Source organism: Topomyia yanbarensis, chromosome 1, assembly GCF_030247195.1.
Source record: "Topomyia yanbarensis strain Yona2022 chromosome 1, ASM3024719v1, whole genome shotgun sequence".
Classification (NCBI taxonomy): domain Eukaryota; kingdom Metazoa; phylum Arthropoda; class Insecta; order Diptera; family Culicidae; genus Topomyia; species Topomyia yanbarensis.
This window is the reverse complement of record NC_080670.1, coordinates 153,894,141-153,966,229: the sequence shown is the minus strand read 5'-3', so window position 1 is coordinate 153,966,229 and position 72,089 is coordinate 153,894,141. Positions and strand designations below refer to the sequence as shown.

General features: G+C 39.7%; 1 protein-coding gene across 1 annotated transcript; it reads left to right on the top strand.

The window, feature by feature from the left end:
• The first annotated feature begins 20,976 nt into the window (after positions 1 to 20,976).
• LOC131677927 (uncharacterized) lies at positions 20,977 to 67,443 on the top strand. The gene is made up of 4 exons (XM_058958027.1): positions 20,977 to 21,164; positions 21,323 to 21,583; positions 58,142 to 58,243; positions 66,724 to 67,443. The coding sequence occupies exons 2-4, from the start codon at positions 21,437 to 21,439 to the stop codon at positions 67,102 to 67,104; spliced, it is 630 nt and encodes a 209-aa protein (XP_058814010.1). The 5' UTR covers positions 20,977 to 21,164; positions 21,323 to 21,436; the 3' UTR covers positions 67,105 to 67,443.
• Positions 67,444 to 72,089: the final 4,646 nt, after the last annotated feature.

Below are 72,089 nucleotides of genomic sequence, written 5' to 3'. Positions count from 1 at the left end.
TTTTGTAAAAATAGTCAGGAAAAGTCATATACATTATTAGAGCAATTATCTCTTTTTAGTTAGCTCAAGGCTTACTGGGCCACAGAAGTATTCTTGCAAACGAAACTTAAAACTCATTTAGTTTTCGTTCTAGCGAATTCTGAACTGTTACATCTAAGCCTTTGTTTCGATTATAGAGGTTTTAACATTAGTCATTTAACTCTTTTACTGATTAGAAAAAGTTTTAACCCTATATGCGGGGTTGGGACACGAACACAGGTGAGTTGCGTATAAGGTCAACTACGCTTTGCTCGCCCCGATTTAAGCTTTCGGAGCAAGTAATAATTGTTAGATTATAAAAAATAATGTCGAAAAATCTACCTTTTTCACACATCATAACTCCAAATGCGCAAAATGAAATTTCTTAGGATAAAAAGATTAGGTTTGAAGGGTATTTTGTGGAAAAATTCTTGCTGGAACTTCTATTACAGTTACAAGACCTAGAAATAGAGGATTCCCAGAAATTATTTCATCGTGGGTTATTCATATCTTTTCCGATGACAGCAAATATGTATCATTCATTATACTAGTCGGTTATAGGTCCATTTTAGGTCACAGCGCAAAAACAAAATTATTTCGTAATATCCACTTTCATTCTTTCTTTGGTTTTTGGTCAATATCTCGTATGAAAATTTCCCAATAAATAAAATAAATAAACTGTTCAAAGCATGTTCTCTTTCCAATAAATTAAAATCTTATGTAGGATTACATCAGGAATCAGAATATATTGGCTTAAATGGCACGTTCCCCGTATGAAGTCGGGGATTTATGCGACCACAGTCGAAATAAAAGAAAATTAAGAATGTCAAAAATTATACTTGTAACAGCTTAGTCGCTTGAAACTTAAAAAAAATATATTTGATCTACCCACGGTTTCATCGGATACTTTTTACAAAATATTGACGAATAAATGAAAAGACTACCCAAAGCTTTTTAAAAAAATCTCGGAAACGTTGTTTTTAAAAGGAAAACGAGTATTGTTTTCGTGTTAGGCGACGCAAACACGATTTTGAAAACTTTTTTCTTAGCTTAGCTTACCTTTAAATTTGTGTTATTACATTTGTAAATTAGTCAACCTAGTCCATATATCTCAATTACCTTTGAATAGGCCATTAACGCTCGAGATTGACGAATATTATCTGTGATATAATTCTAGCTAAAATGAGTAAGCTGTACTTTGAATCAATTTTTCCTTTAGTGCACCTTGCGAATGACATATCAGGTAAATCGTTGCTCCGATCAGTTATCGAAATCTACTCAGTCATCGCAAGGCTTTAAGAATTGAGAATTACTCCGGATGCATCGGTTCACCTTTCAATAGATAAATCGTTATAATTTTTATGTAAAATCGATTTAACCAAGAAACCGTTACACAGTCTAAAATTAACTGAATTTTGATAAATTTCGAAAAGTTTCGCAAACTTTGCGAAATAGGCAAAAAATGTTCGCAAAATGTCGGTGAAATTTGCGAATTTAAACGAAATTTTCCTTAAAGTTTCGTTTCGCAAAGTTTGCGAAAAATTTCGTTTCGTTTCATTTCGTTCCGACATTTTGCGAAAAAATAAAATTTCGCCCACCCTTACATCCTACCATTTGAGCCAATGCGTTGAATAGAGATAGCAGACACTGCTCTAACCAATGTGTTCAAATGGGTTGGATGAAAAGAGGTGCTAAGATGAATTAGGGCACAGTAACCCTATATGAAAAACTGATACAAATTTTCCAAATTAAAGATCTCTATTCTGCCCATGATCGCATATCAGTCCCATAAAGATAGAAAATCCCCTAGAAAACGGGACAACTATGCGATCATGGGTAGTATTGGCGCTTGTCATAATCGTGTTTCGCTATATCTCAGTAACCCAGTGGAATTTAAAAATTCTGAAAACGCCACATTGTAGAGATCTTAAAATTAAGTAACATGGCATATCTAACTCAGTTTACCCCAAAATGGCGTTTGTCATAAGATAGCACAACAGCGACGATTTGTCACTGCTTCGTCGCACTCATCGCTCTAATCAGCAATGGAAGCTCGAACAGTTGTCAACCACATGTCGTCGCTGTTGTGCTATCTTATGACAAACGCCATTTTGGAGTAAACTGAGTTAGATATGCCACATCACGTGTTTAAAAAATCTCTACAAAGTGGCGTTTTCAGAATTTTGATATTCTGTTTGGTTACTGGGATATAGCAAAAAACATGATGAGAAATTTTGAATTTTTTGCTTCAAATGACTGTTTCTGGGGATTAACTCAAGGTATCTTGATATATAAGATGTTTTTATGCGTAAAACTATCTAAAGAACACAATGGCATAATTACTTTCAAAACAAAAATACACGAATTGTGAGAAAAATGTAGTTTAAGTTTTAAACTGGAAATATAGCATATTTGGCAACACTGTAACCAAAAATAACTATTTTTGCTAGATTCTCTGACTCATTTCCTTCAAAATGCATCTCGCTGATTGTTTATAGGCCAAATTAAACCAAAGATATGAATAAAAGTTAATAATTGATGATTTTTTTCTATGGAAAATTTTCCATGCACGGTTATGACACGCCATACAAATTTTGTCATCTATACACACCTATGACACGTGTTAGTGCGACTTTTGTTTATATTTATAGTCAAAATTCGCAACATAGTCAACCGATCTTCATCATATTTTAGAGATTAATAAAGAAAAGATGGAAGCATCAATTGTCTTCTTTGAATTGTTTATACCATTTATAAGTTTCAAGATATTCAATCTCAAACTTTAAAAATCGTTTTTCTCGAAATGAGTTAAATGGCGCTTGTCATAAGATAGCACAACAGCGACGATGTAGCATATAATGAATTACGACGAAATAATGAGCGACAGAGATGAGAATCGTCGTCGGAATAATTTTTGAAAAATTTATCAACTGGTAAGCTTTTCATGAGCCTGTAATGTTTAATGAATTGATATTCCTATTCAGATGACAATGATAGTTATTAACAGAAAAATAGGGTTGCCAACCCTCCGGGTTTGACCCGGAGACTCCGGTTTTTGGGAGCGATCTCCGGGTCTCCGGGTTTTACATCAATTTCTCCGGGTTTGGTGGGAAGAAGCATAGGTTCAATTTTTTTTGGAATAATTGATTTTTTACAAAATATTTAAAAACTCTAAATTAACTATTACTCTGGTTCAGATTTATTTTTCCCGACTAACCCCTCGTTTCAAGGTGGCGAAGAGTTCGCCAAATATTGCTAATTTCTTTCACAAAGCAATGAAAATGAAAAACAAATAAAATTTACTACAAATTATCCTTCCGGAAGTCGCGCTAGTGCACTGAGTGCACGCTGCTCTGAAAATCTAGCGAAATCGTCTTAGAGGACCAGCGGCTGCTCGTTCGGTAAGCTATATGCGCGACTTCCGAAGGGTTAAGGAAAGTAATATTTCGCTATGTGCTACAATTGAAATTATTATTATTATTATTATGTTTATTAAGGCTTTAACCACTGAGGGTCATTCGCCTAGAAAAAAAGGAGTCATTACATTGCATTTTACAAAGTCCTTGAGTTCTTTGATTAGATATTGCACTCGGTGGCGATAATACGCTGGTAGGGCCGCGTGATAACCTCCCCAGCACCCGGTCCGGGTGTGGCGGAGGGCCCGCTGATTGATGGTGGTAGATGGGTTGGCAGATTGAAGTCGCAGGTGCCGCGGAAGAACCTCCCCAGCGCCCGGTCCGGGCTTGGCGGAGGGCCCGCTGAGCAATGTTGGTATATGTGTTGGCAGGTTGTGGTTGAAAGGGCCGCGGAAGAACCTCTCCATCACCCAGTCTGGGTGTGGCAGAGGGCCCGCTGAAAGATGGTAGATGGCCTAGTTTGTTGTGGCTGATAGAAGGCCACGGGAGATCCTCCTCAGCGCCTGTTCGAAGTGAGGCGGACAGCCCGCTATGTGATGGTGGCAGGTAGGGTGTTTGAGGCCAGTATGCTCTCGGTCCACTTTAGATAGCTTCAAAAATATTGGCATCTTTCAAAAATGCGAGTAGTGTCTCTTCCTGTGCTGAGTTGTTCGATAGTGTGTCCTGAATCGAGGAGGGCAGATTATGGAGTCGCCGCAGGTCTTCGAGTTCCCGGCAGTTAAGGAGTAGGTGCTCTACCGTGATTCTTGTATTGCAGGTCGGGCACATTGGGGGATCAACGCGGGTGATGGTGTGGGTGATCTTCGTGTGTCCTACCCGTAGGCGCGACAGTGCTCTTTGTTCCCTCCGGTTTTCGCGGTCTGTCCACTTCGCGAGATCTTTTTTAACCTTCTGTGGGTAGCCTCGTAGATTCCTCCAGTGGGCGATAAAGTGCTCGGAGACTTTTGCCTTGAATTCCCTAATAACATCAGACGATGGGACCTTTTTGGAAAACCGAGCGCGTGAATGGCGGCCGAGAGCGGCCAAACGGTAAGCCTCTTCGTTACCGCGAATTCCACTGTGGCCGGGAACCCAGCATATGGTAGTAAACGGGTCGCAGGATTGCTCTATGGCTTAAACGTAGGTGTTCTTGGACTCCCCCGATTCCAGTGCTTTGATGACAGAGAGGGAATCGGAGAAAATCACAGCCGGAGTATCTTCAGGTTTCTTGGTTATGGCTATGGCGATGGCGGCTGCTTCTGCGGAGAATACTGAGCAAACAGAGGGTAGACGAAGGGTGAGGCCCTCTCCAATTCCGCTCACACCCGCCCCCACGCCCTCGCTAAGTTTCGAGCCGTCAGTGTAAATGTGCAGATGATTAGGGTATTTGCGTTCAACCATTTGGAGGAATTTAGCTTTGACAGTACTGGGAGGATCGCCTGCTCTGGCGAATACAGCCAGGCTGCAGTCTAAGTTTGGGCCACGCTCATGCCAGGCGCGGTTGCGAACTCGATGCAGCTGTGCGATTGTAGGGAGAGGGGTATTGGTAAATGTGATATAGATGTCCTTGGCTGTCTGTAGAAGGTGACATCCATCACCAGATGTTTTCTCTAGGAATCCAACGGCTCGTTTCAGCACAGCTACCGCCAGTGCCCATCGGCAGGGAAGTACTCCGGTTTCGACGCAGGCGGCTTCGGTAGGGGTGCTGGGCAGTAGATTCGAAGCTAGTCTGACTACTCCGTGATACAACGGTGACAAGATATTTACTAATCCCTCCCAATTGAGACTGGTTATCTCGAGGCCGTAGAACAGTCGACTATGGATGAGGGCTTGGCTGATATTTAGTGCGGTTCGCCTATTCCACTTTGGGTGACGCGAGCTGATGGTGCGAATTAGTCGTTTTCTACTTTCGCAGTCCTTTTTCACCTGCCGGAAGTGCGGGAGAAAAGTCATCTTCCGGTCGATAGTCACACCAAGAATTTTAGGTTCCTTCCGGAAAGGAATTACGGTTCCGGCAAGTTTGACTGGCCTGCCGGTGGCTACATGATGGGAATTGCAGCAGTGCGCAATAGCGCATTTTGTGGCTGAGATACTGAAACCGACTGAGTCAGCCCTCCAGCCGACAGCATTCACGGCTGCCTGTAGCTTCAGTCTTGTGCGACCAATTGTTTTTCCGATAGCAATAAGTATTATATCATCGGCGTAAACAAACACGAATATACCTTTCGGAAGCGTGGCAAATACGGAATTCATGCTGACCAAGAATAGTGACTGCCAAGGTCGACCCTTGGGGGACGCCGTTAGCTTCCCGAAACAGGTTCGATTGCTTACCTTCAATGCGAACTGTCGATGGTCGAGAAGCTCCTGTTCCTCGAGGAATGTTATCAGGCGTCTGTTTACCATTCTTTCCATCGTCTTCCCAATGCAGGGGAGAAGGCTAATGGGTCGGAAGTCGTTCGGGCTCCTGGTTCCCTCGCATTTCTTCGGAATGGGAATCGTGAGAGCGGTTCTCCAGCTGTCTGGGAAGGATCCGCCTTCCCATATCCTGTTGAATCCGTTTAGGAGTGCTCGCTTGCCAACCGGGGGTAAATGCCTTAACAGGGGATAACCAACGTTTTCGAGTCCCGCTGAGTTGCCCTTTGTAGTACTCAGTGCAGTGGCCAGTTCCACTCCTGAGAAAGGTTTGTTGTAAACCTGGCTATCGTCTGGACTGAATGTTGTAGGGGTGGCTTCTATTGTCCTCTTCGTTCTCAGGAAGGCAGGTGAGAGGGAGGAGTCCCCAGAAAGCAGGGCGAAGTGTTAACTGATTGCATTAGCAATTTCAGAGGGCTCAACTGTAGTGGTACCGTTAACCGTTAGTGCGAAGCCGTTTTGCCTTCTTTTGCCGCTTAGGGCATTGACCCTTCTCCACAGATCCGCAGTCGACGAATCGGAGCTGATCCCGTCTAGGAAAGATGCCCAGCTGGCCTCCTTGGCTTTCTCGATGGCCCACCTGGCCTGGTTCCTGAGGCGACGAAAATCCGCTGATCTCTCATCCCATCGATGATGGTCAAGGGGGGTATTTTTAAGATTTCGAAGGGCTTTTCGTCGTTCTTTGATTGCCCTCGCTACTTCTGGGTTCCACCAATGAACCGCTCGTTTTGGTGGTGCTCCGCTGGTTCGGGGAATGCATGGTTTTGCAGCCTGTGTCATTACCATTACAAGCTCGTCTGGTGAATAATCCCGGTCTCGATCAAGTGCATCCGATACGTTATCTTCGTAGGTGAGCCACTCAGCCCGATCATAGAGCCAACGACGACGCCGCGACGTAAAGGGGGGCATCCGGTCATAGGAGACTACGATTGGGAAGTGATCGCTGTTTCCAGTATCGGCGAGAACCGATCATCCGCAGGCTCCAGCAATGGAACTAGAACATATGGTTAAATCTAAGGCGGATGTGGATCGGCCCCGGAGGAAGGTGATACTACCGTCATTTAACGTTACCGCGTTGCTCTCTTCGATGGCCTCGATAATGGCATTACCGCGATGGCAACACCTTTTGGAACCCCACGCTGTGTGATGGGCGTTAAAGTCACCCATTAATAGGAAGGGGGCGTGTAGTTGCTTGAAGAGATTCCGTAATTTATTTCCCACGTTACTGACTTCCTGAGGGATGTAAATAGACGCTACTGTGCAACTTATGGGAAAGTTGATTTTTCTTCCCACTACAATGAGGTCGGTGTCAAATTTTACCGGCTCAGATGGCAGGTCAGCTCTGGTTCCTAGACCGACCGTCTGGTAGATGTTCGACCCTTTGGCTGATTTCCAAATGTAACGGTAACTGAACCAAGGTGATGGATCCGTGTTTCCTTTTATATGTGTCTCTTGGATGGCAAGACAGATGGGCGCTGAGCGTGCAATGATGCGTTGGAGGTCTCCTAGGTTTGCTCTCAGGCCGTTGGTGTTCCATTGGATTGCCAGTGTGCAGTTTGTTCCATCGGGTGGTGGGGTTGGACTGGTGCTGGAGCTATTCCTGGCCGGACTCCTGCTAGATACCATTTGTATGGGTCGTGTGGAAATTAGAGGTACGGGTGGTGACGAGTCCGCCGCGGGTGTGCGTTCAGAGGGTCTTTGTCCTGTCGTTGGTGTTTCGTCTTCAGGTCTGATGGTTTCTTCGTGGACTTTGAGCTTTGACGTTAGTGTGGCTGGTTTTGTACCGTCGGACCCTGAGGGAAGATAAGGTGCGACAGATGGTTCCGATCGAGTATCAGGACTGTTGGAACTTACCCGGGAAGGCCCCGGGTTCCCCGTGCCGGCAACCGTCGGGGACTCATCGGATGATTCCGGCACTTCCCGAGTCGGGGGCGACACGGGGAGGGAGCTTTTTTTGCTGCGCGGTGAGCAGGTTTTGTTGTTACCGTCTGCAGGTCTGATGGTTTCTTCGTGGACTTTGAGCTTTGACGTTAGTGTGGCTGGTTTTGTACCGTCGGACCCTGAAGGAAGATAAGGTGCGACAGATGGTTCCGATCGAGTATCAGGACTGTAGGAACTTACCCGGGAAGGCCCCGGGTTCCCCGCGCCGGCAACCGTCGGGGACTCATCGAGTATCTCCGGAACTTCCCGAGTCGGGGGCGACGCGGGGAAAGGGTCTTTTTTCATGTACGGTGCGCAGGTTTTGTTGTTTGTGCTGTCCCATTGTGATTTCGTGTGCACGGATTCTGTAAATGCGGTGTAGTTGTAGCGATTTTCAGCGTTCATGTCGCTGCTCCTGTAGCGGAAATGAACTGGGTGCCAGGAGCAACCGGCGACAGGGCTTAGGTTGCGGAGCCGATTGTTGGTGTGGCTGTCGATTGGGGGTCGATTCTTCTTTATTAGATTTGTTATTTGCTCTTAGCCAAAGTAACGGGTCAGGTGACGGATTGTTGCTCTGTGTTTCGATGGTTGGCGGCGGAGTGCCGCCTGGCGGATATTGGCTGAAAAGATTTGGGGGCAGTCGGTTGTTGACTGTTGGATTTAGTCTGGAGGTACTTGCCTGGGTAACAGCCGGGCCCGCGCCGACAGCCGCCGGGGGTGCATCGGGAGAACCCGGAACGTCCCCGGTCAGGGTCGACGCGGGAGGATTGTTTGTTTGGTTTCGACTATTGAATGCTGTTGCTATTGTTGTTTTCTGCTTGCTGGATTGAGTGTTGTTGGGTTTATTCAGAGATGAGGTTCGAGTAGTCAACATCCGGTGGTGGTTCTTGACATAGCGTGTTGAGTGATGTTGATGAGCTGGAGCGTGACCAGGACATGGCAGAGTCCATGATAGGCGAAGGCAGTGTTATGCCGGGGGTAGTTTTGGGGTTGGGGCTTCTAGATTTGTCAGTGTTGGTCTTCCTAGTGTCTTTCTCTTTCTGGCGGTTGGATCTCCTAAGCTCTGCTTGGTTGGACAGACCAACGGGGGTTACGGTTACGGGGGCTGGTTCGATGAACTTTCCTTTCTTGGGCTTTGTTCCCGTGGAAGCAGTATCGTCGGAGGGAGTGTTCTCATGGGAGTGCATAGACGGCTTTTGGTGGAGCTCGGTGACGGCATTACGTAGTTTTGCTATTTCTGCAGAGGCTGCTGCCAGCTGTTTTTGTTGTTTGGCGCATTGTTCTTTCAGGTAATTAATTGTCCGATCTTTGCTTTTCTCTTGGGCCATGCTTTCCTTTAGAGTTGCTAACTCCTTTTGTAAATGGGCTATTACTGTGTCCCGTTCGTCATCCTTGGTGTTTCCTTCGGCAATGCTCGCGATGCTAGGGCCTTGTTGCCGTTTAGTTACAAGAGCTCTAGCCTCAGAGAAAGTCAAGTTTTTGTCGATTCTGATCTTGGTGATCTGTTCCTCCTCTGCAAATTTGGGGCACTTCCTGCTGCGGGTCGAGTGCCCATCTCCGCAGTTGATGCAGAGGCTAGGGTTCTTGCAGGGATTTTCCTTGGATGTCTCGTGTTCTTGGCTGCAGTTCAGACAGGCGACGGAGTTGGGGCAGAAACGGCTGCCGTGCCCGAAATGACCACACTTGAAGCACATCATCGGCAACGGGTAGTACGGGCGGATACTAGTACGCAGCAGGGCGATGAACACGTTTTCCGGGAGTTTGGAGCCAGAGAAGGACAGAATAACCTTCCTTCAAGCATTTTGTTATACGTCGAACATTCGTGACCCCTTGAGCCTTGAGCTCTTCCAAGAGTCGAGCTTCTTCAACGTCTTTGGTGTCAGGGTCGTAGATGACGCCCTGTACTAAGTTGAGGGTTGGATGGGAGATAACTTCCACCTTTTGGCCGCCTATGAGCTGGTCCAGTTTTTTAAGGGACAGGAAAGCTTTCTTAGATCTGGTTCTAAGCACATATCTGGATCCCCTTGCCTCCTTCGTTGCACTCACTATATTTCGTGGGTCGATTCCTAGCACTGCCTGTACCGATTTCATAATGAGGAAGGGATCAGCTGGGAGGCGTTGTTCGTCTTTTCCTGGTTCGTTGACGGCACGCAGTAATAGCGTCTGTTGATCAATTACGTCTCCAGAATTCAGATAACCGGGAAGAGATCGGTTGAGGGGAGGTTCCCCGCCCCAATCGGGGGGAGGGGGGCGTGGCATTTTGCGTGATAGACGAAGGACTCGTCACGACACTATCGTACTAGTCACTTCACACGCGCAGACCGATTGGACTCTTAACTTCGCTGCTTCACACGCGTACAAATCTCCGACGGTTGGCAATTTAATGGAGGCGCAAGTTTTTCACAGGGTTTGAAAATTCGACTTGGTGGAGACGCAAGTTTTTCACTTAGTTTGAAAATTGGAATTGGTGGAGGCGCGGTCGCGTTTAACGGTTTGAAATTAAAGTTTTGGTGGAGGCGCGAGTTGTTTACCTACTTATGAGTCTGCGCTCCTGTTACCTGTTACGATTCTCAATGTCCAATTTTTTCGCGGAAAATACGTAGTATGCTTGGTATATCGCTGGCTTAGGTTGGGGGCGACCCTTTGGCGGCTTCGCTGTCCCTCGGGATAGAGCAGACCCGCCGGAAAGCGAGTTTCGACGCACTTGATTTTCGCACTATAGATCTGGTTAATGGACACCGCACTTGCGTAAACTATTGCCGAGGTAGCGAGATACTACAGCGGTTGGTGCCGGATGGCAGAGGCCGAGATCGAGAGAAAGATCCGGGTGGCGTAGGCCGAGCACTTGTTTTTCGGGCGATCACGGGCCAGAGCGAAGAAAAAAAATTCAACTCAACCGATCACACAGAGTGATTGATACTGACTGAACAATTGAAATGTTGCATTCCACTAAGTCGCTCAAAATGGTGTAAAAAAGTTGTTTTACTGCAATTTTACCAAATCATTTCACTCTTAGTGGTGCTTATCACCAGCTGCACTAAGGTCTGGCAGATTTGTTCTAATCCAACTGACTAGGTCAACATCAAACGAGTTCTTGCGGTGTTGTTGCTACTCCAGCAGCGATCCTTAACTGGGCTAGGGAGGTGAGTTTTGCCCCTCTGTTGCGAAATTAAAATTTGTTGGTGACGAATAACCGACACCACATAGTGTGATGTCGCAGCTCTGCCTCCTTTGCTCTCCTTCTACTGTTAGTTGTGGAGGAGAGAAATGCTCGTTCGACCTCCACAGTGAGAGTAGCTGGTGCTTTTGTATTCTTGGCACTTAGTCGGGGAAGTGAAATACTACACCACATTAAACCGATAAAACCGTTCTCAAGCGTGAAAAATTTACAGTTTGACTTTAACGTGGTAATAAAAAGCGATTAAAGTGCTCTAAAATGCCTAGCAATCGCTTTGATTCCAATTTCTGTCTCGTTCCACTCAAAATCCACCACCCCCCAGATCAGTGAAAATCTCCGGGTCAAAGCATCTCCAGAAGTGGCAACCCTACAGAAAAATGTTATAAAAACTTCATCAATCATCAGAATTGCTAGTGATGGTTAACAGAGATAGCATATAAATGGTACCCACTGCGCAGCCCAAATTTTTTTTTTCTCTAAATCCAATATGAGTCCCATGCTAGATGCCTGTTGAACAACTCATTGAACGACGTCCATTGTCGGCCCATCGAAAGACTCGCATTGGATGATTTTGAAACAATTTTTCACAGAGGGCAATGACGTTGTCCAATGCTAGAAAAGCAACTTACGAGCCACCTTGAGAAAGCGTAGCTGAGACAGTTTTAACACATGCCAGAGTCTTCCTATAACGTTAGTCGTAATATTCATGTTGTTTTTTTCTTCATGGCAACGAAATCGATTGTATGAACTCCACATATTTTTTTCTGACAATTTTTCTTCCGCTTCATAACACCTTCAAGAGCAACAATTTGAAAATCTTTTGTAATCTTTTATTTCTGTTGGATCAAGTAAAAACAGTTTGCCATCATTGGCCGACCGCAAACGGAAAACGAGAGAGCGCAACGCCATTGTAAACGATAAAAACAAAAAAATAACAAAAAAATGCATCTTGCAGCGCTCCGGTTTCGAATCAACTCCCTTTCACTAACCTTCAGGTTCCTGCCCTCGCGGCACTCGGGAAACTTTTGCTAGTTCTTTTTTGGCTACCTACCCAGTAGATGTGTTTGGACGGTAATCGATGTCAAGGAAGCACCTTTCACTTATTCTTTTCGATCCCTGATACAGCCGATGGGTTTTCGCTGTAGTATAGCGGAAAACAATGAAATGCAGGAAGAAGTAGCCCACAAGGCAGTCCGGTACTGATCAAGCGAACGAATGGGCTTGTAAAGATGGGAGTTACCTGAAAAGCGTCCATATTCTCTAGGACCGACACTAATTAGTAAATAGTACCTGAACCTTGCTTTGTTGCCGCAAGGTTGGCTATGAAAAGTGTACTGTTACTTTACTATTTAACTTTAACCTATTTAAAATAGTTGAAAGCTTACCTGAAATCGTACAATATGTGATTGCTACATTTGAATGAGAAATAATACTAATTGAATTCAATATGTCAAGGTAGTACAATTTTTGACATGTATTTTTTATTCAGTTCGTGTATTTGATAGGCACAAATGCGTTAGCTTGGCGGTGCCAAATTCTTTTGTTATAATATTTTTAATAACATTGGGACATTTTATATTTTAAATAAAATTAGGAGGTTACAATATTTTGAGATGTTTTTTTATATTGTGAGAAAGAATTTTACACGAGACTATATTCGATATACAAGAATGATAGATTTTTTATGAAAAATTATAAAACAAGAAATCCAGTTTGATATACAAGAGGAGGAACAACAGTTTTATTGAAAAATAAAAACTACAGTCATCCTAAAACTAGCAATACGAAATACAAATTTAACCTTTTAACGGAGATTTATGCTTGGTCAAAATATTAAAATGGGGGCTTACTTCCAAAATCGGTGTAGCAGCAGTTGTATCAGGGATGGCGGAGGGAAGGCGTACATGATGACAGAGAAAGAAGAGCAAACCTTCCCTAGTAACAATTTAAGTTTTATGGTAGATTTATAGCCACTCATAAAACCTAAATTGCACTTCAATTGTTACTTGGGTTGCCACTTTTGGGCAAACGAGAGATTTGATTTCCTTGTTTATTTGACACGGCTCTGTGCGTTAGCATAACTGAGCCGTGAGTCTTTTATGATTTTACAATACGTAAAAATTAAAATTAACTTTCATGTGTCCATCGGGTCTTGTTGACGCAGCTTGCTGCTGCGTGTTGAGATCCTCTTCTTTGGTGGTGAAACATGGGGTTCGCCGTCTGCCACACCTTGGGGGTCATAAACGAGAGATCAGCGACACGAGGTCGTCGAGTACTGAGTTGAAGGATTGTATTTTTCGGACCCTTGGGGAATCCTTCAAACATTATCAGTTCATCGAGTAGTTCTCTCTTCAATTTCCTTCTATGCTGGGGTAGTGGTAAGGACGATGGCGGTCTCATAGTGGCACTTTGGTACTATTCGGCTCTACAAGGTAAGACAGAGAACTTCTAGAAAAGAGAAATAAAAGAGAGTTACTAAATTTGGATGTTGATCATTTTTATATAATAAGGGACATATGGGGAGATCGCGATTTGTCAGCATATCCCGAACTGGGACATAAATTGGTCTACCTCAGGCTCGAAGGGAATCCTTCAACTGAGACCGGACGTCACAATATCCGGCGCACGCCCAGACAACGTGCTCGTTATCGTGATAGCCCTCATCCCAAGCTCACAGACTACTCTCTGCAAGCCCAATACGCCACAAATGCGCATCCAACGTGTAGTACTTGGACATGGGTCGAGACATTTTACGAATGAAATCCCGACCCACATCAATCCCCCTGAACTAAGGCTTCGTTAATACCTTTGGGATAATAGAATACAGCCATCGTCCAAGTTCCCCATTGCTCTACGAGGTTTACCAACTGTTGAATGTCCTCTGACGAAATATACTGAAAAATTCGTTGCTGCAAATTGGTCTTTCGTAGATGTCACCTTCTAATGCATCCTTTGCTAAAGAGTCAGCCTTTTCATTGCCCGGGATAGAGCAGTGAGAGGCGACCCAAACAAAGGTAACCTGGTAAGATTTTTCAGATAATGTATCGTAAACCGGGGTGACTTTGATCATCGGGGTGACTTTGATCACTCGAAACCTTTTTTCGCAGATCGCTTATTAAACCAGAATAGTCTACCGAATCATTTTAACTTGAAATGATTTTTACTCTAAACTTATAAAATACTGGTTTGTTATACTTTTTGAGTATTTTGTTCGGTTTTTGGATACAAAAACTACAAAAAACCGAAATTTGACTTTACCTTATTTTTAGAAAGCTTCATAAAGTATCTATTTTTTATAAAACAACTAAATCTCAGATTTGAGCAAGAGTGATAAATTACAAGCAAGATTTTATTTTCCTTTAGAGTGGGATGTACCAAATTTACTTTTAAGAGTTTGTTTATTTTAAATACAAATTTTTGTGAAGCTAGTTGGCAATTATTTCAATTTTTTTAAGCTAAAACTCTGAACTATTTTTTATTGTTCAATATTCCAACGTGTTAAAATGGATGAAACATTTTGTACATTAATAAAGCACTGAAATAAAAGAATTTTAGCAGTTCTAAAGGTTTTCAGAATCTTTTATTCTAGTCGGACACAAATTATACGAATTTTGGTTACTCGAATTTTACAGTACATTGAATACTTTAAAATATTATAAAATAGTATACAATATTTGATACTTTGTATAATACCAATTAACATCTATTTAACAATGAGTATCTTTCCAGAATTAGTTTAAACAAACATTTGAATGAAAAACATTGACATCAATAACTTAATGTGGGTGAACATGCAGGTTATCAAAGTCACCCCGGAATACGAAAACGGACATCAACTAGAAATTATTTTTGGAAAAATAGCTGTAAGAGGACAATTTTATGTAAAACCATCCAATCTTGTTCTCCTTACATCAGTACATGGTTTAAAAATATTAAACTTGAAAAAATGTGTTGCGAATAAAAATATGCAATGATTACTTCGAAAAGTGATCAATGTCACCCCGGTTTACGGTACACAACGACTCCCGTATCTTCCCCAGAAAGTACGGGAATTGCTTTTTGGGCTTCACCGCACGATGGAGCTGAGGCTGTGCGAAATTATGAAACGGTGATCTGTGGACAAAGTGTTGATGATCCCAAAGGTATACTGAATAGCAGCGACGTAAACTGAAGCAGGGTCATTGGCGTTGAAGAGGTGATGGTGTCATTGAAGATACCGAAGCCAGAGGACCCATCTGGCTGTTTCTAGAACATTTTGTCACAGCCGACTTCTCGGAATTTATTATAAAATATATTGGGCATCACTTGCGGGATTATACGAGGAAGGATTAATGCTCTATGCTATGTAGTCGAAGTACAAAGACATAAATCTGGTTTGGGAATTAAGCTTGACGAGCCTTTCGAAGTTTTCAATCACCAATGGGTTCACGATGTCGCATCGGATGAGCAATCAATGTGAGTTCCAAAAATCGATTTTTCGAGGCTCATCGTATATGTACCTAATGTGGCATCACCAGGTACCCTTAGAGTCGAACCATTTTTATTTATTATTTAGTATTTTTATGGTTTTAGTATTTTAATGGCTGTTAGTTTTTCGAAAAGAGAAAGAATGGCATCACCCGAAAAGCATAAGCACCTGGTAAATCTTCAACTCTCTCATCAGGACATCGGAAACCAACTCGGAATCGTGCAGTCAGCGGTGAGTTGTGTGAAGCATCGAACGGAAGGAGAAATGCGATCAGAATGAATGTTTATTTAGTCATCAGAAACACAAGCGTGTAACGAAAGTGTTTAAGCGGAATCCCAATGCTTCGATCAGGGATGTGGCCAAAATGTTGAATCTGTCTAAATCTTTCATTCAGCGAGCCAAGAACCGGGAGGGACCGTAAACGGGGAGATCTACCCCTGGGAGTGTCTACAGAAGCGTCTGCTTCTTCTGTTGAAGCAACAAGAGGGCCCTACGATCTTCTAGCCGGATCTAGCTTCGCGCCACTATTCAAATGTTGTCCTGGAGTGGTACGAAACAATTGAAGACACTTTCGTGCCAAAGGACAGGAACCCCTAACTTATCTTTCGGCATCGGCGTGTGTTAAAAATAACCGGCGGCGTTGGAGTGGCGCGGCAGCACACATGTCTAATCGAAAGTCGCCCTCCTGGTTTTCAATATTTTAACAATAGTTATGTTTTGTCTTATACTGACCAACTCCTTTTCAAATGACAACCATATTGATGATGGTTTTTACTGTTTTATATTAACCGGAAACCATGGTTTCCAAAATGGCGGCAAATGCCCTTATTTGATTCCTTCCGAAACCGGTGCCAGAATGACCACAGCGCGCTGGATGGAGCTGTAGGCGTGTATGATTTGAATAGCTTCGCATTTCGTATAAATCTACTTGTATTTATGTGATGTTTCTTCAAAACTCCTCCGTCACCCCACTGCCGGGTACACCTGCCGGGTACACCCCATCTAAATCGGTAAAAAATTGACGAAATGAGAGCAAAATTAAACTAAAATTTACAGAAAAATTGTAAACTGTTACTATAAAGGTTAACTTCTATAGATTCAGTCGACACCCAACCACCAAAGACACTGGTCACGAAACTCTGCTGCTGTCTGATCCAGCGCAAAACGAACCATAATACAGCACTTCTTTTCTTGTGTGCATTGTCTTAAGAACAAAGGAAACCGTTCGATCTACTTTTTTCCTCTGCCAAGTTAGAGCAACAAAGAGTAAAGTGAACGACAGTTAGTGTATCTAGAACAAAGGAAACATTGCATCATGAGTGAATTTGATGAAAAAGCACTACTTCGACCCAACACAGCGGTTGTTGACTTAAGATTTTGTTCTACGCGACCAAGTCTTCGCGAGGTGAACATGAAGCTTAGGCTCAAGGATGTCATATATCTTCAGTATCATCACTTGCGCAGTGCGGTATTGATATCATTCAACACGCTAGACCAAGCAAAACGATTCACTTTTCAGAACAACCTAAAGCATGTGTTTGAAAGTGACAGTGTGAAGATACCAGTATATATAGAAAACAATTATATAGATGTAAGGCTACATGATTTGTCACCGCGTACGCCCCATGAATCAATTACAAAATACATATCGCAATTCGGAGAAGTGGAATCAGTTACACCTGATACTTGGAGAAACTTTTTCCCGGGTATTCCTAACGGTGTTCTTGTGGTGAGGATGCGGGTCGTAAGACCTATTCCCTCCCACTTGACTATACAATTCAAATATAAAGAAACTAACATCAAACAAACCACGCTATGCACCCACGAAGAGCAGACTCCTACGTGCAAGTACTGCAACCAGACGGTACATCATGGAACACCTTGTGGGGGAAAATGTTGAGGAGAATCCATCACAACAAATTGCCCACACATATTCGCCAAACCAATCCGAAACACTGTCTTCAATAACATCACCAGAACCACAAACGGTTGCCAATTTTGTGGCAGCTGTTCAAGCCATAATAACAACTGTAAAATCAGCATACAATGCTTAAGAATCAACTGCTAGTACCATCGGCGAGGAAGCTAATAACAACGACAACGGCTTTACACTCGTAACCCGTAAGGGCCATAGGAAAGGAGGAACCTCTGATCGTGAACATCAAGGCAATACAAACGATGATGATATTGACGGCAACGATGAAAACGCAATGGACCCACAAGATATTTTCCCGCCGCGAAAGAAAGTCTCCCCGCGTAATAAAAAGTTGCGTGGACGAGATTCAAAGGACGCTCAATAACTTTTGTTTGTATATATTTTTATATTGTAATTATTTAAGAGACCCACGGCTCCGTTAAGCTACCGCAATGAGCCGTGTCAAATAAACAAATTAGAAAAAAAACTTCTATAGATAAAGGTATCCAAACGGCTTACAAGAGAGAAACACTGCTGCTTCTCTGGCTTCTCTGCTCGACTGGCCGATAACGAAAAACGCGCAAAATACAATAGAAGGGAATAACTGCTGAAACCTTGACGAGGCGCAAAATTCGCAATATAGTCTTGGCGCAAGGTAACTTTGATTTTCTTTATAACGTTACACTGCACGAACTGGAAAGATCGACCTATCGGTCCTAGAGTCACCGAACGAATATTTCAGTGCTTCTGATCCCTCCAAACAAAGCTAAAACTGTCGACACTAACCTATTTCTGAATTAACTATAATAAAACTAGGCAGGGCGTTAAACAAGTAATTTTATTTGGAATAAATCATAACTGGATTCTCAATTTAGAATGAAGATGTGTCTCTGTTTTACATTTGAAACATGTAAGGCGAAAGAATGAGATGTTGGACGGCAATGTACCGTACAGTTGCATACTACTTCGGTTAACTCTGGGAATGAGATGGAGAAATGAATATTTCAAGATGAACATTTTATTTTAATTAGAAGTTTTAGTTATCCGTTAATTAACCAGGACAAGATGTAAATGTTTCTATCTCGTCTCAAGATGTTAAGACCATAATTACATTAACCTGTTTAGTCAAGTCACTCCCAAAAATGTACCTAACCCCTTTAGTTCTCGTTTCTGCCTCTTTCAGATATTGAAATGATTCGGTGGTTGAAAGATACTAAAGATACTACTAGTAAGCGTTCGAAATTGACCCAATATTTTTATAATTAGAAAATAAATTACTTGATCTTATCAATGCATATCGTTGCAGCCAAATTTATGTTGACGTCATCTCATACACTTGGTTCAAAATTAAAAGTAGCGAAATATGGTAAAGGTAGGCACTGTTGGTATAATTGACATCATACCCTATTTCTTCGAAGCGGACGCATCAATTTAAGTGAATCCGAATTTATCTCGGAAATGGCCATACTACGCTGCAATATCGGTACTGAAATATCGCCAAGGGAAATTTACTCCATTGGTTTTATTATCAAGCATGCATTGGATTACGTTGGGAATACGACCAATTATTTTACAATTTGTGTACCAGAGTAATTACAGTCAGAATATGCGAGTGAGGGGATGGACATAGCGTAGTTGGTAAATCGATTGCCTTGTGTGCATTAGAGATGGGCGGGTATGGATTTTTTCGTACTCGGACCTGACCCGAACCCGAACATTATTTTTGTAACCTTACCGGATTTTATAAAAATACAAAACCCGAACTCGACCCGTACCCGGGCCTGTGAAAAAATCCTAACCCGAACCCAACCCGTACCCGACCCGCACCCAAATTAAAATAAATAAAAACCGTGTCCGAACCGAAATCGTTAAATAAATTTAATCTAGTTAGTTGGCGGAATTTTCATTTTTCTTTTTTTTTATTTAAGTAGATTGTGCACTATTGAAAAATATTATCATTCACGTAATAAAATAAACACCGGAAATAACAGAAACTCCACAAAATTAAGGAAATTCGTTTATTACGTTCGAAAACTGTCACCCATAACTTTTACAAAACAAAATGAAATACAACAAATGAAAACATATTTTACATATTTGTGGTAAAAAACGAGAGGTGTCTAATACTAACGAAGCCAAAGGAGCTCTGCCCACTTACGCCTTCTGTAAACTAGGCCCGGGCTCTCTTATTACACTAGTTTACCAATTTTGGGGTGATTGCAGTAAGCTAAGAAAAAAGACGCTTTCTATGCCAATTTTGGGTCGCTGAACGCGGAAATCATATCCATTTTCTTTTTCGTGGAATCGTTTTTGAGCTTTTTGAAAAACGTGTTTTTGGCACTTTTTGCAGTCTTAGGAATCAATCTTCCTATCATGTTGTTGACCCTAAGGTTAAAACCTCTATAAACAAAATATGCGGATTATAATACAAACCGATGGGCGGTGAAATGGTGTAATTCTAGAGAAAATTTTCAATAGGACGTAAGTAACAATGAGAGATTCTCTTTGAGGTCTTTCTCTTCTGTTCATTACTCGGCCATTTCAACATTTACTACTCTACTTTTTGCATGATATTGTAGTAAAAACCGTCGGCTTTCGATATGTATTGGAAAATTAGTACACAGTGTTGTGATGACGTCGTAATAAACGAAAGAGAAAGTAAACAAAGAGAGGCTCTCAATGTTACTTACGTCCTATTGAAAATTTTCTCTAGAATTGTCATCAACAACAACATCTAAGCTAATTGGATCGTCAATTAGCTTACCTAGCAACTTTGCCAACAACACTGTATATATTCAACACATTATTTGACTTCGTTCTTGGAAAGCTAACCGCATCGGCCTTTCATTTGTTTGTTTTCTTCTATTTTCAATTGCGATACCGTTTCGTAACTGTTCACGGCGCATGACTCAGCAAATTCTCTCGAAAATGATCGATAATCTGAACCAATTTCATACTCCAATCAAAATGTGTGCGTCCTTGCAGGAATCATCAAACCCCCAAACCGGTTGTCACTGAAGAATGAAAGTTCTAGAGTGTCACGATGCAAGATCGCTACCCAAAAACGGACACCTAAATTGAAACGGTTCGATTAGCAACGAAGACGGCAACGATCGTGCAACCGTACCCAGCCGAGGGTCTTTATTTTCATCACGACATCTCCCAGTTCAGCTGTTAACCGCCAACAAGATTCGGCTAGAAATACGCTGTCAAATTTATTAAGTCATTCATTTTACTATTCAGCATCGTCAGACTAGTACAGCACAGGCCACCGGACTAGTTAGTGCAGTCGCTAAATAAGTTTAACATATACAGCTGAAACAAGTTTTTCAGCCAACTATCCACGGTGTGGTAGCGTAGGTAATTGTGTTTATTGCTAAAATACATGATTTCGAGAATATCTAGAAGAGTTCACCACCTATTTTCACCACTCGGATCGATTCTAAAGCTTCTTTTCACCCTCGTGTCTTCAAAAGGGTGAGGGTAAGTGATAAAAGCTCTCTCTGTTTCGTATTCCCCTTCGGATGTGAGAGAGGACTGTTTCGCTCTAGAAAGAGCGAGCTTAATCTACTCTCGGTTTCGTGCATCGCAAGTGGGTGGTGGGAGATTTTCCACTCTCGCTTTCATGAGGACTGTCGGAAAAGCTGCGGTGCAGTTCGAGTGAGCTTTTCGGCCGAACAAGAAGAAGCAGAAAATTAAATTGCCAAACTGATCGCGATCGGTGACTGCAAGGCTGACTCGCAGTTCGCTTGCTCGGCAAAAGGCAGACCCCGGTTGAGAATAGTGATCATTACTTCGTTTGGATTGGTTTGAGGCACTACATCGCTCACGCCACACCGCGCCCTGGACAGAAAGATTGTTGGTGTTATTTTTTTGATCCCTCTACTAATTATTCGTACTTTCACGCTCTGTTTACCCGCAGCCAAGCACCCACCGTCTAGTCCAAGCTAGTCGATCGTAAACGATTCCTTCATTATCTGATTTCCGATCTGTTTTTTTTTCTCGCTTCCGTACAGGTTCAAGTGCCGATCATCGCCATTATTTGCCAGTGAGCTGAACGAATCAGGATCAGTCTCATCCGAAAAAGTAGTGATCGTGCGAATTGAAGAAGAACAAGAAGAAACGTAAACATGAAACCCTGTAGTTGGAGTGTGACGGCGTTGCTGCTGGTGGTGGCACTATGTGTTGGGACCACTTTAGCAGCTCCCAGCACCCGGGTGAAACGGGAGGACGAGCTGAAAGCTGAATCTGCCGGCGTCAATCCAGTCTTGGCCGAGGTTAGTGCATTTTTTGGCATTACTAACAAATCTAGTGAGAGCGAAATTGGTGGCTGCGTGCGTGAGAGACAGAACGTGAGTGAGAGGGGAGTGAAATGACGAGAGTGAAAGGATGAGTGCGAAACGGTCAACCTCCAAAGCAACAGGCGTTATCAAGGTCGAACACGTGAACGCACGCGGGGGCGAATTGGTTGCGCTCGGTTTGCATAAACGATGCTAATTCGATGGGAACAAATAAAGTGATAACGTTAGCAGTATGTATGTTCCGCAATGTTCAAGTGCTGAGCCTACGGTTATTAGCGCCGATTGTTTGTGTGGGAGAAAAGTGATGAACACCATTGTTCGCGGAGGGTCTCTTATGGTGGGAACAGACACGTGCTCACGGGGAGATACCGGCTGGTGGATGATCGAGACCATTTCAAGTTCAATCATAATTAATACAAATGAATGTTTTCCCACGACGATCGGTCAAGATAAGCATCTTGCGAGAATTATTTGCCATTTCAAATGCCACTGTGATGTTCATGTAGATAAGGAATCTCAAACATGGAAGAGTTAAGGTCCTTTATATTAACTCGTAGCGTTCATGTTTCGGAGTGATGTCTAAGAAGTGTTGTGTGTTTCTAATATGAGCAAGCGGCGAATAATTAAAAGTTTCGTTCCGATCAACATAATTCAAACCAAATAACGCATTCTTTACAGTTTCAAACCAACTAAGAATTGCAATCCATATTATAAAGATTCCGAAAATATATAAGGGACCATTCATAAATTACGTAACGCAAAAATTGACCAAAATTGACTCCCCCCTCCCCCCATGTAACAAATTGTCACAAATTTCTTCATACCCCCCTCCCCTGTTACGTAACAAATTCCTAGAAAAATTTTTTTTTCTTCGGTGAAAACATGTTACGTAACGATCTAGCTAACTCCCCCTCCCCCCTATGTCACAACATGTCACAACTTGTTGTACCCCCTCCCCCCCCTAAAAGCGTTACGTAATTTATGAATGGTCCCTAAGCTGTAGTCAATATGTAAATTACTACCAATTTAAATTTTGCCTGCAAAGGGGGCGGGGGTAGTTAGTAAGGCCCGTGCATCAGATAATGGTGAACTTTAATGTATCATTGATAAAAATCTCGTATTGTCAATGTAGAACAGGTCTCGGTTTCTTCCCAGATGACTTTATCTTCTAATATATTATTGAAGTTGCTATAACCCCTTCATGCCCATGTTGTTTATAAACAACAACGTTTTTAACGATCAATAACTGTTGATTTAGGCAAGTAACAAGTAAGACTAATAACTGTTACTATCACCTTTACCATGAACACCAACAGTTGTAATTATTATCCCTAGAACTACAGTTATTGCAATTAGTATGATTCGATTTGGATGAAGCAGTGCTGCCAAGAACAGTTTATGTTATCGGCAAAAGATGAAATTTTGATGTACATATCTTCGTTGTCTTGAAATATTATTAAAAATTTATAACCAATCAACTTTGCTTTCGCATTTAAAAATTGACCAGATTCTAGCGCTACAGGACAACCACCTTGATCAAAACAAGTTTTCCCTATTTCAACAGCTTGTAGAAAAAATAATTTTAGAATGCTATATGCGCTGCAAAAAAGTTGAGCTTGAAAGGGTTAAAAATACAAGCCAGACGTTTTGGAAACCCCCAAGCAGCTCAATGCAAAAATAATTTCAAAATTCTATTCCTTTTTTGGACAAATAGCTGTTAAGTCAACTAGACAGAACTTTCATGCATAATCGAAGTCTTTTAATGGAAATCCAGCCCTATACATTTCATAATGTCTACTACAGAAAAAAGCTTGTTGTTAAACCATCAACATCGAATGGTTATTCAAAGAAGTTTCAATGTTACTTCTGGATTTCCTCAAGGATTAGCGTGTATTCTCAAAAACTTTATTGAGTTCATGCCTTATATCTAAGAAATTGACTCTTCTCATTAGATCAATTTCGCAGCTATAAGGAATGAACTCAATAAAGTTTTAAAAGTTCAAGGTATTTGGATATTAAATGTGTTATGGCTTATACAGGGTGCGCCACCTGTATGTATCCTTTTTCAACATCGAACAACTCCGCTATTTTTCAGCCGATTTTCACAAGTAAACAAGTATGCCGTTTATCATAAAGTTTATGCCGTTTATCATAAACCAGGTTTAGAATACAACGTCGATTAAATGACCACCCTCATTTGATACACAAAAAGCAGCTGCTTTGCGGGCATTTTGCATGACATTTCGGGCTTAATCGCAGCAATTTCAACTCGTATACAGTGTGTCCCACATTTATACGTTCACCTCGTTTTTTCAAGATAACTTTTTTTACTTTCGAGCAAATTGCACCAAATTTTCAGTGATTGTTTTAAAACTTATTCAACGATGTTTCTAAAAATTTGGAAGCTCTGGTACGTTTCGTTCGTTTGTTATGGCAGTTTAAGTAAAGAAAGTGGTGTCCCACATTTATACGATCATCCTACTATTTTTTGGATAACTTTTTTCTATTCACAAAAACTGCTACGGATTTTCAGCGTTTATTTTAAAACTTAATCAACGATTTTTCTCGAAGTTTGGAAACCTTTGTGCATCTTGTTCGTTTGTTATGGCAATTTAAGTGAAAAATGTGTCCCTTATATATCCGTTCACCCTATTTTCTCAGAATAACGATTTTTCATGGCAACTTATTGCACCAAATTTTCAAAGTTTAACCTTTAAACCTAATTTACGATGTTTCTCAAAATTTCGAAGCTTTGGTGCATTTCGTTCGTTTATTTTAGCAGTTTAAATGAAAAAAGTTGTTCCTGCATTTATACGTTCACTAAGAAAAAATAAAGTTGTTCCCAAAAAATGCTTTACTCAAGTAAATATCCGGTATTAATCAACACAACGTTTATCAGTCAATCGAATTCCCATCATTTTTTAATACAAGTTTCCTTCGCTTTGGCATTTAATATAACGATTTTCTATATTTCTAGCTCTGGGCTTGTTTTAGAATGATTTGATTGCTTTCTTGAATTTTGCAACTGACGATTACTTCTTTGCGTTGTCATACATATCGGAGGTCATTCAAATATCAATTTCTCCGGACGTTATCGCGATTTAAAATGTTTCGAGTATGATGGTTCGTGATGTATATGACAACGCGAAGCAGTATTCGTCAGTTCCAAAGTTCAAGAAAGCAATCAAATCTTTCTAAACCAAGCTTTACATACAATGATAGGAATTCGATTGACTACTACATGAAGTGTTAATAATTGCTGGATAATTACTTAAATAAAGCATTTTTTAGGAAAAACTATATTTTTTCTTAGTGAATGTAAAAATTCAGGAACTTTTTTTTACTTAAATTGCTATAACAAACGAACGAAATGCACCAAAGCTTCGAAATTTTGAGAAACATCGTAAATTAGGCTTTAAAATAAACTTCGAAAATTTTGGTGCAGTACGTTTCAATGAAAAAAACCGTTATTCTGAGAAAATAGGGTGAACAGATATATAAGGGACACATTTTTCATATATATTGCCATAACAAACAAACAAGATGCACCCGGGTTTCCAAACTTCGAGAAAAATCCTTGATTAAGTTTTAAAATAAACGCTGAAAATCTGGAGCAGTTTTTGTGAATTGAAAAAAAGTTATCCAAAAAAATAGTTGGGTGCACGTATAAATGTGGGACACCACTTTTTTCACTTAAACGGCCATAACAAACGAACCAATCGCAAGTACTATGTTATGTTACTATGTTTGACGGTCCACTAAAGATTGGAAGAAACAGAAGAATAGTATATACATTCTGTTGCCACGTACGGGCTTGAAATGATGAAACAGGTAGAATATGGTTCGGTGTTTTTTTATTCCGATTATAGAGGCTTTAACTGGCCTCTTCGGGTTAGAAAAATCTCTTATGAAAAATTTCTAACCCTATATGCAGGGTCGGAACTCGAACCCTGGTACGCTGCGTACAAGACAATCGATTTACCAACTACACTACGCCCACCCCCATGACTCGGTGTGCTTGAGGGAGGAAGGTTGCACTAAATACTAGGTGTATAATGAGGTATTGCAAAGATGCATGCATCATTTTATACACCATCCAGTAACTTTGAAACAATTATTTTGTGTTCTTAGAATATATATTTTATAGTCAGAATAGAAGGTTAACATGTTTCAAAATAGGCTATAGTACCAATGATTTACCTTTTATTAAGTATTCGAACATACTGACATTTGTCTGATACAAACGGATATATATTAGGGTGGGGAATTGTTATATGGAAAAACGTAATCATAACTACATCAACTGAGCACAGCACCTTTTAGGATCCATTTGGGGTCCCGAACAACTGTGCAAAATTTGGGGTCGATTGGTTTTGACCCGGCGTAGCGCATTGTGTTTGAAATTTGTATGGAAATTAGTATGGGAAAGCCTATTTTTTGCATTTTCATTTCTACAGATTACAATTATTTCTGCAGTATACCAACAATTAGATGTGTAGTGTAGTTCAGGATATGCTCAACAACTTTGTCGAAGAATGTATGGTATTAGAAAGTCTCTAAAACATGTTATAGATGTTCAAAGTTTGATAAGTCGAAATAAATGCCAAAAATTTTTTTTTAACCGACACTGCGGCCGTATCAATGGTATTTCATATAGCATACCAAAATAACATCAGATATTTTAGATTTACCACATTAGTATGTTTGGATGAATTATTCAAAAGCCTTAGCTCAATTTCAAGGGCGTAGGTAGTTTAGCAATAGGGCGTAGTGAGGGGAGATTGTTGATCATCACTAATACAAATAGTAAATACGCATACCCGTGTCCGCCGGTTTCAGGAAGATTTCCTAAACTTCTTTCACTTCCAGTTGATCCAGAATGCGAAGCAGTATGGATTCCATCGGATTCAGTTGAACCATCGCGAACTGTTCGTTGATTCTGTATGAATTAGTTAGAAACCGATATTTTCTGTAAAGGAGACCTCCGGTTGGCATGTTTTTCACAGACAGTTTCAGGAGCTTTTGAGAAAATCAAAGAATGCATTCAACCCCGGTGGTGCATTTTTCTTACTTGAACGTGATATACGTACAGCACTGAGTAGTGTTGATCCTGTTAAATGTGCTAGTCCCTATCGTTTAATCTAAGGATGTTCAGATTTTATTGCGGCTCACCTCGCCGAGAAGTGTGCAGCGTGAGGAAAACTACCGACCAATTTCCATCATCTGCTGCACGGCGAAAGTGGTAGAAAATTGATATAAAGCTATATGTGTCCTTGTCATGTAAAGATGTGGAAGAAATACACCAAGCGATCAGAAGCGATGTACCTTCATTTGTAAAAAACTTCCGATAAAGTCCCATAAAACGTTGCCCTTAATTAGCTTAAACGACTTGGCTACCTCATCTGGCAAACAAAGTAGCTGAAGTGCTACCTAGACAATTGATCTATTATTTAAAATTTACGCAGATTATATTTACCTCTAAATTACCGACTGGAATCCCGCAGGGCAGTCATCTTGAGTCTTTGATATTTATCTTATTTTTCTAATATTTCGATTATAGAGGTTTTAACCTGGTCATTCGCTTCTTTTTCAAGTTAGGAAAATTTCTAGAAATATGTCTAACCCTATGTGCTGTGTTGGGAATCGAACCGAGGTGAGCTGAGAGATGGATTTACAAATTACACTATACCCGCCCCCTGTAGTCGATTTGTTTTACTAACTAAAGTACCCGTCGTTGCCTGTGAATGTTTTAAGATGATTTTCTTGACGACCGAATGAAAACAATATTCTAGTAATCCAAAAACCCCCGTTCAATTGTTTGTGCTATTTTTTTACACAAAAAGAAATAAAAAAACATGTTCAATAGTTCAATATGCTTTTATAACACTAGTTTACAAATTTTGGGATGTCTGCATGAAGTTAAGAAAAAAGGTGTTTTCCAAGTCCAAAATTGACGACTTTGGTCGCTGAACACGACAATCATATCCATTTTCTTTTTCAAAGAACCGTTTTTGAGGTTTTTTGAAAAACGTGTTTTTGAGCACTTTTTGCAGTTATTGGTCAATATCTCAGGAACCAATCTTTCGACTAACACAATCGACCCACCATTCGAAAGGTATGCCCATTCCAAAAATGTATAACATGTTTGGATTAAATATCAACAATTTAGAGTTAAGAGCAACCAAAGTCACAAAAGTAACGCTTGGTAAAATTACTCATTTTAGTTGATTTTTCATAAAAAAATTATACGGCAAAAAAAAATCTTTTAAAATCTTATGTAATAGATAAACTTTTCACGCCTTAGATCACGAAAATCTGATAAAAACTGGGGATGTTATAAAGCACCGAGTGAAAATTGTTCTGTTTTTCACCTATCTCTTTTGGTCTTAAATAAGATTAGACTAGTTTACAAGAAAAAGTGGTCTCTAGATTAATTTTAGGTCGCTGAATACGAAAATAATACTCGATTTCTCTTTCAAAGAAGTTCGAGTTTTCAAAAAACAAAACGTTTTTCTTTTTTTTTAAATTAGTTTATTTGACACGGCTCAATGCGTTAGCTTAAAGGAGCCATGGGTCTTTTATATATTTACAATATGTAAAAAATAAAAATTACAATACATTTTATTTTGAGCCTGTAAGATCCCGTGCGCGCAACTTGCTATTGTGAGCGGAGATCTTTTTTCGCGTAGGGAAGATGTTCCTTCTCTCGCCAATTTCGGGGTTATCCATGTCTCACTCGTTGTCGTTTACGTCCGTATCAGCATCTTGATTATTGCCTTGATACTCGCGATCAGATGTTCTTCCTGGCTTCTTGCCCTTGCGGGTCACGAATGTGAACACTCCATTCTTGGTGGTAGTTTCTTCACTGGTTGTATTAGTTGTTAAGTTTGAAGTACTTGACGCAGCTTTTACAGTTGTCATTATTGCCTGAACAGCAGCCACAAATTTGGCAACCGTTTGCGGTTCAGTTGAAGATATTGTAGCTTGGGTGTTGGCATTTCTTTCTACAGGTGAGCTTTCGTCAGCGGTTTCTGGACAGGGTTGTCCGTGGTGTGCCGTTTGTTCACAGAACTGGCACGTATTCGTTTGTCCTTGATATGTAAAACGAGTTCGCTGTGTAATGGTATCACCCCATTCTGTTTTGTACTGCAGGGTAAGGTAGGAGGGAATGGGCTGGTCTACCCGCATTCTCACCACAAAGACGCCATTTGAAATACCTGGGAAGTAGTTTCTCCATGTGTCCTCCGTAATAGATTCCACTGCTCCGAAATTCGACATGAATTTTTTAATTGCCACTTTGCAAGTAAGTGGAGATAAATCATGTAATTTAACTTCAATATTTCCATTATCCATGTATATAGGGATCTTGATTTCAACGTAGTCACAAACAAGCACGTGCTTCAAGTTGTTCTGCGAAATAAATCTTTTCGCCTGGGCGAATTTGTTGAAGGTTAGCAGCACTGCATGCCTGACGTGTTCAAGCTGTATGGAGGTGACTTCCGAAAACCGAAGCTGCATTTTCACCTTCAGCAGATGTTCCACATCACGAAAACTTGGTCTTATGTGAAAAGACCTGAATTCAATCGCCACTGTGTTAGGCCGACTAATCACGTTTTGTTGATGAGACTCAGTCATCTTGAAAAATCACCCAAGAATACAACGGTATCCTTTGTTCTTCAAACAATGCACACACGCAACTGTTTTTTCGTTCGCTTTGCACTGACTCGGACAGAAGCAGGAGCACACTGAGAATCGTGATCGCTGTCTTTGATGGTTGAAAATAGACTGACGTTTTTCTTTTGCTTCTTCTTTTTTGTTCTTGCTCTATTTTTTTATCACAGAAAAATTAATTTTTCATATTTTCAGAATCTAATGTGACAGATTTTAACAATTTTGTGGTAATCGCGATAAGCTAAGAAGAAAGGTGTTTTCTAAGTTAATTTTGGATCGCTGAATACGAAAACAAAGTCCATTTTTTTTTTTCAAAGAAGCATTTTCAAGATTTCTTTGAAAAAGGTGTGTTTGGGCACTATTTTCGTTACTTGTCAATATCGCGTTCAAATAGGATCCGATCGAAACAGTTCGAAAGGTATTGATGTGTCCTTTCCGAAAATGTATAATATGCGTTGATCAAATGTACATTTATTATGATTACAATCGACCAAAGTAAAAAAAATCTAATGCTCGACCTTTTTTTAAAAAAATGCATATTTCTAGCTATTTTTTATAATAAATCAAGGACAGAAGAAAATTCTTTTAGAATCTTTTTGCATAAATTTTAAGCCAATAGTCACAAAAATCGGATGGAAAATGTAGATGGTATGAAGCACCGAGTGAAAATTGTAACTTATTATTTTTCGCGCAATCATACTTTCGGTTGAAATAATCTTCTATACTTGATAGTTATTGTTTGTGTTGGGTACTGTCTTCTCGAGCTTGCATCCATCCATCCTGCAGCATTTGAATGGTTTTGGATATTTCAATGTACAACTCTTTTTAAAATGTGGAAATATTCGTTGGAATTTTTTTTCTGTGGTGAGTACATATTTAACAAATTAAAAGAATTTTCGCCTTCTGCTTCAACAGGCTTCGCAGCCGATTCTCAGTTCACAGAACATTACGTGGCTAGTGCTACGATCCCACTGAGTCCCGATAGGGACTCGAATATTTGACGACTGGCTTATGAGACCAGTGCTACACCCTCTAAACCGCCGCACCAGGGCAGGGTCTGCTAAAATCATAAAATTTTCATTTCGCTCAATGTGCCATAGCATCAACATTTTCCATCCGATGTTAGTGATATTAGGCTTAAAATTAACGTAAACATATTATCCGTCATCTAAGTTTCTTAATGGTCTGAAAAATTGCTTTCTGTAAAAAAAAAACAATTAAAAATGAGAAACTTTTAAAAATGGTATAAAATGCACTTTTTAAAGCTTTGGTCGACACATATTATATGTTTTTGGAAAGGGCATCTCGACACCTTTCAACCTGCATATTGACTTAATTAATTGGTTGATTTTGACACGAAATATTGACTAAAAACTACGAAAAGTGCTCAAAAGCGAGTTCTTTGAACAAAAAAATGAATATTGTTTTCGTATTCAGCTACCCAAAATTGGTCTAAAAATACTTTTTCTTGAAGCTTTATTTTTCTTGTAAACTATTTATAATTATTGTCGACAATTGGCAACATTTTTTGTATATATGTATTGTACACAATAATTATGCTGTCCACGATTGGTCTACAGGAGTACAAAACATTCAAATGACAATGCGAGTGTTTAGATTTTTGATCTCCGGATTTCCTTACTTCTCTATGAAATAGTTGATCTGGTCAAGTTCTTTTCTTGGTATGGTAGAAAATCATGCCTAGAACGTTCCCAGAATTCTTAAAAGTGCATTTGCAATATTTGGTAACGATCCGTGGAGTGGTTTAGACGTGAGGCTCACACAGCAGATACTTTCACCTTTATAGTATGGAAGAAAAAGAAAAAAGAAACACATGGTTCATAAACGATCTGTGTGCGCGAGTCCAGCCTGAAAAGCAATTATGCGCGGATGACCAGAAAACCTCACGAAATATTAAATTTGCTATAGACTATGTAGTCCTACAAGCTGGTACCGCCATGGCCAGAATTGGTGCAAATAGAGTGGGTCTGAAAACGAATAATAGCAACGCGATCAGGTTTAGCTGGTGTCGCTTACTTTTTCATTCCGACTATAAAATGGATAACCACTGTCTGGAAAGAGTGTTGTCAAGTAAAAATCTGTTCTGTTCGAATCCGAGTTGAAATTCGGCGACCATATCTCCACAGTAGTTACCAAAGCTTATCCAACTTTCGGTTTCTTTTATTCGCTACAGTTTTCAAAGATCCGCAATATTGTATTGCTTTCTGATACGAAGCACCTTGAAATATGCTGTCCGAATTTGGGCGCCTTACAATGCAACTTAACGCGAACGAATCAAGCGAGTGCAAAAAAGTTTTTATCGTTTTTTCTCTCAGAAATCTACAATGGCACAACCCGGTACGTTCGCTTTATATTTCGTTCGATGCAAGCTGATGAACATGCTAGATCTTGATCAGCGACGGGTCTTACTTCAAAGGCTTTTGATGTTTTACATCATTACTTAAAATATCGATTGTCCTGAGTTGCTCACGAAAGTCAACTTTCGTGTTCCGTCGACTTCGGAAGCGGGAGCTTATATGAATTTCCCGGCATTGGGCTGCATATGAAAACAGGAACCCGATCGACATCTCTTGTGAAATGTTTAAAGTTTAATGAGAGATTTTCAATAAAAATGTCCAAAAATAGAAACTAGGAATAAGAAATATGTCATGAAAATTTTTCAAATATTAGTTTTCAAGCGGCAATTAGCCGAAGATTGATTAATTCAAGATTCAACTTCACAGCTGAGAACCTATACACAAAAACCAGCCTAACTCAACCAAAACTTTTGGTGATTTATGATGTTTAATATGCATATTTTCAGAATTCAAGGCCATACAATGTGTTTTGGTAACCATATCGAATAACTTTCGCGGATCTTTTGTAGCTTGGCCATTCAAGGTGCATCGGATTAAGAACACTTGCTCGCAATCACTTGATGAATATTTAAAATAGAAAATATCACCTCATTCACTCAATAGTTGTTCTCCGCCCACAAACACTGCACCAAACAGGTGATCAACTTAAATTTGCGTTGTCATTCCACTTCGTATCCATCGGGGTCGAACTCGAAATGTAGGATGATTTGTTTTATTGGTGGTCAATAACCTTGCACCTTTGTCTCTTTCTCTCCCTCCCTCGTGGTGGTGACTTTTTGTTCGTTATTTATTGCTGCAATCTTTGAGTTGCCCCTGCTGGGAAGCCTAATGTGTGCATTGGTCCGAATTAAAATTCAACCAAAACCGTGAAGCTGTGTAACCCTGATTTTAGAAGACAACGAAAGTCGACTGCAGGATCAAATATGCGAAACGGAGGGAAATGATCAAAGATGCGCTGGGAGGCACTTTTTTGATTGAGTGTTGTGGTTGTAATTGTGAAATGTACCCCCATCGTTGATGCGTTTTATGGGACCTCTGACATAAAGCGGTTTGTTTATGTTGTATTTTTGAATGATGCAGTCATGAGCTACTCGTAGGTACCAAATCAACTATCATTCGTGTTCCATCGAAATCACTAACGTTTTATTTTTTTGTTGTAGATGATTTTGCATCAAAAACTGATCGACCTTGAAGAAATGCTGTCTCTTTCGTCTCCTGAGTCGCACAAGCAAGCCAATCTCTAACATTAGTTTCAATGCTGCTTAATCCCACTCCCAAGCACAAGAAGCACCACCACACAAGCAAACCTCTAGCGTCTATTTTGCTATGCACAAAAAACCAGTTGCAGTTGAGTAAAGCCATGTCAAGTGATCCTCGAATTTTTCGCAAAATCACCGATCTTCATGAGGTATATTTTATTGTATAGGGATTATGGTGAATAGCTTTTGGTATAAATATTTCGTTACAATTTATTTTTCTCTTCAAGATATTAACCCTTAAACTTTATTGCATGATAAAATTGAAAATTTTATATCTCAAAAACTACTGAAGATAATTCACTGAATTTTTGCACACTTATGCAATGATATTTGCATCTTCTTCTAAAAATATTTTTGCTTTATTATTATGTGAATAACGGTACTTTGTATCTATTTAAAATTTTCAATTGTATTTTTTCTTGTGTTCTTCACGCTAAAAAATTTCAAAACGTATGTCAAATTATGCGAAAATCTTTCACCTTCAATAATCTGTATTGATAATTTTTCATTTTTATTCCTATCGAGAGTTATAGGGGATTTTGTAACAGTGCGCTCTTTCAACACACGGCCCATTTTGATGCAACCCGCGAGAACGTACATATTGGCAACGCCGCACGTCGCAACGTCCTAATGCGCATCGCTTTGAAGGAGCGTGTCTTATGTTCAAAATTGGCATCTCTGAGATTAAAGCAAAAAGACAAGCTTTTCTTTATGGATAATTGAAAGTGATGTTTTCTGAGTAATTTGCATGCTCTTTAGTGTTATTATATTGCTCAGGAGTTATTTAATTTTCTGTCACTCAATACCTCGGACAAGCGCGCTCGGATGTTGCCAGCCGATGAGCAAAGTTGAGCAGTGGACATGTTTTAACCTGCGTTGACATATTTTTCGCGAATTGACATACTTCACCACGTTTTATTTCTAGTTGGTTCTGTCTGAGAGGTAGCACGGTATATTGCGAATCTTTTCTTAAATCCACATAGCGACTTTTCAGCCATGCGCCAACGCACAGTGGGACGAGCTCGGACTTAAGTCCATATATGAAGGTTCTGCGATATTCTCACTAGTATTTTTCTCGTATCAGTTGAGCCATCAGAGACATTTTCGCGAGATTTTAGGTGATTTGAATGCAAAATGAATTTTTGACAGCTTTTTGAAGGGCATAACTCAAGTGTTTTTTGCATTATTTGACCATAGGAACTACATACGGTTATGCTCGTTTTTCAAAGAATCGGTTGATTTTATGAATTGCATTAATTCACCAAAATTATCCGTGTGATAAAATTACATCGTAAAATCGCCAAAAATAAGTCACTAATTGGAATAGTTAGTGTTTAGATAACTGTTTGTCATGAAATTTTATTGAATTCGAACTTCTAAAGCGATAACAACAACGACGCCCGTGAATGCCCGCGATCACACTATGGTCATTCGAAAGCTTTTCATTTTCTCTTTAAAATGAGCCTATGCTAGTTTTGCGAAAACATGCGATAAGCAGTCAAAATTTGAAAAAAACTGTGAATGGAGACGCATGGTTATTACTGATATTTAATTTTAATATTTACTTTATGACTAGAATAATGACACTAATTTATGCACAACTTTCAAATAGCATTTAGAGCATGATCTAAAAGGGTTTTACTAGTGATCAAGAGTAAGGAGCCGAATGGGAAGTATGGCTTTTAAGTGGTAAAGGTATTAAGAATGTTTAAAATTCAGTAAATATTTTCAACCATCTGAAATGTGTCATAAAATGTTTCATGAACTATTTTTGCTAACTTACGCAATAACTGTCAAATTGAGTGAACACAGTTGAGTTCTAGTCATTTGGTGAGACTATTTTATCCGAGTTTTCATATCACTGATATAGCTTAAGGGTATGCGATGTTATCCAAATAAAATAAGACCATTTTTAAATGAACCATATACGCGAAAAAAGGATTTTGGATTTATTTTAATTTAAGGTATGAAATAAGCAATCTAAGCAACTTAAAACACACCTGCGAAAACAAAATCGTTAACCATCTTGTTGATTAGTGAATGTAAATCAATATTCCACTAAGACGCTCAAAATGCTTGTTTTAAAAATGAAAAAAAAATGTAGTTTTCATACCAAGTAACCCACTAATGAATTAAACGTTCCAAAATTAGTCGATCACATCTTATTTGATCCTTATAAATAATATAGTCATTTCTAAAGCCACATAATGAGAATCAATTCATTTTAACACGGAAAATATATTCCAAAATTACAATTGAAAGAAATCTTTAATAAAAGACAAAATATTTACATTTGAGCCACTCTAATAAGTAGTAAAGTTAATTTCTATTTTCTATAACCAACATAGGAATTCAGCGTCAAAAATGTCTAAAAATTTTTTGAACCTTCACAACAAAATAATTATTTTTGAGCCACCCTAATGCATAATGAACTTTTTTTTGCAAATGTTAATATCAAAAACGATTTAGCACACGAAAATTAATATACACAAATTTTAAGAACGATATAGAAAAAACAATTTTTTTTTGAGACACCCTAATGAATAGTAAATGTTCATTTTTGAAATGTTTTAATATTGAAAACGAATTCAGCGTACCAAAATTACATAAAAACGTCCTATATGACCCGATACGGAAAAGTTTAGACTTTAGTCCACCTTTTGTTCTAAGTCGTGCCACTGTGCAACGGGTCGTGCGTTAAATTACGCGCTCATTTAATTTGCACCAGTGCGAGTGAGAAAACGTTTTGACGTTTGTTTTTGTTTCGATCGCACTTGGGTGTTTCCCATATAGAGATAACTCGCGAAATGCTATATTATCTCAAGATAGACAATATTTGCTCTAAAAAACATTCGATTGTTTTATGTTATAAATATGGGTCGATCACACGAATGATGCATTCCGCAAAAAAAAATTCATAAATATGTTCGTCGTATCTTGTTTTTGTGGCACCCATGTGGAGTGATAAATTTAAAAATTATATTGGTCAACACAAGTGTAGCATATGTCGTAATGGGCTCAAAAAATACAACGAAAATATATGTGGACATGAATAAAGCACAATTTTCGTTAAATTTTCAATTTTACATCGCATGTTTATAGTAATGGGTTAACGCGTTTAAAATATAGGAAAATTTAACGTTTAATTTTTCTTCTTATGATGATTGCCAAAGTAATGGAACTGGAATATTCGATGACTCAACAGGTACATGCGGAAAACTGTAACGATGATTTAAAAATAAAGATCGTTAATGATTAATTGAAATTCGACAAAAATAAATAATATCTTACCAGAACTTGGAAAACCACTAATTAACAGAATTAACAGAAGCAATTGTGATGAAAAACCCCAACATCGATGCGATTGAACAACAGATTTTATGTAAACTTTTTTCAAAAGACACATCGTTGTTTAATGGTAATATCACTCGCGAAAATAAAAACGTGAAATAAAATGCTGTTGGCATAAGATTTTCCATTTCCATATATTAATGTTACAGACTAAAAATGAATTTGGATATAACGTAGATGTATTTTGACAAACAAATGTGTTTTTAAAGATGCTAATTGTTAGTAACGTTACATTATAATAATAAAAAATATATTAAACAACTATAATTTTTGTTGTGCACTTCGGTCAAAAAAATTTATCGCATCTCAAAATATCCAGAAAAAATCATCTTCGATAATCCGTATTGAAAAGTTTGCCCTTTTGCGCTAATCGAGAGATGCGGTTTCTTATAGTCATGCGATGCGCACTTCCCACGCGATGCGCATTCTGACGTAGCGACGTGCGACGTTGCCAATAGGAACGAACTCACGGGCTGCATCAAAGTGGGCCGTGCGTTGCAAGAGCGCACTGTTACAAAATCCTCCATAACTCTCGATAGGAATAAAAATGAAAAATTATCAATACAGATTATTGAAGGTGAAAGATTGCCGCATAATTTGACATATGTTTTGAAATTTTTTAGCGTGAAGAACATAAGAAAAAATACAATTGAAAATTTTAAACAGATGCAAAGTACCATTATTCACACAATTATAATGTAAAAACATTTTTAGAAGATAGTGCAAATATCATTCCATAAGTGTACAAAAATTCATTGAATTATCTTCAGTAGTTTTTGAGATATAAAATTAACAATTTTATCGTGCAGTAAAGTTTAAGGGTTAATATCTTAAAGAAAAAAAGGAATTTTAACGAAATATTTATACCAAAAGCTATTCACCATAATCCCTATACAATAAAATATACCTCATGAAGATCGGTGATTTTGCGAAAAATTCGAGGAACACTTGACATGGCTTTACTCAGTTGCAATCTATTCGCTACTAATACATGCCGCTCCGTGCGCCTTCCATCGTTCACACAGTAGCCGGGTATCGGTGTGGAAAAATGCACCAGCCCAATAATAATACTAATCGGGCGGTGAGTAAAAAGAAAACACATGTTTTATACACGCTCTGCCTGCACCTCACCCGTAGTAATACTAGAGTGTACAGACTTACATAGACGTATTATTACCACTTTTACCTTCAATCAGCCCTACTCAAGTGGTTGGAATTGTCTACTTTAAGTGAATCAAGTTTTGCGTGTGACAAACTGTCACCGTTATCGGAAACGCAGATTTCTGCATTATGTTCAAATTTTAGAGAAGCACGCAAAGTTACTACTAATTGCAGTTTTCGTATGCGAGTTAGTCGATTACCAAATTACATACCTACTGTTGTAGGGAGTGTAAGACATCGATCGTAATCGAAAAACGAAGCGGTGCGAACAACATTTTTTATGAGCGGACGAATACAGGCTCTTGAAGCCAGGCATATCGCGTGACTGCAGACGTATGTTAGCGAATGTAAGTTGTACGAATTGGGTGATACAAATAGTCCTTATGGTTGCGGTAAGACTGATTATTTGGTCAACCTAAGGCATTTAACATTTTCGGTTGAGTGAAGGCTAATTTTTCCATTGGTTACAAATCTAGGGTGACCATATCAAGCGAGTGAAAAACCAGGACAGTCCAAAAGGGACTACCACCCTCCATCACCTCTTAATCGATTGTGCCTTTTCCCACCTGTTCGACAGCTAACACGTTCTATTCGACAGTAGTTCTGGGGTCTTACAGTCATTAGCTCAGCCAAAAAGTCTTGCATGAGAATTCGATCACCGAGCTCTTTTTTCGGATTTACACACACGCAGTTCTTGTTACATTACCATCAGCAAAGGTAACATGATGTTGGATACAGCGGCTATCATCAATTTAGCGGATGATACGAAACATTCTGAAATCATCTGTGCAGCACCGGCAAGGGGTCATTGAAGTAAAGTAGAAACATCAACGGTCCAAAGTAACTTCCCTACATCATTCTTGATTTTAAGTTAAGTAGCTGGCAATCTCTAATGACAATCATTATCTCTCGATCTGAGAACTATGATCGAAACAGCTGCAAAAACTACCATTGATTAGAAATTCCAATTTATCAACTGCTATATGAAAAATAGCGGATTGGTTGGTGTAAATAATATCAGTTTGAGCGCGACCTTCATACTCCCCGTTATGTAGGATGCTAGACTCGGCAGGATAGTCGCTGTTTAGCGTCCAGTGAAGCCATGTCAATCGTGGATTGGGTACTGCTAACATTGACCCTGAAGTGGTTCCATAATTACCAGCTAGAGAAAGCACTCAAAGAAATTATCCCACTATAGAGGAATTCCACGAAGATCCGTCCGAAAATCTTTAAAATCGTGACCGACCATCTTAGATGAACTTTGCACGTTTCACCGTCATGCAAGACTAAATATTTTCCACAGGTAATAAGATTATTTTGACTCAAGAGAAACTTTTCAAAAGGGCGTAAACGTTTCTACGTGTATGAGTTTCAATTTTTTTTTATTCTATTACTGTATTTTATACAGCAAAACTATCTGAGAACGAGTTACAGGGAATGAATACTTCTGTTTGAAAAAATATACACTGAAAAAAATGTGTCATTTTTCAAAAAAAAAACAAAAATTTATGATAAAAATTTAAATTGCGAAAAACCCCATTTTTTTAAATTTTTTATATTTTGTTACCAAAAACCTAAAGAGAAAAGAAACATTTTGAATGTGATTGCATGATGGAGAAAAAATCGGTAAAAAAGTTTTCCTAACAATAACTTCGTACATGTTTTTAAATTTCATTCTAATAGACATACAAAATTGTAATTCTATTACAGAATATAATTCTAAGTACCATTTAAAATCAAAATGCATTTAACAAAAATCTTCCAAAATACGATAGTTTTCGAGATATTTGAAATTTTGTTCCTTCAAAAACAATTAATTCGTGTAATTATGCTCTTTTTAAAAGTTATTCGCGTTACCCTATCAAAAAATGTCAAAAATTTAATGTTTATCGTTTTAAAGACGTAAAAGCAACTTTTTCAGTGTATTTGGATCCTGGAGAAGCTTTCAATAAAAAAGTTTTCCTAACAACAACTTTTGACATTTTTTTATAATCCTTACTATTTGCAGTCAAAAATACAATTTTCTTTTTGAATATGATTCTAAACGCCATTTTAAATCGAAATGCTCTTAACAAAAAATTTCTAAAATGTAGTAGTTCTCGAAATATTTTAACTTTTGTTTTAACAAAACAATTATTTTGTTTTATTACGACCTTTTCATAAGTTAGTCGCGTTTCTCCATCAACAATAATAGGTTTTTCAAAAGGCCCGTAAACTTTTCTGCAACTTTCTCTTTGACATCAAGGCGATATTGTGAAACATTTTATGGTTTACAATATCGCCTTGATGTCAAAGAGAAAGTTGCACGAAAGTTTACGGGCCTTTTGAAAAACCTATTATTGTTGATGGAGAAACGCGACTAACTTATGAAAAGGTCGTAATAAAACAAAATAATTGTGTTGTTAAAACAAAAGTTAAAATATCTCGAGAACTACTACATTTTAGAAAATGTTTGTTAAGAGCATTTCGATTTAAAATGGCGTTTAGAATCATATTCAAAAAGAAAATTGTATTTTTGACTGCAAGTAGTAAGAATTATAAAAAATGTCAAAAGTTGTTGTTAGGAAAACTTTTTTATTGAAAGCTTCTCCAGGATCCAAATACACTAAAAAAGTTTCTTTTACGTCTTTAAAACGATAAACATTAAATTTTTGACATTTTTTGATGGGGTAACTCGAAAAACTTTTAAAAAGAGCATAATTACAAGAATTAATTGTTTTTGAAGGAGCAAAATTTCAAATATCTCGAAAACTATCGCATTTTGGAATATTTTTGTTAAATGCCTTTTGATTTTAAATGGTGCTTAGAATTATATTCTGTAATAGAATTACAATTTTGTATGTCAATTAGTATGAAATTTAAAAACATGTACGAAGTTATTGTTAGGAAAACTTTTTTACCGATTTTTTCTCCATCATGCAATCACATTCAAAATGTTTCTTTTCTCTTTAGGTTTTTGGTAACAAAATATAAAAAATTTTAAAAAATGGGTTTTTTCGCAATTTAAATTTTTATCATAAATTTTTGTTTTTTTTTTTTTGAAAAATGACACAACATTTTTTTCAGTGTATTTTTTTCAGACAGAAGTATTCATTCCCTGTAACTCGTTCTCAGATAGTTTTGCTGTATAAAATACAGTAATCGAACAAAAAAGTTTTGAAATTCATACACGTAGAAACGTCTACGCCCTTTTGAAAAGTTGCTCTTGAGTCAAAATAATCTTATTACCTGTGGAAAATATTTAGTCTTGCATGACGGTAAAACGTGTAAAGTTTCATTGGAATCTAAGATGGTCGGTCACGATTTTAAAGATTTTCGGACGGATCTTCGTGGAATTCCTCAGTTGTAACCTTTTCGCAAATGGATTTGCCGCACAGCTCAGCGTTCAGTTGTTTCACCATGGCAGCATAGATCTTTGACGAATAAACCGAAAATCAAATATTTTATGTAACTTCCTTGTGTGAAAATTACTGAAATTTGAACTAAGATTAAGCCTGAGGTGCCAACCCATTAAAGGATGCAGGCTGACCTTTAATGAACGAAGTTGACATAATACTTGTATTTGGACTTGTTTTCTTGCTTCCTTTCGCCGTGGTTTTTCTGAAAATATCGAAATTTTATGAAAGCTGAGAAGACCTTGGGGGATGATCTCAAACTGTTTTAGTTTAGCTTATGCCGTTTGTCGTTTAGTTTACGCTAATCACTTAAATATTGACCGTATTGCTCACCCTAGCGAAGATAGTATCTGTCTGAAAGAGTTTCTAGTGTGACTTTTCGAAATGGCATCCACTGTTTTATAGTACAATGACCGAATCATGCTTATTTTAAAACTCAACTTGAGGTTGTAATGTTACAGGGAATGATTATTCAGGTTGTTATCTTTTTGGTCATTTTATAGGTTAAAAGTAAAAAAATGAAGATCAAAAAATTGAGTGATTTGTAGTTATGATGCCTAAGCTCGACTCCTACCAGTAGAAGACAAAAGATTAGCCCGTAAGGTTTTAAGCCTGTTTCCAATGACCCTGCCACTATCTAGTTTTCCGATCTGCATATTTCACATCCTTGCTCTCATTTCAGTATTATGGATCTACATTTTCATAACTTTCCCTACCAAGTAATCTACAGCTAATTGAATGCCGTTAAAAGTAAATAAGAAAATGTGACTACATATTAGTCCAAGTAAAAAAAGAAAAAAAGGATAATTAAACAATTAAACCTGAACCTGACGTGATATCTCGTTTTTCTGTAATTCTGATGTTTGACTTTGCACGAAAAACAACACCCGTTGTATTCTGATAGTTCGTCAGATTGGACTTGATTAACTGGAACAACACAAAAAGATTCACCACCCGGGAGAAGCAATGTTGTACTATAGTGATTGCATTCTGTTGTGATTTGTCCAACGATTTATCAATCTCCAAGTACGAACCGTGTTTAGAAATGAGTTTCCAAAATATAACACAATTTGTCAGGAAGACGCCCCCCCCCCTTTGCCAGCTGGCTGGAGCCGCCTGTTCATCATAACCCAAAATCTAGCGCTTCAATTGTTTTCCACAGCACTTGTTCACTCCTTGGTAACTACGGCATCCTATTTTTCGAATTTTGCGTAATGCGATTTTCGCTAAAAGAATAGTAAAACTTGTTATTGAAATAATATTAATAATAATTTTGGGGAAAAAACGTGGTTTTTTTTATTTCGATTATAGAGGTTTTAACCTTAAGGTCATTCGCCTCTTCGGGTTAGAAAAATCTCTTATGAAAAATTTCTAACCCTACGTGCGGGGTCAGGACTCGAACCCAGGTGCGCTACGTAAACTCGTGGTTACTCATTTGTTAAATAATGCGTTAAGGAACAGTAAAAAAATTCAGAAACTTTGGACCTGTAAAATTTGAGTTATGATGTGAATATCATTTTTCAGAGGTGGTTCCGAACATTAATTATTTATTTATTTATGTATATCTAACAAACAAATAGTTTTGATGACTAGAAGGAAGTTTAGTTAAAAAAAGAAAATCGCGATATTTTGTGCAATAGATCATCAACTATGGAAGAAGTTCGCACTGTTCACTATCACTCGCACAATTTTCATTATTCTGCAATGAAAATTTAGTAAAATATTGATCAGATGTTGAATTATTATATGAAAAATTATTGAATTTACTAACACTTGCCGGGACATAAAAATATTGTGAATGATTTTTTTTTCACCAAAGATACCATTGACTAAGCGGGGAGTTTTGAGCAGGTATCTTAATTCAGTTGACGCGAGGAAGGGGACCCGATGTCTATATTTGTTTACTTGTTTATTTGAGAGCAGAGAAAAGCCCGCTGGAGCTGAATGTTGTTTAAACTCTCTCTCCAGCAGGCATAAAACCTCCTCATCTTTTATATCAACAGATAACAGACATCCAAATGATACAATTCGTCATTTATAACTACAATTAAAACTAACAGCATAATCTTAAAAACTAGGAACTAGCACTAGACTACAGCTAACAAGCTTAGAAAAGGTTTCTTGACGGCGTTATGGGACAAATGGAAGTCCAAGACAATGGAACAGCGATTGAAAAGACGACAAATACTGACGAAAGGTGCGTTATAACCATAATTTGTTCTGGCTACCGGAATGCGAAAAAAAGGATGGGTTCGAAGACTGCGACGACGAATGTCGATGTCCAAAAGTTGTAGAAGTTCGGAGCAATCGATTCGAGATTGCAGGAGATCGGCGATGAAAACGGCTTTCGAAACTTCCCGGCGCGCCCCTTGCCCATGTACGCCGCGGCGTACAGACAGAAGATCGAGGTCAATAAGCTTACAGCGATCTATGTAGCTCGGTAGGATTAGTGTGTCCCTCCATGGGAGTCGACGAAGTGCGAAACGAACAAATTTACGCTGAATAGCTTCAATTCGTTGGATATCATTTTGGTAGTAAGGTGCCCAGACTACATTGCCGTGTGTAGAGCGAACCAACGCACAATAGAGTGCTTTTAAACAATGTATGTTGGTAATGTTCTTAGTGACTCTGAAAACGAATCCCAACAGCTTAGAGGCCTTAGAAATAGTGTACTCAATGTGGTGCTTGAAGTTTAGTGTGGGATCTAAGTAGACTCCTAAATCTTTAGCAGATGATTTTCGTTTGAAAACGATTTGTGAGATATTGTAGTTGAAATTAGCTTTCGAGTGTTTGCGAGTAAAAGATATAACCGAACACTTGGAGGCGTTTAACATCATCCTATTGGCATAGCACCAATTATTGGTGCTATGCCCAATCCAACTGGGACTGAACAAATCCAACTGGGACTGCAAGAATTCTGAGTCTTTGGAATTCCTGATAAGCTGAAATAGTTTGAAGTCGTCAGCAAACGAAAGTTTCATACACTTCAGCAGATGGTTTAGATCGTTTAAATAGAGCAAAAATATGAAAGGTCCGAGATGGCTGCCCTGAGGAACTCCCGAGCTGGCATGAAATGGTGATGTCGTACAGTCTCCAATTTTTACTGCCATTTCACGTTCGGTTAGGTACGAGTAAAGCCAATCCAGAAAGGAGCCATTAAATCCAAGTCTACTTTATTTGGAAACAGTTATCTGGAATACTCTGTTGCGTTACGGCTTCGCCTCATCAGAAACCGACACTAACTTATTGTCGGAATAGATTAGCGCCGGCTTGAAGCAAATCCCTTAAAACTAAAACACACTTTGTGTTTCAATCGAACGACTGATCAAACGTGATGTCCCGTTCGAGCAGAAGTTCTGTTTATGCCGATGAGACACAGTGAAGCCGAAACTTGTCTTGGCTTAGCAGGCCTATGCGAAAGCACTATGCTATATTTCACCCCTAGTGAGAAATTTTGGCTTTTACCAAATTTTCCTCCTTAGGGTGAAATATAGAATAGTTATCTGGTGATTAATTTTGTCAAACGCTGCGGAGAAGTCGGTGTAAATGGCATCTACCTGTAGTCTTGCTTGTACTCACTGACTAAAGAAAGATGTGTAAGATACTAAGTTTGTAGTAGTTAACCGTTTAGGCACAAAGCCATGTTGGGTCTCGGATATGTAGCTTGAGCAGTTATGAGTGATAAAATCAAGCACAATCAGTTCGAATAGCTTAGATACTGCACATAATGCAGCTATTCCTCGATAGGAAGGGGATCCGATGTCTATATTTTCTGAGTAAGAATAAGTCGCACCATTTTCCGTCTCCAAAACATCGTGAGAATATTTGGTTCAGTCCAATATGACTACTAATCCCTCCTCACACCGCAGAGCGCGATATTTTTATGTTTTCGTGACACTAAACAAAAGTATCAAAATATCCTCTCCATTAGCAAGAAAAACGAAAACAAAGTAGAATAGACTTATGTGTTGTTTATGATAAGTGCCAGCAACGCAGTTAGCACAAATGATATACTGTAATAAAGGCATTAGGAGTTGTTCACGTGGATAAAAAACCTTCGTTTTGATCCCTCTGGTATTGTATTTTTGTACCCCTACCGCCCCTACCACGATGTCTACGTCGGTCATGATTATCCACTGGCACAGAAATATGGTGACAAATCGTACTGGAGTAATATCAAGGAGGAAGAAGCACTACGATGTACTATCGAATGGACAAACGAGTAGAAAAGGCACAAACATAATGAGTATTAAGGATGATAGACAAGTACACTAGACGAATTGAAAGGATATTGAAGCAATGAAAATTGCTAAGGCCATCAAAAAGGACGGAATCCCGGCCGAGCTTCTAAAAGTCGGCAGCCGATTGGTTGTACAAAGCAATCCTGTATCGGCGAACACTCTGTGAAAATTTCGAATAAATTCCAGGAAAATAACTTGTGGATTCACCATCTGATTGTGGATTTCAAGGCTGCGTACGATTCATTGAAACGAAACGATGCAATACGAAGATCTGTTGTGCAAAGGAACTGAATCATCATCACGAGATTTCACATGCTTTTTGGCTTCACAGACGACATCGACATCATTGGCGTTGATCACAAAGCAGTGGAAGAGGCATTTTTGCTTTCTAAACTGGAGGCTACGAGCAAGTATTGTGCATAGCAATCTGGTGCTGCCAATAATCTCGAGCCAAAGCTATAACAAACAATGAGGAAGCACATCAGCTGCTTTTTTATTCAATCCTTCCCCAATGCGGATGACTTCGCTGTCGAAGCTCTTATCAAGCGGCTCGTGGTGTGCTTGGGATTTTCGTTTAACAGTTCCATTTCGTTTTCATATTCACGCAATATAAAAATACTTGGAAAATTATCTACCTTTTATTATCGTTTAATAGCTTATAGTCAAAGATTTTTGAAATTTGTAACAATGTACAGCTAACAGCTGAGTCACAAAGAATTGCAGTAAAAAAATTTTTTGCGGAGTTTCACAAACGTGTCCGCAACGCACTCCGTTTAATGAAAAATGCAGTGGAAAAATAGGGTAAAAGCTTCAAAATTTGAACTATTCAAAAAATTTACGCAAAATATGAACCTTAATTAATGAGGGAGGTGTAAGTTGATTGCACTTCACCGATTATCTCCTTGAAACATCCAAGAAGTGCAATCACAATATTGTACAAATTCCGAACACCATCATCTACTCTTAACCTTTCCCGCAACAATCTCCGCTCCGTTGGTCGCAAGCTCAGATTACTTCAGCGTCACAAGGTTGAACGCAGAGATCGTCAAATTTTCTGCTAGTTAAACCACATCCGAGATAGTCAAGAAACGATGGATGCCACCAGCGAATCAACCAACTGCCATTCGACCTGACGTCGTTGTTGACAGGTGGAGAGTGTTTGTTTTTTTTTCTCTTAGCTTAAAGTGACCCCCATCCGCCTGCCAGCCAACCAACGTTCAACGCGTGACAATCTGCAGATCATCAGACCGAATAGCTCAAAACCACTTTGGATCGCTTTCATAATCGATCCGGCCAGCAGCAGCGATGAGCTTCGCAACGCAAAGCAGATGATGATGATGATGATGATGATGATGATGATGATGATGATGATTCCGATCTGTCGTGTCTGGCTAGCATCGATCGTGTGTCGGTAAGATGAAGTAACACACGTGGTAAAATGTGTCATTTTCCAACGAAGATGTAACAAAGCAAGACGTGTAAAATTGTAGTAATGAGAAGGTGCGTGACGAGGAAAGGAGCCCCAGACGGGAACAAGCTGTCGATAAAAAATTAGCGGAAGGCGCCGCCGTGACTGGCAGTCCGAAATAAAACTTTCGCTACAAGAGATGGTGTGTTGGTTAGTAGTGTCAATGTAGAGTACAAATTTTATTTTGATTTTTTTTCTGTGTTTTGGAACACCCCCATAAGCAAACAATTTGGAGCCGCATAGCCGCTGGTTGCTACTAACATTACTACCGAATTGGCATTCATAAGCGTGTCGAATTATGCAATCGGCGAGTCGCGCTGATCACGCTTCGAACGATTCCTCGTTTGTGGTTGTTTGCATCCAACCGATGGTGTAGTTGGCTAGAAAAACTCACACTTGTACTCCGTAAAAGCTCTACTCATAGACAGAGAGCCTGTATTGTGTTGACATCCCGTTTCTCGATGTTATCGTTCCTTGCGACGAACAACTCATTATCTGGAAGTGAAAAGCAAATTAATTAGGCTAGCGGTAGTATGATTAAGTTTACAAACCCATTTACGGAAATTGAATAAATTCGAGCCGGGCGTGTCCTGATTTTAGGTTGAGAAACACAAATCTTAGAATGTCGACCTCTTACCCTAAAGAGGTAAGAACCCTGCACGACGGTCGACTGTTTTGAAATACTGCTTCAATTTACTGACAACTGTTCGTGAAGCCTTTCTCTTTATTTTCTGGATACTTTTTGGTGGCATTGGTTGTTTTTTCAGCAGGATTCATTTTAGTTGTCCAACATTTATCAGGTATACAGATCGTGTAGTTGCATCTCAACTGCACTATCCTCCATACAAACGGGAATTTAACGTTATTAAGTTCACGAAAATATTTCATGTTGCCCTTGTAGCGTGAGTCAATTTTGGAAATGTAACACGTACAAAGTTACCCGTACTCATTTCCAACATCTAAGAAATGTAGTACGCATTTCATCTTTCATCAAGTGTTCCATTTCTCGCACGTTCCAGAGAATTTTCAATGTTTAACTGACTTAAACCAATAATTGTACTTTGTACAAAGTTTATTATTTTTATTATTATTTATTATAGTGTTAATCTCAAGAGTTATTTGATTTTAAAATAAGAAAAATACATTTCAGAGAAAAAATATAATTCAAGCCTGTCTTGAGCGCACTGTTTTCCACAAAGTTTTTTGAATTTGTTTTTTGCTCGGTATTGAATCATTGTTTTTTCCCTGCTCTGATTGTTCATCGTTCATCGTTCACCTTGGAGGCGGCGCTAAGTAGTGTGATCGCGCGGTAGTTGCAGCAATCCAACTTGTCACCCTTTTTGTAGATTGGGCAAACGACATCCACTTCTCCGGAAGTCTCTTCCTCCAAAATTTTGGCGATCACTCAGTGCAGCGCTCTAGCCAGTGTTTCACCACCGTATTTTAGTAGTTGATCTACACCGGCAGCTTTGTGGTTTTTCAGCCAACCGATCTCCTCCTTGATTTCTTGGAGATCAGGGGCCGGCAGCCTATCGTCTTCTGCGCGTGCTCCAAGATCCGTTGCCATACCGCCTTCGTCCTCTGCTGCTTCACCGTTGAGATGCTCGTCATAGTACTGCTTCCATCTCTCAATCACCTCACACTCGTTCGTAAGAAGGTTACCGTCTAATTCCCTGCACATATCGGCTTGCGGAACGTGGCCTTTGCGTGAACTGTTTAGCTTCTTGTAGAACTTCCGTGTGTCGTTTACGTGGTACAGTTGTTCCATCGCTTCGCGATCTCGTTCCTCCTGTTGGCGCTTCTTTCTCCGGAGGACCGAGGTTTGCCTTTCCGTGCTTGTTTGTATCGCTCCACATTCTATCTCGTTCCGTGCTGCAGCATCCTCGCCCGTGCTGCATTCTTCTCCTCTATTATCTGCTTACATTCACCATCGAACCAGTCGTTTCCTCCTTTCGTAATCGCTGTACCTGGTGCCGCTATAGCAGTACTTCCCATGGCGGAACGGGTCTCCCTCCAGCCATCTTCAAGAGTTGCTGCGACCAGCTGTTCTTCCGTGAGTAGTGCTGCTTCCAGCCGTTGTGAGTAGTCATGGGCAACCCCGGCGTCCCGAAGCTGCGCGATGTTGGGTCTTGGCGTGTTGTACACCGTCGAAAGTTTTGAGCGCATGCATACTGCAACTAGGTAATGATTCGAATCTATATTCGCACTGCGGTAGGTACGAACGTTGGTGATATCAGAGGAGAATCGCCCGTCGATTAGAACGTGATCGATTTGGTTTTCGGTGCGTTGCACAGTGGCGGGTCTTCAAAGAAAAGTCGGACAAAACCTCAAATATTACCTAATTTGGCTGAAAATCACAATTTAAGCTAATTTTGAGGTGCTGAGCTCATTTTTGATGTCAAAAGTCGTAAAATATTAAATGCATTTTTCCATACAGTGTCATTGAACCTTTCTTATAACTATGATCCCGTTTTCATGACAGATTTTCCATTACTGTTCACCAATGTCAGCAACATCATAAAAATGAAGAATACTACTTTAAATCTATTGTATAACATATTGGTTTACTGTAGATTATCTAACTATTTTAAACAAAACACCATGCGCCTGCATATCAGCAACAAAGCTTCAAAATCTCCTTAAATTTTTTTTGCGCACCTAGGCGCAGAACGAGACCATGATATTCGAAAAGTAGAGGTTATTTTCCATAGAATGTATACTATGTGACCGTTCCGAAATGATTCCGAAATTTGTACAGAATACATTAGTGAAAAAAGTATTTTTGATCTGACCACCTCAAACATATTTAAACTAAAAAGTCTTAGTTCCAAGCAAATTTACCAAATGCATTTTATTCATTAACCAAGTTCTTTCGTTCCTCTACACAATGAAACTAGTTGTGCTAAAATCGGACTAAAATCAAAAGAGCAACATGCATTTGAAGTGAACAGAGCAATGATGGTTCCGGAAATGAAAATCATTAAAAATTCCGGACTTTGCTACGTTTAAACTCATGTTAAAAATCGTGTTCTTATTCAATGTTCATAAAAATTTGAATATACATCATTCAATATATGAGATATTCAGGAAAAATATAAAATATCAATATTTCAGAAATAAATTTTTGAGGTTTTGGCCAGCCTCCAGCCACTGTGCGTTGGTCAGGTGATCTCCAGGTGCCTTTGTGGATATCTTCGCGGAAAGAAGGTACTTCGGACTGCATACCACGGGAGGCTGTGAAATTCACGCATCGTTGGCCGTTGTCATTCGATACGGTATGCAAGCTGTTTGGCCCGATTACCGGTCTAAACATTACCTCCCGCCCTACCTGAGCGTTCATATCACCGATGACGATTTTCACTTCCCGTTGTGAACAGCTATCGTACACCTCCTCCAGCTTCGCATAGAACGCTTCCTTCTCGTCGTCGGGTCTCCCATCGTGTGGGAAGTGTACGTTGATGATATTATAGTTGAAGAAACGGCCTTTGATCCTCAACTTACATATCCTTGCGTTGATCGGTGTCCATCCAATCACGCGTTGACGCATCCTACCCAGCACTACAAAGCCGGTTTCCAGCTCGTTGGGGGTGACACTGCTCAGGTAAAAAGTAGCCGTCCGATGCCCGCATTTCCATACCTTTTGTCCTGTCAAGCAAAGTTCCTGCAGTGCTACGACTTCAAAGTTGTGTGGTTGAAGTTCGTCGTAGATTATCCTGTCGAAATCTGGAAAGCAGAGTGACCTGAAGTTCCATGTTCCGAGTTTCAAATCGTAGTCCTTATTTCATCGCGTAGGACCTTACCGATTGTTCCGATTCGTATGTTCTTCCGCATTGTTCGTAACGGTTAGTTTTCCAGGGTGGCTTGTTGGGCCTTCCCCAACCCCCTGTCTCGCCGGAAGACCATCGTGTCAGCTCTGTGTAGAGTCCCGCGTTGACACGAGGACGATACATCCGCTGCCCTAACATGGAGAACAGACGCGGTTTTGAGCCGCCTCTAACATGGGGATCAGACGCTCGGATGGACTCACCCTCCAAAAAGAGAGCCCCCTTCCCTGTTAGAATACGACCATGGTCCCACCGGCGTTGGTTACCTGATCTTTCCTATGGTTACTCGTACTCCAGCTGGCACCCCGGGGAGGTAGGGATAGAAGTTATAGGACAAGATGCTAAGGACCACTGTGGCGAACCACAGGGTCTATATTACGCATTGTCCAGTCATTTACCAACCAAGTCATTCCCTCCTGAATCTGAATCGTATCCTCAAAATCGAAGTTCGCTCATACATTCAAAAACCCACACGAATGAGCAAGCGGTTACACGTGAGGTTACGTACACGCGACACACGCGCCCGCGCGATCAAACCAGTTGACATACAAACGCTCGAGTCCCTCGTGATAATACATTCTTGGTCACAAACGAGAACATACAACTTTCCCTCGCTTGTGTTTGCGTCCATGTAGTCGTCGTCACTAGAGCAGCTTTGATTTTTACTGTTAGATGTTTTTGCGCGTCTTCTTATCTGTTTACTTTCCTAGGTATGCTAGCTGTTGGTTTTAGGATCACGTGGAATATTGTTTGACCTGCAATTACATTGTGGCCGGCTGTCTGGTTTATCATCAGATGTCGAAGGCTATTTATTAGTGTTGGTTGAGGTAAAAGAATTTTCTTTAGGTCTCTTAACAGATGTAAACAGATGTATAGTAGCCAACCCAACTACGAACACGTTGGTCCGGTAGCTAGACTTGTCCGATTTGGCTCAAATTTGGATAAACACTTCAGTATTCTGGTGGAACTAAGAATCGACTTACGGGTGGCTTCCCGATCAGAAACACATAACAGAAATATTTCAAAACTATATCTCGCATTGTTACTTGTAATAAATTTCTGTTATTTTAGTTACTAACTAGACCTAATTTATAACACAATATGTTACAGAAATCGTGTTCTGTTATAATCTAGTTATTTCATTGTGATCGGGTTAATGGGGGTAATTTTTTGTCACTTTAGAGGTTTCCCATGCCACTTTGAGACTCTTCCAAAACCCCAAAACGTATGAAGATATTATTAGTGACAAAAAGAAAGGACTACTTTTACAGTTTTGTGGTTTTTTTTTTATTCAAATCGTTTATTTGATAAGGCACGTTGCGTTAGCTTAAAGGTGCCAATTTTGTTTTGTTTTACATTTTAAATTGCTTAAAACTAGGGGATTACATATTGATTTTTTTTAAATGAAACTAATGCGATTTTATAGCTATCTTATATATCTACACAAGGGGATAATATTGTTTTCGTAAGATTAGGGGGGTCATTTAGTTTTTGTGGCAATATGGTTTGACATTTTTATCAGTGAGATTATTGGAGCAAATAATGTTTAATTAAGGGGGACAATTTTTTACGACTAACTTAAAACTAGGCATAACTAGAGGGCATGATTGAATTTTGTAAAGATTCGTAATTATAGTTATTTTTGTGGGTAGTAGAGTTGGGCAATTTCAACGAGATTATATAATATAATAGTTAAAACTAGAATAGACAAGAAGAGCTAAATGCTTCGTGATGATATTGGGGGGGGGGGGGGGGGTAGTGGTGTTACTTCTGGGTATAAGAGTCAGGGGAGGGAGGGTAGACAAAGATGGCAGGGAGAGAAAATTATTTCAGTTTCAGGCATCGTGAGATCAACGGATGGATTACAAACTCGGGTGGCCTTCATCAGGGGAATCATGTACTGGGACGCCGGGTCCTCCTCAAGATGGCAGGGGTTTTTCCAGACGATTTCGTAGTACGGCTCAGATGTGGATCGGCTACATTTCGAGTTAAGCGTGTTATGTTCGTGCCGTAGGTCCCGTGTTTGTTGGCTCATTCGATACAGATGCTTTGATACAGGTGGAAGAGGGTTCTGAGAATGATAAGGAGATAACAAGGGGCAGTTAGACTTGTATATTGATGGTTTTCACAAAGGTGTATATAAGGGACATATAGAGGACATCGCGGCTTGCCAGCACATCTCGAACCGGGACGTTGGTTGGTCTTCCTCGGGCCCGCAGGGTATCCATTAGCCGAGACCTAGCGGAACTGTACTCGGTGCACGCCCAGACAATGTGCTCGATGTCGTGATAGCCGTCGCCACAAGCGCAGATACCACTATCCACGAGCCCAATACGCCGGAGATGTGCATCCAGCGTGTAATGGTTTGCCATGAGTCGGGACATCACACGAATGAAGTCACGACCCACATCCATCCCCTTGAACCAAGGTTTCGTTGATACCTTAGGGATTATCGAATGTAGCCACCTTCCCAGCTCCCTACCGCTCCACGAAGTTTGCCAACTTTCGAGGGTTCTCTGATGAGTAATACTGAAAAATTCGCTGAAGCAAATTGGTCTTTCGTAAACGTCTCCTTCTAAGGCACCCACCTTAGCTAAGGAGTCTGCCTTCTCATTGCCCGGAATGGAGCAATGAGAAGGGACCCATACCAAGGTAATCTGGAAAGAGTTGTCAGATAAAGCACTCAGTAGCTCCCGTATTTTCCCCAAAAAATACGAGGAGTGCTGTTTCATCGAGCGAATAGCGTCAATAGAACTGAGGCTATCCGAAACGATGAAGTAATGGCCTGCGGGTAATGTTTCAATGACTCCAAGGGTATACTGAATGGCAGCTAGTTCTGCGGCGTAAACTGAAGCAGGGTCACTGAGTTTGTAGGAGGCGGTGAACTTTTGATTGAAAATACCGAAACCAGTGGATCCTTCGAGGTTTGATCCGTCAGTATAGAACATCTTAGAACAGTCGACTTCTCGGAATTTATTATAAAAAATGTTTGGAACCACTTGTGGGCGTATGTGGTCCGGAATTCCACTAATCTCGTCTTTCATGGATGTGTCGAAGAAAACAGTAGATTCAGAAGTATTTATGAAATGCACACGGTTGGGATTGTAAGAAGAAGGGTTAATATTCTGCGCCATGTAGTCAAAGTACAGGGACATGAAACGGGTTTGAGAATTGAGCTCAACAAGCCTTTCGAAATTTTCAATCACGACCGGGTTCAAGATATCGCATCGAATGAGCAATCGATATGAGAGTTCCCAAAATCGATTTTTCAACGGGAGAACGCCCGACAGTACTTCGAGACTCATCGTATGGGTCGACTGCATGCACCCTAAGGCGATACGCAAACAACGATACTGAATTCTTTCGAGTTTGATGAAATGTATGTTCGCGGCGGAGCGAAAGCAGAAGCATCCGTATTCCATTACCGACAGTATCGTTGTTTGATACAACCTAATTAGGTCTCCTGGGTGGGCACCCCACCATGTTCCGGTTATTGTACGAAGAAAGTTGATCCTTTGCTGGCATTTCTGTTTCAGATACCGAATATGGCATCCCCAAGTACCTTTCGAGTCGAACCAGACCCCTAGATATTTTACTGTGAAGACCTGAGCTATAGTTTGATCCATTAATAGAAGCTGTAGTTGTGCTGGTTCACGCTTCCTTGAAAATACAACTAGCTCAGTTTTCTCCGTGGAGAATTCGATACCCAGCTTAATAGCCCAAGCAGACAAATTGTCCAGGGTATTCTGTAATGGTCCTTGTAGATCGACAGCTTTGGGTCTCGTAACAGACACCACGCCATCGTCTGCAAGTTGCCTTAACGTGCAGGAATTGTCAAGACATTCATCAATGTCATTGACGTAGAAATTGAATAACAGGGGGCTTAGACATGAGCGCTGGGGAAGGCCCATGTAGCTAAATCGTGATGTCGATAAGTCACCATGCGAAAAATGCATGTGCTTTTCCGACAACAAGTTTAGTAAAAAGTTGTTTAAAGTCGCTGAAAGACCATGCTGATGCAGCTTCTCTGAAAGAATGTTGATCGAAACTGAATCAAAAGCCCCCTTTATATCTAGGAACACTGATGCCATCTGCTCTTTGCTAGCATAGGCCATTTGAATTTCAGTTGAGAGCAACGCAAGACAATCGTTCGTCCCTTTGCCTTTGCGAAAGCCAAATTGTGTATCTGACAGTAAGCCATTTGCTTCGACCAAATTGTCGAGGCGGGATAGGATCATTTTCTCGAACAACTTCCGGATACAGGATAGCATTGCGATCGGACGGTACGAATTGTGGTCGAAGGCTGGTTTTCCTGGTTTTTGGATGGCGATGACCTTCACTTGTCTCCAATCGAGTGGGACAATGTTAGCCTCGAGAAACTTATTAAATAAGTTCAACAAGCGTCTCTTGGCAGAGTCAGGCAGATTCTTCAACATTCCTCGCTGCCGTGGGGATCAGGAATTACCTTCCACGTGCAATTTAACCGCAGCGATGTTGAGCAAAGGGACAAGTCTAAGGCGCTCGGGCGCGCTGGAGGAGCAGGAATCCGTGTCATTTCACCCGTGTTTAAAATTGTCAAATTGAAGTTATCGCAAAGATCCTGAATTAAGGAAGACCGGTTATCATCATAGAGGCAACCCCATGCTGTACCGTGAGAGTTAAAGTCTCCTAAAACTAGTCGCGGTGCTGGCAGAGATTCTAAGATGTCTTGTAGCCGTCGGTGCCCAACCGCGGTGTTGGGGGGAATATATATGGAAGCTATGCAAAGGCTTTTGCCTTTGGTTGTTACTTGACAAGCGACAACTTCAATACCTGTTATCGAGGGAAGGTTAATTCTGTAGAAGGAATAGCACTTTTCGATCACCAAAAGCACTCCTCCATAGGGGGTGTCTCGATCCAGGCGAACAATATTAAAGTCGTGGAAGTTGAGATCTATGTCGGAAGTTAACCAAGTTTCACATAATGCAAATGCATCACAACTCAAATTATTTATTAAAATTTTGAAGGAATCGATTTTCGGGTTGATACTTCTGCAATTCCAAATCCATGACCTCGTTCGATGAGTTAGCCATCGAAGGATACAATCGCTGAGAGGAGGGGCCATTTAGCAGTCAACTGCTTCAAAAATGTTCTCACTGTAGGGAGAAAAGCTAACATAAGACTTTTAATAGGATCAGTAATATTGAAAGTTTTTATTATCCAGTCCACTATGTCCGAGAGTTTTATAATTCCAGTGCTGTGATTACTCTCGAACTGAAACAAAGGAACACTTGGGATTTTTGATGTTCCTGGAAGTGCTGGGAACTCCTTCTCTGAGCTTAATCCTCCGAAACCAGGAGCTAATTGCTTCGGTTTGGTTGCAACACTTCCAATAGATGTGACTTTCGGAGCCCCCTCTAGGGACACCTTCTGGCCTTTACAAGGAACTTTACGAGAGGAAGTGTTCCTCCTCTTCCTATAAATTCTAGGCACCCTAGTAGATGTTCCCTCTTGTGGGTTACCAGCCTCGCCCTCGTCAGGAGGCAAGTGAGTATAGATGTTTGCTGAGGATGGTGGCGTAGCATTCTTTAACATTTCTGCGAAAGAATTTTTGGATCGTCCCGCAAGGGAACGTTTCAGTTTATCCCCGCGTAGTTTGTACGCGGGATATGCCGAGATATCATGCAGACTCTCCGCACAGTAAGGACACTTTTCGGCTTGCCTACTGCACGAATCATCTAGATGATTCTCCCCGCATTTTCCACAGCGGGCCTTATTGCTACAATGGGTGGCTGTGTGACCCAATTGTTTACACTTTGTGCAATTCATGACCCGCGGCACAAACAGACGCACAGGCAGACGAACCTTGTGCAAGAGGACGAAATTTGGCAAAGCGGTACCAGCGAAGGTCACCCGATAAGAGTTTGATTGGGGGTACGTTTTTGAACCATCCCCCGCAACTACTACTGAGTGCAAACGTTTGCACTCAAGTATTTGAACTGGCTGAAGTAAGCGGTCTCTGAATCGGCCAACCCCGTACTTCAGCAGATCCTCGCACGTCAAACTCTCATCGGTTACGACGCCTTCGGATTGTACTCTTACAGCCGGAATATACACGTTATAATCCCGCGTAAAGTGCTCACAGCAAGCAATATCGTTTGCCTGCTTTGAGTTGGCTAGCAACACCCTTATCTTGTCCGAGCGGACCTTTGAAATTTCGGTCACAGCCGAGAACCGTTCCGTCAGGTCTCTAGAAATCTGAAGAAGATTCAGTGATTTAGTCTTGGGCCGAAAGAAGACCACAAATGGACCAGTTGAGAGTTCTGGATAGCATTTGGGCCGAGGGGGAGCCTTAGAAGTTGAACCCAATTCAACTTCCATTTGACCATCCGGAGAGGGAACCATAGAAAACGTCAACGCACGGGGTCAGCGCCCGCGCAGACGGAAGAAAGCAATAAATGTGTTACAAATGACAAAAATCACTTAGCTTTAAACTGGTGTCCAACGACGAACCGATCCTGCTTATACAGCTGGCTATTGTTTAATCCTCACACGCGAATAAAAGACTGAGGACCGAACCGAACTGGCAAAATAACCTTGAATGCGGATTAACACTATTCTTTATCGCCTCACACAGCACTACGGACTAGAAAAAACAACCTCTGTCTCGATGGAGAGCTCGAAAACGAATGAGTTTTGTGGTGTTCAAGTTCATGCATAAACACTTGTTGTTTAAAAGTTCAAAAAACTACATTTTTGCTTTCGTTCCGGTACGGGCATAGTGGAAGATGTTTATTCCAGCTATAACAGTGTCAGTCATAGTGACATCTCAAAAAAGCAGAATTTAGAGGGGTTTCAGTTTTAATAGATCCACATCCGCAGAACGCTTACCATATACGCAGATGTTTTGTGTATCGCTACGGTTCGGTCCCTTCGTAACTTTGCATACGTGTAGTCCAAAACATATTATTTTTGTTTAAATAAAATTTAAAATTGAATTGAAAACTTTTTAAATATTTGAAATATTTACTTGCAAGAAATGTATATGGTCCGTGTTAAGTCCGACCGGACTAAGTAACATTGAATTGAATTCGAGATAAACGAGTTTAAAGTTTGAATCACAGCATGCTTTACTTTATAAATCGAAATTATTTTCGTCATAATTCTTGCTTATTATAAACCATTTCAAATTTGGCAAAAGTCTATTGTAGCTAAAGAAATTCTTTATCAAGTGCAATCATTATCTAGGTCTGACTTAACGCCGATCATATGTAAAATCAATAGCTTTCCGCACGCTAGTATTTCGTAAGCCAATAAATGAACATGTGGTGAATTGAATTTATTTATACGTTACTAATTTAGGGTTGGCCACCATAACGATGAGTTCTAAAACGTCCCACGAAAATTTCGGAGTTTCAGGACAAGCTCCCGGAACAGCCAATATTGTTGTACTAATCATCTGAAAAAAAAATCATAAAAAATTGACAATTCTGGATAAACATGTGAAAAGGGCATATTGCAAATGGGAGCCTCTCTGTGTTTACTTTCTCTTCCGTCAATAACTAAGCAGAGTCTTTCGATATTTATTGAAACTATATTGGAAAGTTATACGATGACACCGTAATAATCGAAAGAGAAAGTAAACACAGAGAGACTCTCATTTGCGATATGCCCTTTTCACATGTTTGTCCAGAATTCGTCATTTAGATTCCCAATAAACTCTGATCACCATAGCCACGCTTACACCTATGCTTTTTCCTCACCAATGCATGATTTTTTTCTTTCTCTCTCTCTCTTCCCATTGTAGGACGCCTCGTTAAGTGACGACCTTGACCGTGACAAGCGAAAAGCCCCACCGTCCGATCCGAAATTCGAAGCCAAAAATGCCATCCTCGGATTCGTGTTTGGAGTGAGTATTGTTGAAAGACTTAGAAATCAAAAACAGACAGAAAATTATCAACTAGCAAATTGAAGCAGACCGCCGACTGACCAGCTCGAGATTCCCCGCTAACCCTTCACACCTGCGTAAAGAAGTAGTTTTTTAATCAATTTTTTGTACCCACTAACAACTACGCACTGATCAGGTGTTCCAAGCAACAACAACAACAACAACAAAAAACGCACGCGTGATTTATGCTATTACTGCTGAGCACCATCACGTGCCAATGAAGCTGTTGTGTTTACTAACCTCTTGGTCTTGCTTCTCATTCACTATGCTAATCTGCTGCTAATGGTTGATCGGTGTGATTTGGTATTCAACCCGTACACGGTTTTGGGGTAACGCAAAATGACCGGTTTTTGTGACTAAATATACTATGACCTAGCTTGAGGTGATCTGGTCTGCAACCGTGCACGCCTCAGGGACCGACCGATTAACCCGATGACAGAAGACCGACGATGGGCCTTGATATTGAGTGCTTTGCGTCTAGCTACAATGATAGCTGTTTCAGGCGGCTGCAGCACTGGAAGGGTTCTGTGGTTATTTAGCTGTCCGAAAAGCATTCCTAGGAAGGTTGATTGTCTTGCCTAAGTGCACATTAGAGATTGAAATAAAAACAATTAAACGCTAACTCAGATTCATATAGTCCCTTAAGGTTCGTAGATTTTGTTCGGAATTTTGTGGGGCTGACCCTAAATAAATCGTGAACATTTTTTAAGAGCGGTGGTGAGAGTTGCAGAACTTTCTTCCTTCAACTCCTTGCTCTCCCTTGAGTACGGCTATTAATATTGAAAAATAAACTTCACCTTACAGTACCTTCCTAATTAAATGCCGTTACAACAGTTCCTGAGTTTTGTTTAAATTTACGGGATTCAGTAGAATTACCTCGATTTATTGAAGGTGTTCTCCCACTTAGAAGGATTCTGTGAAGTTCCTACGAAAGTTTTAATGTCTGCTACTCATGGACATTCCATGAAGTTTGTGGGATAAAGTTCTCCGGTAATTACAAAACTCACAATTTTGCTACTTTTTTAAGATGATATTTAGCAGGACAATTTCCCGTAAGTAGGCCTGTCATTGTACGTAGGTCTTTTCGAATTAGATCCACCAGTTTTGAGGCTCCCATTGTATCTGGAAAGCTAAAGTTCTTAGCTTGTCGAGAACCTACTGCTTTACGCCAGTCGTTTAGTTGCTGGTCTCTTGCCCAAGCTGGAAGTTTTGGTTTGATGGCACAGTTCGATATGCCTAGAAATGGTTCTAGTCCAGCAAACATGCTTGATGAACTATGCCTGGCTGAGTCATCAGCCACTTCGTTACCAATGTACTCGGAATATCGTTACTTTATACCGATTCACCAGGGGTTGCAAATATGTGGTGCACTACCAAAAAATTTCGATAACCGTAGTGCAGTGCTGCTCTGCTGTCTGAAAACATTGCGAGTTTCACGGGTCTATAATTTCATTTCCTGCAGGTTTCTGAGCAGCTGTGTATTGCATGTACCACTATTTCGAAATGCCCATCTGCATAGATTCATAACGTTTTCAGTCCGGGTCGTTTCTTGGCTCCCTAGACGAAACTTTCCGAAACATCAACATTCCGAAGTTCAAGTCCCTCGTCCAAATGTTCGGGTTCCTCTACTTAGGAAACCGTGCAATGATGTTGTACCTACATCCTCTATGTGAAATTCTCATAAAGTTTGGTTTAGCCTCTTTTTGTCTTGAACTATGATCAAGACAGGGTTTATTTTTAGTTCTTTTATTATTCTAAGGTGACCACTTACATCACCATCAAATAATGATTTGAAGTTCAGCGCTTATTGAATCCAAACACTCAATACAGATTCATGTTACCACTTCACAAATAGGACTATATACATGTAGAAGCAGGGCTACTTCTTTTGATTTGCCATTTCGGTACGAAAACTGGTACTTGCTAAGCGGAACATGGGATAAGAACTTTGAATTTAGTACTTACTCCAGTAGTTTGCCAATAGTTTCAGAAGTGTTGATGTCAAACTAACCGACTAGCTCTATAGGCCTCAGGTAGTGTCATGTCTTTGGGATAAATATTACCCTAACCCTTTATTCCTAATCTTATGCCGGCACCAGAATAAAGCTGGATCATAAGATAATGCCTGAAAATCCGAGAAGCCAGCTCTTGTGAGGCCTCAGAATTCCTGTTAGTACGGATTTCACGCTTAGTTATCGAACTTTCGTCTCACGTAACCGACCCAAGAATGTAGGTGCTCATTAGAACATCGAGTGTTTCGCCTTTGTCAGTTGTGAGGGAGTCTTCTTATTTCACAGAGAAAGAATGACCGGAACGGTGAGAACGAAGAAAACGGTGAAAATTCACCTTTTTATTGGAAACACCGAGTAAAGATATGTCCTCAACCAGAAATCAAACCTGCGATTTCCCAGTCTCTAGTTGGGTGCGTTAACCACTCCGCCATCGAGGAACTGTGATGATGTCATCACATAATACATTGTGGCACCTTTAGCGTGATTAGAGGTATTTGTATGCAGAACATGCCGCTCATTTCGACGTTTTCTGGCTGTCGTATTTTTGAGCCAATGTTTCGGCCTCCTCATTTTGCGGACAGCTGGTCACACGATCTTTCAATGGCCTTCTTCGGTTCAGTTTTCGGTATAGCTCTTGCCTTGTTTTGGTTCGTTAGCGCCCTTTTGCCAATAAGAAGTTCCAGATTTTCACCACCTCGTTGTGCTGGGAGGTTATCAGTTCGTCTGAAGCCTCATTTACCGCCAACAGGAGCTCTACAGTTTTGAGCAATGTGCTTCTTTCCGCGATATGTGCAGAAATTGACATTCTGGTGCTGCATCAAGGGGAAAATACCCTATGTACTGAAATCTGAGTGGCTTCAACAGCCTCCAAATGTAGCGCCAACTGTGGTATCCTATAGCCACTGTTTCTGTCTGAATGAGCGCTTTCAAGATACTCTTGTTTAAAGCTGCACTTCTAAACATGGGCCGCCTTTTGCCCGAAATAAACGCCAAGATGGCTATCAATCGGTGGCTTTCAGTCAGGATGGCTATCGAGCTCCAATTGACCGTTGTAGGTTGGGCGTTGGTCAACTTTATGTGGCATTCCAGCATCATTCCCTTTGATTTTTTTTCCGCGTGGAGTTTCGTCCTACAACCGTCTCGATATCCACGAGCGCTGTCGCTCGGCTGTTGCCTATTCTAGTGGTATTTTGGGCAGCTCTAGCGCCGGATGATGGTGTGGCCATTTGGGTTCGGGTTAGAGTTATTCTTCCAAGTACCGCAGAACTGCCGAGTTCTTTTCAGTTTTTTTGCTCTCGTAGCTTTCTGACCCTAGCCAATGGTCGTCATGCTGATCTGTGTTCTCCTTGGCCACTGCCTGATTACTCTTCTATTCTCCATCTGAAGCGTTGAGTATGGAACAAGTTAAGGACATTTCCTCCTCCAATGATCTCTTATGCAGTTAATCAACTTTGTGTACCGTGTAATCCAAAGAAAGACTGTGGGATGTGCCTTGGTGTCCCACAGGTACTTGTGCATGACCATGTATTTCTCATCACCCCAATCCTAGACCTAGTTTGACGCAAAGCTAAGGTTCGAAGTGCAGAGGCTCCCATATACGTTGTTATCCTTGCACCCGAATATAGTTCATATAAGAGAAGGTCGGGTTTCATTTTTTTCGAACCCGAACCCGAGTGCTTAAAAATTAAAAAACCCGAACCCGATCCGCGCCCGAAGCTTAAAAATTTTAAAAATGCGAACCCGACCCGAGCCCGAATATTTTAAAATTGAAGCACTCGAACCCGACCCGAGCCCGAGAATGAAAATTTCGTAAAACCTGAGCTGGACCAGAACCCGATCATATCAAAATTTAAAAATCCGAACCCGACCCGAAAGAAAAAAATGAGAAATTCGATCTGAACCTCGATAAAATAGAGAATCAACCGAAGATCCCGAACTGGATCCAAGGCCCATCTAAAAATTATAGAATCACTCGAGCCTGAAGTAACACCATACGCGTCCAGTTGTATCTGCCTATGGCAAAACGAATTCCGGGCGCGAGGAATTCGGATTTTTATTTACTATTATATTGAACGTCGAATTTGTAATATTCTGAGAAACTTATAAATCGTCGATATCAACTAAAAAGTAGGATAAATCGGCGGCTAACGTATGGGGAAACAAATGGCGTAATGATGATAGACTCAAACAACATTTCCCGTTGTACTTAACCAACATTTTTAATTTTCGAAAACCATTCCTGCAAGACTCGTTTTTTATATTTTATTGCATGTATTAAAATAAGCTTCGTCAATTGGCAATTCGCATTCGACAGTTTACACGACGTCACCCGCGTTGGTTGGTACGATCAAACTTGTGTCGAAGGGTGTCAATCAAAATTCTCTGACGCGTTCTTGGTGTCGCATCATGCTTTGTATGTTTCGACATCTCCAATGGTGTTCTCGGATCGACTCCTAACTTCTACAAATCCGCTAATGGTTTGAACAGAACACACCTTATCCTTAAGATCGTGGAAATTCATGTATTTTCATCAGGGATGTAATGCACCTCAGAGCAAATAAAGAGAAGAAAAAAAACGCTCTTTGCACTTTTCATGTGAACCACCGGTGTGTGTTGCTCCCATACGTGTCCATGGCTGCACTCCTCAAAGAGTAGAAATAAAGAGGCTCTTTAGTGTGAATCTTAGTCCCACGAGCACGGAAGCAGAGAAAGTAACCAAAAAAACATTTTAAAAACGTTTCTTCCGATCTAACTTTATCTGAATTGTAGTTTGTTTCCCCTTCCTGCCTGCTTGCCAGTGAATACACAAGGCACAAAAAAGGGGCTCTTCAAGGTGACTCTTTGAACGAAATTGTGCACCTCTTGGTGCACAGATCTTTCTCTTTTTCGTTTTCTCTTTGTGCGGTCGTTCTGCACATCGCAGTGTTTTTGTGATGCTCTATTTTTCATCAGTGTATTCCGCTCTTTGTGGCACATTGTGTGAGCAAATAACAAGCCTGCATGAAGGAATCCGGATTATGCAACGGCCTAGCCCGGGGAAAATTTGACAGAAAGTGCTTGTTTCATATATGTACCACTGATTTGATAGTGGCGCTAGTATACCATTATCATATTAGGGCCACCGTTGTTTATGATCTTAAGGAATTTATCGTAAAAAAATCGTATGTTCTGCTCAAGCCATTAGTCTATTTAATTTTAATTATCATTTTAATTCTTTTTTCTGTTAACAATATACAAAGTTAAATCTTAATATACGATTGTAATTCGAACAAAAAGTATTGCTATTCAGAACACTCGAGACACTTTTAATAACTTTTTGAATGCTTGCGACTGTCAAAACGACCAATCAGGAGCGGATCAATATTCAATATAAAATATTTGACCATTAAAAAAATGACGACTTCTAGCGATTAAAAGGTGATAAAATTTAGTAACTTACGTAACGCATTTAGGGAGGGGGAGGTGTACGAGAAGTTGTGACAAGTTGTGACATATGGGAGAGGGGGAGTAAGCTAGATCGTTACGTAACATGTTTTCACTGAACAAAAAAAAATTTCAAGGAATTTTTTACGTAATAGGGGAGAAGGGAATAGAGAAATTTGTGACAATTTGTTACATGGGCGAAGGGGGAATCAATTTTGGGCAGTTTTCGCGTTACGTATTTTATGAATGGTCCCTAAAGTGATATGTGTCATCCATTCGTATCACGAAGAAAAGTTAATTACTACAAAAGGGGACTGGGTGCTGTGTATAGACGTAAATAGCGCCAACCCAGTAAAGTTCAGCCGGAAATGAGCCGAAACTCCGGCTTGTTCTAATTCGTAATTCGGCTCCAGTGACACAACCGATTCGAACTAGAATCGGCTGTGTCACTGGAGCCGGAATACGAATTGAGTTCAAAACCCGAACCAGATCCGAAGCCGAAAATTCCGAATTCGAAAAACCCGAACCCGACCTGAACCCGAAAGTTTAAAGTTTCAAAAACCCGGACCCGACCCGAACCCGAGAAATTCAAATTTGAAAAACCCGGAACCCGACCCGAATCCGAGAAGTTTATATTTACAGAACTCGAACCCGACCCGAAACCCGTCGGGTCCGAGTTTCTGGTCCAAAGACCCGAACCTAACCATCTCTAAAACGTAGAACTAGCATTTTCTAGCCAAAAGATTGACACACACAAACCTTCGTTGAAAGTTTTGTAACTTTTCCTAGCAATTTTCGATTGATTTGCATTCTTCGAAATGCTGAAGGCTGAGCCTTAGTGTAGTAGTTGCTAAGAAATTCAGTAGAATTCAGCCATACATCGAGTAAAGATAGGTGATCACACTTTTTCTTTACCATCCCTTAACTCTTCTTTTAATTTCTTATATTTCCCGTAAACTCAGTTTCGTCCTTCATATTCCTTAAGTTTAATTTTGCGCCGGATTCTAGGGTTGGATCTTCCTTTGGATCAAAGATAATCCACCAATCATTCTAAAGATTTCGGAAGAACTGACGAAGAACTATTCAGCTGTGATAGATATCTCGAAAGTTCGCCCAAATAAGCTCAGAATTCAGACATTTTGTCGAAAATAAGCAAATAACATTACTGGGGAACCGTTTTATGCAGAACTGCCGCGTTTACATGCCTGTTTACATAGTTGAGATCGATGGTGAGTCTCCGGTTCGAGTAGGTCATGCGGGGATATACTAAACGACGGGATTGACTTTATCAAGGACCCCTTACTCCAGCGAGTGAAGATTTTGAATAGCAATCCCACAGGATGGAACAAATCCTATCGCACCGTGTCGGGTGGAAATGCTTGCCTAATTACAAGCTTCTTCTTCGACAAGGTTCGTCGGCTTGTTTGGTTGTTTGAACAGTACCCCATGTTTTGCACTAAATACAAGCCAATGAGTCATTGTAGAAAAAGGTTTGCATTTGCATGCACAAAGTATCATAAACATAGCTTTTGCTTTGGGAATTCTGAAAAGTGTGTCTATTGAGGGAAGAGTATGTGTGATCTATTACTATTGGCACACAAACAGCGCCAGATTAATCTAAAGTGTTTCCCTTATTGACTCTTTTGCAAAAATATTGAACCATTCGCCACGACAAATCAGTATACTCTCTTAGCTCAGGGACAGTGTGACTCTGACGTTCACTATGCGAGGGGAATCTTTTACTGCTCCCAAAAACTTTAGGCAAATGGGATTCCTTTGAAAGACAGAAAATTCACTGACACAAAGCTGTAGCAATCATCTCCGAGTCTTAAAAATTTGAGATCAAACAAGGAGTTTCCAGTGCTTTGAGAAACACCGAAAATCCCAACTGTCTGAACATTTTAACCAAAGAATCAGCTTAATACAGTGCTGGGAACTGGTAACTTTGTGAAACTTGCGAAACTGCTCTCGGTACCGAGTAGACTTCAATTTTCACGTCATCTTATTGACAAGATGATTGAAACTATACGTTAAATCATCTCACGCATGTTTTAAGCATATATAAAGTTTTCTAACAGTTGTGGGAATCTTCGATGGTTTAATTCTCAAATGATCGAATGTAAGACATTGGCGAAAAACAATGGCAATCATATTAACTCGCATCATAGTGGGATGCCTTTCCAGCCATAAGGGCTTGATCCATCGTAGCCATGCATCGAGGGTTCAAAGTATCAAAGACTATTTTCTGTAAGCTAGAGATTTTGCTGGTTGATATGTGAGATGATGCCAGATTACCCTCAGTCAGATCCGAATCGTAACACTGACTCATTCACAACTGCGACAAACAACGGCTATGACAACTTTATCGGTTAAGGTCGGTTGGTTTTTTCGAGAAAATGAATGTGGTTAAAAGTCCGACAAACACGTTTCTGTTTTTTATTCTTGTCGTTGCTGCAGCTGCTGCTGCTGTGGCACCTAGTTGTTTTAATAATCTTTCGCGATTTGGCGAATAGGAAACCGAAAGTGTTCGAGAACGGCTGCTGAGGGGAGCTTTCAGAGGCCTAATGGCAACTGCTTAAGTGGGGGCAAACAAGTTTCTTGGTCTACTAACGGATACGTTCACCAGTAAGTGAGCTGAGTTATTTTTTTCTGTTTTATGGTGTTGAATCAATAAACTGTTCTGTTTCGTATACTCTTCAGTTCTTAGAGAACTAAGACACAAATGTAAATAGCTTATATTGGGTTAACCTTTTGCTTTTTTCGTTACCGCACTAACTACTAACACACCTGCTTATATTCAATGGTTTACTGTAATCAGGGATTGTTGATAACCTCCGACTGGTTGAAGAACGACAAACTAAACTGCAATTCGGCAAATCAAACACCTAGATAGAACAGGACAAACAAACCGGTCTGACCGTACTTAGGACGTCCATCGATAGGAGCATAACAATTTTAAGGCTCAAAACTCAAACGGCACCTTCCCTACCCCATGCCCGTTCACAGAAAATCAACTCCATCATTGATGCCAAGACCCGACTTGTGGACAAACTAGACCACGCTAACATCGAGAAGAACAAGCAGTACCACATTGAATCACCGAAACCGATTCCCAGCTTCCAGTCGCTGGTCAATTCGGTGATAACTCCCAAGGTGCAGTTCATCACCCACAAGATCGGTGCTCTCAGCGGTGGCTTCCTGGGTGGTTTGTCCGGAAGTAATGGCGGTGGACACGGTGACGATCACGATGACCACGGAAAAGCTCCCAATCTGGGTGGTGTTGTCTCGTCGCTGTTGAAGCTGTCCGGACCAATCCTGTCCGGTTCGTCGGGATCGTACGGTGGTAATTCGGTGTCTCACGATGATCATGACGATGATGATGAGTAGATCCGTCATCTGTTAGTTTCTGTTAGGAGAAATTTGTTAACTATTTGGATTTGGTTTTTATCATTCAGGATACATAATAAAAACAATCATGTGTAAAAATGTTCCATGCGCCGCGTCCACACATTCACACAGTCACAAGTAAAACAAAAGAATCATGTTCATCGCGATCATTCATACGACAAACGAGTAAATTCTAGTTAGGGAAGAGTCATATAGCTAGGGGTTTTGAAGTGAAACAGTAATTCGAATTGGTAGGAAGCTTTTTAATAAATAAATCGAACCAATTGTAAATATCTAAACGAAAATAAATCGAAAAAATAAAAATGTGTAACAAATGGATTTAACAATGCGTTTGATTGTATCTGCTACTAATCCCTGATGATGTGTTGAGGATGTTGTTGATGTTGTCCTGCTGATGCGTTGTGTCGTTTGTACATTCGTTGAATACTCGTACTGGCAATGTTTTTGCATCCTTTGTTCTAACTTTTGTTTTTTGCATGAGGGACGTCTCTTGCTGTCGGTTGGCCAAGGTTTGTTATGGTGAGTGGTAAGTTTAGATTATCAAGTAACAAGTTCTCGTCTTCTGAACTGAGATACGAATTTCGACGGTCTTGTTTTGTTCATACTAATTTTACGATAATGAAAATCAATTTTTCTTAACTAATTTATCGACTTAGAAGTCTTCAGTAAGGATGAAAAAACAATGGTGCAAAAATCGAAAACGAAAAGAGCGGATTTTCCCACATCCTATGTTGGATCTTCATGAAAATCAGTCAGCTTTTGTCGACATAATGAAAAGATTGTGACATATTTATTTTGTGCTATATTTATTTATTTATTTATTTATTTATTTATTTATTTATTTATTTATTTATTTATTTATTTATTTATTTATTTATTTATTTATTTATTTATTCTTATTTTTCATCTGACCTATGTTGGTCTACATGAAATGTAGTTGAATGGGAAAAGCCCATTTCAGGATATACTTCAGAAGCAATCCTCAAATGGGCGTAAAAACCCATTATCTTTTCATATATTCACACCTGATTACAATGGATTCACACTACAATAAAATATAATAACATAGTACATAGCATTACATAAATAAAAAATACAAATATTACAAAAAAATGAATCTTAAAATCTAAGTCAACCTTCTTAGTCTATTTTTGAAAACATCACAAGATACAGAAAAGTCAAAATGACCATAAACACTATTAAAAACATTACATCGCCCTAATGGGTTCGTTTTGACCGTACTCGGTGCGTTGAAACTCGAGTCTTAAAAAGTTATGCGATCTGAGACTTCTCGGGGGCACATTGACATTTATTTGTGAGAGAATATCTGGAGCATCTATTTGGCCAGTTAAAAGTTTCCCTACAAATACTGCTCTAAATGTGTTCCGCCTTTTGGCTAGGGTTTCCATATCGAGCAGACGACAGCGATCGATGTACGGTGGTAGCCCTGTTGGGTTACGCCACGGCAGAGTTCTAAGAGCAAAACGGAGGAATCTTGCCTGCACTGCTTCTATTCGGTTGATCCAGATGCTTGTGTAAGGACACCAAATGGGTGCTAAAGCTTCCAAGACAGATCGCACAAGTGAAAAGTAGAGTTTTAGTTTTAGTTTAAAGCATATTTTCTAAATAATTTGAATTGTACAATTTTATTTCTAAAAGTACAATAAATCGTTGATATAGATGCTCAGGTTACTTACGGTTTTTAGCGCTTTCAGAGACTATTTCTTGATTCAGCATGTTTTGGAGCATTCTCCACAACCCAATAAATGGTTAATTGTTTTCAACCACTGGCTACGCAAGTGAGTTTAATTGAGCAGTGTTCACTACTGGTAAGATACCCCATTGACGGGAAATGTGGCTACGTACTAACTTCATTTTATAATCAGTAAATCATCATTATCATAGTAAACAACTAAAAGCCTTCTAAGTTCGATTGGAAGCTGGAGACTATGAATTTTTCTTATATGAGCAGAATGAAAGCGGCCACGTTAGCGAAAGCTAGTAGTTTATTCAAATTAATACTAAAAATTCTAGTGAGTTTCTCAAAAATATCTCACAGTTGACAGTATACAGATCCACATTCACATTGTGAAAGAGTTTCCTGTTGCGAACTGTGGTCTACACGGAACGCTTTGTTTAGATTTTAGAGTTTAAAACGACACCCTCCATTTTAGATTTAAAACTACACAGCTCCAGATAGCGTAGCAAGACATTTTAAATATCAATATATATATATATATATATATATATATATATATATATATATATATATATATATATACATATATATATACATATATATATATATATATATATATATATATATATATATATATATATATATATATATATATATATATATATATATATATATATATATATATATATATATATATATATATATATATATATATATATATATATATATATATATATATATATATATATATATATATATATATATATATATATCTTTGCATAGTAATCGACAAATATATATGCACTAATTGACATATATTCTACTGAATGAGTAGTATTTTCGATGGAAAATTGGATTTCATTCAAATTTAAGGATGACTAACAAAACATTTTTACTGTACCCATACGTCATCGTTTCACAGTTACCCAAGGAGTCTATTCATGAAATGGATAAATTACATAAAATCATGACAAGTTAGAAAAGAATTGTTCGCTGCATATGTTAAGTATGAAATTGGCTGCAAAAAGCAATAGGCTAAACATCGAAGTTATCAAAAGTGAGGAAATTGGACAATTCTGGTAATGCATTATGATTTTATGGCGAATGTTTTATGGTTCCTGCTGTTCCATTGTTACCCTCCTCCACCAAACTATATTTAGTCACCTGGTTGTATTAAACCTTCCCATAGGGGACCATTCATAAATTCCGTAAAGTGAAAATCGCCCAAAATCGACTCCCCCTCCTCCCATGTAACAAACTGTAAAAAAATTCTTTATCTCCCCTGTTTACGCCAGTCAGTCTTAGCTTTGTTGAATCATTTTAGCATGAACCCACTGTAGTTCAAAATAGTTTATTACTAGCCTAAAATTCGAGTAGCTGTACGTTACGGAACAGCTTGAAGCAATCAGTTGCGTTCCACGCATACATAGATAAGGTCCTAGAATATTCTCATTTCCTGTATGAACAGTTGTGTTCATCTAATATTAGGTAGCAACGTATGTATAGTTCAAACAATTAACAGTTAAGTCAGTCATCATTCAAGGTTAGTATCGAGAGTCATTGTCTACAGTCACAATTTATACAAGTCGAAGAGTTAATACAACCGAATTATATACTGAACAGCTTTCGATCTGATATACGTATAGTGCATGTGCACACAAGTACTTCTCCCCAATAAACCCACTGAATTTAGTTACGTGACCGCGAGTTCTTAATATACCGCGAACCAAACAGTTTCCCTCGTCATGAATATCCGACAGTTCTACAGACGCTTGAATGTGCGCGAACATCCCCTTTCCATATTACGAAACAAATCTGTTAAAACATTTTTTTTTCTTCAGTAAAAACATGTTTCGTAACGTTCTAGCTTACTTCCCCTTATGTCCCAACATGTCACATTTGTATATACCCCCCCCCCCCCTTGTAAGCGTTACATAATTTATGAATGGTCCCTAGTACGTTGGCCATTTGACGCAAAATAATTTTTTTGTCAAAATTTCGAAAATTAAAGGGTTGTGCAAGACATGACCACGGTGACTTTAAAAATATAGTTTTTCTCAACACTGATAAAAATGTAAACGTTATTCCTATTGATTTTACACAAAGATTTTTGAAATTAGCGGTGGCTATAAACACTGCTGGTCAATAAAATAGATGTGAGATAAAAGTACATGACATTTTGAGTTTTCTCTAAAAATATGTTTATATTCAAATATTTTATAGTTAGGCACAGTCGTAAATAGAACACTTTTATTTGTAAATTAAATGTTATGCTTTGTCGTAACTCTTTCTTCTCCATGAAATCCAAAAAAGTACCTGGTCAATGAAATAGGTGTATTGTAATCCATTGCATTAAAAATTTTCAAATCCAATGATTTTAAGACTTCAACATTTTTATCAACTAGTAACCTGTGTAAGCTCCCTTATTCAACCAAATTTTATCCATTTGTCTTGGCATTGAGTCATTCAAACCCTGATAAATTTCCGTTGGTATAGGGTAGCATTCCTTTAAGCTGCTTCCCACAAACGATCCTTATTTGTGAAATTTCGATCGAATAACTTCTTTTTAAGTACATTCCGTAAATTATCTACGGGATTGATGACAGGAGATTGGCATGGTCCGAAATTATAGTCACTTTATTATTCCGAAATCATACCTTTACATACATCGATGTATGTTTTTGGTCAATATCTTGCTGAAACTGTCATGTAAAGGCACGTTATCTTTGGCATAGGACTGCATGACATCCTTTAGGATGTCCATCCTTTAGCCTTGCATTCGAATCTTGCCATTATAGTGGCGTTGCAAAGAATAGGACCTGCACCATTCCACGAAAAGCAAGCCCCAAACCTCATTGTTCTCGCCTCCGTGCTTTACCATATTTTGCGTGTGTCGCAGATCAAACTGTTTGCACTTTGGACGTTTAACGTTTCGTTGTGCATCGGAGGAAAACAGGTTTACCTTTGATTCGTCCCACCGAAGGATATGTCGCCATTTTTTTATTCCTTCTGAACCGGGCCCATTAACGCTGTTGAAAAGCAAATTGCATTTGTCTTCAAAGGGTTTGGCTTCGAAATAGTGGAACCTTCTTAGAAATTCTTTCTGGAAGATTGAAATTTTACGGCCTACAGCGAACTGTTCGCGGACCTACCACTTTTCCAATTTGTGCTGAATTGGTCTGGGATGACGCGAATGGATCAGATTTCGCTAAAATTGCAATACGATGGTCAGCTGCTGTAGATGTTTTCTTGGTTTTTTTGCGTG

Bases quoted from the DNA above. Each gene is read 5' to 3' on its own strand.
- LOC131677927 (XM_058958027.1), top strand. From the start codon at position 21,437: ATGAAACCCTGTAGTTGGAGTGTGACGGCGTTGCTGCTGGTGGTGGCA. The intron at 21,584-58,141 runs GTTAGTGCATTT...TTCCCATTGTAG, and splicing joins TCAATCCAGTCTTGGCCGAG to GACGCCTCGTTAAGTGACGA. The intron at 58,244-66,723 runs GTGAGTATTGTT...GCCCGTTCACAG, and splicing joins TCCTCGGATTCGTGTTTGGA to AAAATCAACTCCATCATTGA.